The sequence below is a fragment of the Ascaphus truei genome, chromosome 2 (genome assembly GCF_040206685.1).
Source record: "Ascaphus truei isolate aAscTru1 chromosome 2, aAscTru1.hap1, whole genome shotgun sequence".
Lineage (NCBI taxonomy): Eukaryota > Metazoa > Chordata > Amphibia > Anura > Ascaphidae > Ascaphus > Ascaphus truei.
The window spans coordinates 187,934,907-188,006,995 of NC_134484.1; the positions used below are offsets into that span (position 1 = coordinate 187,934,907).

General features: G+C 42.1%; 1 protein-coding gene, 1 long non-coding RNA gene and 2 other non-coding genes across 6 annotated transcripts; 3 read left to right on the forward strand and 1 right to left on the reverse strand.

Annotated features, from left to right (window-relative positions):
* Positions 1 to 4,647: 4,647 nt before the first annotated feature.
* On the forward strand, positions 4,648 to 57,575 carry ADTRP (androgen dependent TFPI regulating protein). Of its 3 annotated transcripts, none has more exons than XM_075585702.1 (6): positions 4,648 to 4,945; positions 11,027 to 11,161; positions 11,812 to 11,913; positions 25,136 to 25,251; positions 43,486 to 43,637; positions 55,190 to 57,575. In XM_075585702.1, the coding sequence occupies exons 1-6, from the start codon at positions 4,793 to 4,795 to the stop codon at positions 55,222 to 55,224; spliced, it is 693 nt and encodes a 230-aa protein (XP_075441817.1). In that variant the 5' UTR covers positions 4,648 to 4,792; the 3' UTR covers positions 55,225 to 57,575. The 3 variants fall into 3 exon arrangements, with proteins under 3 accessions (XP_075441817.1, XP_075441819.1, XP_075441820.1); XM_075585704.1 differs by having other exon boundaries at positions 55,193 to 57,575; XM_075585705.1 differs by lacking the exon at positions 11,027 to 11,161.
* On the forward strand, positions 44,798 to 44,881 carry TRNAL-UAA (transfer RNA leucine (anticodon UAA)). Its single transcript has one exon. It is a non-coding gene; the product is annotated as a tRNA-Leu (tRNA).
* Positions 49,340 to 49,423, reverse strand: TRNAL-UAA (transfer RNA leucine (anticodon UAA)). The gene has a single exon. It is a non-coding gene; the product is annotated as a tRNA-Leu (tRNA).
* A 6,887-nt stretch (positions 57,576 to 64,462) lies between the features above and the next one.
* Positions 64,463 to 67,262, forward strand: LOC142488621 (uncharacterized). The gene is made up of 3 exons (XR_012799538.1): positions 64,463 to 64,612; positions 65,624 to 65,646; positions 66,893 to 67,262. It is a non-coding gene; the product is annotated as an uncharacterized LOC142488621 (long non-coding RNA).
* Positions 67,263 to 72,089: the final 4,827 nt, after the last annotated feature.

Consider the following 72,089-nt stretch of genomic DNA (forward strand, 5'->3'; position numbering starts at 1 on the left):
TGGAGGAGTCCTACGGCAGCCCTGAAGCGGTCGAGGATTCGCTCTTCAAAAGAATCGACAGCTTCCCCAGGATCACAACTAGAGACTACTCGAAGTTACAAGAGCTCGGGGACCTGCTGCAAGAAATGGAGTCCATGAGGAAAGACCATTCCTTAATAGGTCTCAACGCCCTAGACTCAGCTCGTGGAGTGAGACCCATCCTGGAGAAGCTACCCTAATACCTCCAAGAAAAATGGATCTCACAAGGCTCCAAACATAAAAGGGAGAAGCAAGTCGCCTTCCCCCCATTCTCGTTCTTTGTGAGCTTCATCCGCGAAGTGGCAAGGACAAGGAACGATCCCAGCTTCTTCTTAGGTGCGCAAACCACACACAGTGCAAGCAGCCTAAGGAGTGAGAGACCAGTGGCGAGATACGGTACCACTTAAACACCCATCTCGGTCCACAGGACAGACGTGCCTCCCGGTCAGTCGGTCGCCGAAGACAAGGGACCAAGAGACCCAAACATGGAATGTCCCATACACAAGAAGCCACACCCACTTAACGAGTGCTTTGGGTTCAGGATGAAGTCCCTTGAGGAACGCAAGAGGCTACTTGGAGAATTCAGAGTCTGCTTCAGGTGCTGCGGTTCCACGACTCACCTAGCCAGGGACTGTAAAGAAGAGATCAAATGCACAGTGTGTGAAAGCGACAAGCATGTGACATCGTTACACCCAGAGGCGCTGACACTCCACCAACTCCACAACCCATCCTCCGTAGCGGAGCATGGCGGGGAGAAAGAAGAAGGAGAGCCAACATCCGTCACATCTCAGCGCACTGAAATTTGCGGAAAGGAAGGCAACAAATTGTCCTGCGCAAAAATATGCCTTGTCGCGGTGCACCCCCAGGGACAACCTGAGAAGGCTATTCGGATGTACGCAATCCTCGACGACCAAAGCAACAGATCATTGGCGAAGACGGAGTTCTTCAACCTACTCAACTTACAGGACAATGCCTCACCCTACACCCTCAGGACCTGTGCAGGGTCAACTGAGTCAACAGTGAGAAGAGCGAGCGGTTACGTCATACGTTCGGTAGATAGCAGAGTGAAGATAGCTTTCCCCACACTCATCGAGTGCAGCCACATGGCCACAAACAGGGATGAGATTCCCACACCGGACATGGCACGCCATTACCCTCACCTCAAAGGAATAGCCAACCACATCCGGCCGGTAGAACAAGGCACCAAGATCTTGCTGCTGCTCGGCAGGGACATCATGAGAGTACATAAAGTCCGTAAACAGCTTAACGGACCCCACAACGCGCCATACGCCCAAAGACTTGACCTAGGATGGGTGATAGTAGGCAACGCGTGCACTAGCAAAGAGCACGGGCAAGACTATGTCGACGCCCGCAGAACGGAGGTGACAGAATGTGGACACACATCTCTCTCCAAACCATGTCTTGGCCATCTCCAAGTGACCGAAGGGACAAATGAAGAGAAAAGACAAGGTCATGCCCCTGAGATCAACAAAAACATCCTCACATCGGGGGGATGTGACAATGGCCTGGGATGCTCTGCAGTCCAGACAGCTAAGGACGATGAGTCGATACCCCCGAAAGAAGAAGGTAACCTCCCAAAGGTGACCGACCAAGGGATCGTCCAAAAGACAATAAACGATCAAGCAGTCCTCTCTCGAGCCATGGCGCGACTAAGATGTACAGTTGTCCTTCTCCATAGAGTACCAAGCAACAAAGCAACCAGCTGCCACGGCTGGCATAGCCGCAAAGGATTGCGCTCCACAGGCGAAGCCACAGTGTCAAAAAGACTGTCCTCTCACACGTCTAAAAAGAGACACTCCACGAAGGGATTTACTAGGACAAAAGAGACTGTTCTTCGTTACGTCCAGGGAGACAATAACCTCCCGATGGCAGTCAACAGAGAGACGCAGAAGTGTTCCACCAAACGACGTGGAGATGTTCTCGTGCAAGAAAAATGCGCCGATGACCTACGTGCACAGCGTTCCAAACAACAAGGGACGGCAAACGAACACCATCAGGGGAAGATAGAGGATTCCTGAGGTTAACTGTCAAGGAGCTCTCTAAAGACGGACTAAGCAGTTGGGTGGCTCCGCTACCATCCCATCCACCAAAAGGACGCTTCCCAAATAATGGAGAACATGCCATCTCTAGGTTCACTTCGCGCCCCCGCGATCTAAAATGGGAACCAGAGACCAAAAACAACCTCGTGGCCTTCATCCAGAAGATAGTCTTTACCGGCCACGCAAAGCCAGCACCTCTAATGGAGAAAGGTGAAGAATGCCGGTACCTCCAATCATCTGGGGCCTACCACCCCCAGGAACCCGATCAAATCCGGGTAATGTTCAACCCCAGCACTCAGCTTCAGCGAATCTGTCTGAAAGACGCCCTCGTTACTGGACTAGATTCGACAACCAGTCGTCCAGAAGTGTTGTTCCGCTTCCGCAAGGAGCCAAAAGCCATCTCCCTATGCCGAACGCCAGGCGATAGAGCGACAAGCTACCACGACTGGCACACCTACAAGGGGATGTACTCTGTGGGTAAAATTACAGAGATAAAAGGACTGTTTTCTCACAAGGCTAAATGGAAGCAGTGCCAGAGACTCTTACAAAATACATTGTGGTGCGCCAAGCTAACCAAGAGCTGCGCACCCCCCTGGTTTCCCTTACTGGAAGGCCTGGCCAAAGGACTTTGATGCCAGTGGTACCGGCCGGTATCACATTGCTATGGAAATATGGACTTTTGCAGTATATCGTTATGTTGTATGTATTGCACATATGTTCCACATAGCCTGCCATATAGTGGTATCTACAGATACCAGACGGGGAGTGTCATGGAACAGGAATACCTCTGTCTCCACTTTTGTTTTAACCCCTCTTTCATTGCAGCCCTGCTTGTCAGCTTATTAGAGCCAGCTGCATGTGTTAGGTTCTGCTCACAAACACAGTGCCAGTTCCCCTCTTCCAGCAGTATGCTGCATTAAGATGCAACATTTCTGTTACATGTTGCAGCTTCCCCAGACACTCCTGTGAGTTGTCATGGCAGCCCCAGCTTTCCTCTCAAATGGGCTGGTCTGCTTCTCCCCCTCTGTTCTGCCCACAGATGGTTTGCCCCCAGACCATTTTATCACCCAGTATGCATCACCACCTTCTTTCCACCATTTTCCCTGGACTTGTGAGTACCCTACTGTAATCCCTGTAATGGTGATGAAGAAGTACCTTTTCACCTCCCTTGAATACTGAGCGCACACAGAGACAGCCACACCTCTACACAAGAGACTGTACCTTATCCTGTTTTCCCTCAATAAAACTAAGAAAAGAAACAGATCTTGTCGTGCTTAGGAAAGAGGGCGAGTTGGCACTATCTGAGCTAAATCATAACCACGTGATCCTCTGGCTTCCAGAATAAAAAGCAATATTTTTTTTTTTATGCTGCATTTCCATTGAGTGCATCTAGTACAACATTGTAATATTTGCCTTTTGTTATTAAGAAATCACATCTCTGGGAGCTAGTCAAACATTGTGTCCTCTGTAAATAACTTTAAATATTGTTCTTAAAAAAGTGCAAGTGTAAGGAATTAATATATTTGCTATCTACTGTATACTCTGTGCTTTTTTTTATTGAAAAAAAGGTGAGTGAAATCTAACGTGATGGGACCGGGAGGGAAAATTATTCTTGGACATGCGCAATAATATACACATCTATTCACATTTCAAAAATTGTTTCACATCTACGTTATTATTTTTTGTAAATAATTATTATTACATTCTAATTGTTTTATAAAACATATATATATATATATATATATATATATATATATATATATATATATATATATATATGATAAAAAATCACTGTCACTCCAATAGAAATTCAATAATGAATAGGTGCATGTCCCATATAAATAATAAGAAGTATACATTACCGCATAGCAGCAAAAAGGGAGACAGCACTCAGGTGAATGAAAATAAATGTATTAAATACAGCACATAACTCCAACGTTTCGATCCCACAGGGGGATCTTCCTCAGGGTGGTGCATTAGCCTGAGGAAGATCCCCCTGTGGGATCGAAACGTTGGAGTTATGTGCTGTATTTAATACATTTATTTTCATTCACCTGAGTGCTGTCTCCCTTTTTGCTGCTATGCGGTAATGTATACTTTTATATATATATATATATATATATATATATATATATATATATATATATATATATATATATACTGTATATATATTTTAGATTATCACAATAATGCTATCAAATTTCTGAAAAAAGGTACAGGAACTGCGTTCCCCCCCTCCCCCCGTTTCCCCTGGGGATAAAAAAGCCCGGTATATACTACATTGTCAGTCAAATAACATGTAATATTTATTGAAAACATTCATTATTGTTCACGTAATACACATTAAACATAGTAGTAAAAGTAAAAGAGTCAGAAAGTGGAGAAAGGCCAACATCTCAAAAGCACAAAAATGATCTTTGTTCTTCTCCACATAGGAGACTGCAACAAACAAAGATACCCTTGTGCAAAACTACATTGCATAACTATAATCTTCTATGATCTTGGTTGATGCTTTTAAATCCTGCATATGACCTAGAGTTTCATGAATAATGCTAACTAACACTGATGAACCAGTTTGTTCCAAAGCTTTTTCTTCAACAGCCAGCTGCCCCTCAATCTTTTCAAGAAGCCAAATACCGACAGAGCAGCTGAGGGGTTTGCTAGAGACGGCAGGAAAGTGATAATTAGGGCATATTGTATCGAATCGCTGGATCATGGCAACCGCTTTTCTGATCATGTATCACAGCTCTATTTTTATCTGGTATTTTTTTCTTACCTACTCACTTTTTACAGTGAGTGCAAAGGATCAGCCAGTTGGAGTGTTCTTGTATGGTGGGCAGTGCAAATACTTGACTGTGCTCAATGTGGTAAGAATCAAATTACATTCTATACTATATGTTACATATATGTGTGTATCTATATATACAGCCATTACAGTATTTTTGTATCTAGAGAATAATTTCTTAAAGTGCAAAACTGGGTGTGTTAGTAGATATATACACGTATGCCAAAAGTATTTTGGATTGTATGTAAGGTTATATATGCAAATGTATATTTCTATGTTTATATCTTCACATGTTGAAAAATCCTTTAATATACTGTACTGTATATTATAAATATGTATATAAATACAACACATCAACTTTTTTATTTCTCCGTATATTTATTGTGATACTTTTTCCAGTATTTCTTTTTAGATGTATGTATATCTTTATTTATATAGTACTAACAATGTACTTAGCACTTTACAAAAGAGACAGTATAGTATAGGAAATGATACAATAAGTACAACAAACACAATCAGACAATAGGAAAGGAAATGAAGATATTTGCAAACTTAATGAAACTGCTTAAAGGTGCAAGCATAGGTAAAAACATTTTTAATATATAATACAGTAAGTTCATCTTTGTGTTTCTTACTTTAATTGTTTCCACTGTAAATATAAATAGCTTTCTGATTTGATTCTAAAACTGTAATTTTTGCGGGCAGTTTATTATGTCAATGCAACAAGGTATTTGGATTTCCTCCATAGGGCCGGATACACCAAGCTCCGTTAAATCAGGGAAAATAATGTTAAATTACTACATTAATAACGGATGTTATTTCCCCCGAGACTGAAGTCTCAACCTGCACCAGGGATGAGATTGTTGAGAGGGAGAAGGGCGCACAGAGCTGCCACAGGTGCAATGTGGGTCCATTCAGGATGAGGGAGGAGGCCCGGCCTGGCAATAGGAGTCTGACTTCTATCAGGACCCGGGACCGATGTCCCACCTCTCCCTCGCCCCCCACCCCGCCCATTTATATTTTGAGGATGTTAGATCCATGTCTGCAATTGCATCAAACCATTCACCAGTAAAAATAGAAATAAAAACATCTTGGTTCAGCTGAACTACTGTATTGTCGAAGGATATATTTTGATTAGTGTCTTATTAAAGATATACTGGACAGCAGGAGGAGCAAGCTGTAAATGTCATATTAGAGAATCCCTGCAATTTACCCATATATCCAAATACCATGGCCAGCATATTATAAATGGTTGAGCTATGGAAGAAGCTCTTCATACAGTCATGTGAAAAAGAAAGTACACGCTCTTTGAATTCTATGGTTTTACATATCAGGACATAACAATCATCTGTTCCTCAACAGGTCTAAAAAGTAGGTAAATACAACCTCAGATAAACAACAACACATGACATATTACACCGTGTCATGATTTATTTATCAAAAATAAAGCAAATGGAGAAGCTATGTTTGAAAAACTAAGTTCACCCTTACTGCTTCCATAGGAATTCAGGTACTAAGTAGCAGACAGGTGCTGCTAATCAAATGCCCTTGATTAATTGATCATCAGCAAGTGTAACCACCTCTATAAAAGCCTACGTTTTAGCAGTTTGCTGGTCTAGAGCATTCAGGTTTGTCTTAATACAATGCCAAGGAGGAAAGACATCAGCAATGATCTTAGAGAAGCAATTGTTGCTGCTCATCAATCTGGGAAGGGTTATAAGGCCATTTCCAAACAATTTAAAGTCCATCATTCTACAGTGAGAAAGATTATTCAAAAGTGGAAAACATTCAAGACAGTTGCCAATCTTCCCAGGAGTGGACATCCCAGGAAATTCATCCCAAGGTCAGACCGTGCAATGCTCAGAGACACTGCAAAATAACCAAGAGTTACATCTCAGACTCTACAGGTCTCAGTTAGCATGTTAAATGTTAAAGTTCATGACAGTACAATTAGAAAAAGACTGAACATGTATGGTTTGTTTGGAAGGGTTGCCAGGATAAAGCCTCTTCTCTCTAAAAAGAACATGGCAGCACGGCTTAGGTTTGCAAAGTTGCATCTGAACAAACCACAAGACTTCTGGAACAATGTCCTTTGGACAGATGAGACCAAAGTGGAGATGTTTGGCCATAATGCACAGCGCCACGTTTGGCAAAAACCAAACACAGCATATCAGCACAAACACCTCATACCAACTGTCAAGCACGATGGTGGAGGGGTGATGATTGGGGCTTGTTTTTGCAGCAAGAGGACCTGGGAACCTTGCAGTCATTGAGTCGACCATGAAGTCCTCTGTATACCAAAGTATTCTAGAGTCAAATGTGAGGCCATCTGCCAACAGCTAAAGCTTGGCCGAAATTGGGTCATGCAACAGGACAATGATCCCAAGCACACCAGCAAATCTACAACAGAATGGCTGAAAAAGAAAAGAATCAAGGTGTTGCAATGGCCCAGTCAAAGTCCAGACCTCAACCCGATCGAAATGCTGTGGCTGGATCTTAAGAGAGCTGTGCATAAACAAATGCCCACAAACCTCAATGAACTGAAGCAACGTTGTAAAGAAGAGTCGGCCAAAATTCCTCCACAACGATGTGAGAGACTGATAAAGTCATACAGAAAACGATTACTTCAAGTTATTGCTGCTAAAGGTGGTTCTACAAGCTATTGAATCATAAGGTATAATTAGTTTTTCACGCATGGCTTCTCCATTTTGGCTTTACTTTATTTTTGTTAAATAAATCATGATACAGTGTAATATGTCATGTGTTGTTCATCTGAGGTTGTATTTACCTAATCTTAAGACCTGCTAAGGAACAGATGATTGTTATTATGTCCTGATATGTATAACCATGCAATTCAAAGAGGGTGTACTTTCTTTTTCACATGACTGTATATTGACAAACCAAAACGTATGCATCTTCCTATAGCCCCTGAAACAGAGAAGTAAGGTCAGATTGCATTATATACATTTTTGTAACTATAGAATAAGAAAATGTGCAAAGAGTTCAGGGAATAAAGTAAGGTCGAGGCAACATTTTTAACTGGGTCTTTTTTTTTTAGTTCAGCCGATAAAATACGGTTCCCTACTGAGTTCAATTCTAAAATCAGTTATTCATTATCATTCTAGACTGGAAGATGTTTCAGCCGTCTGAAAAACTTGAAACAGTTGGTATGTAAGCTTGCAAAGGGAGTAAATATAGTGTCTCAACTGTAAAATTGCAACAAATTTGCATTTGAACCCCCAAATTTATTCCCTATTGAGGAGAATTGCATTTCTAATGATATCTGATTAGTGTCATCCTCCTTACCTAACTCCAAAGGAAGCCACATTAGTTCTACTATATACTATACTACTATATACTTTACTACTATATATACTATATACAGTAGTACAGTGGCAGTGGTCAGTCTCATACCTTTTCAGGGTGCTGGGTAAGTGCGGGCTGGGCATGAATAAGCAGATAGAAAAAGGATGGGCCCAAAAAAGTTTTAGGGTGGTGCCCCCACAAAATATAAACCTGCAAAGTTGGAGAACAAAACCCAAGTGATATAAATAAACAATAACCTTGATATTCATGAATGTGTTCACCACATGCCACAGAGATTATTTAAATTTAATAACTGAACTTAATAAGTGAATACAATGCTTACCCACAGTGAGTGATCAAGTAAGAGTGTTAACAATTCACATAGGCCAATTTAGGCTAAAATATGGTGCTCCACTCAACCCTTAGGTAAGAAACAGTTTCAAATGTTTCTTCAAAAATACAATGTCTCCAAGAAAAAGGGAGCGGGGGACGGCACTGAGGGCAAGAAGAAACACAAGAAGCGCTAAAATGTAGGGTAATAGGGTAATATTGCAGTGTCTAAATTTGTGGTAATCCTCCAAAGGATGTACTCACATTCAGTGAATTAAATCCAGCATATCACAATCTGTGGCAAATGATGTGTGGATGATCAGATGGGTGCAGATAATCTCGGAAGAGAGAAGATATAAAGCACAATAGCGCAGACGGATGGGCACCAGGAACTTTTGTAAAACATACAAGGTGCTTTATTTGACATCTGTCTAAAAGGCTCCACAGGTATTGACATACATCTCACTTGACAGAAACTCATGGCAAAACATAATACTCTGAACTTTATCCCTTGGTAGCTCAAACTCTTATGGTGGGGAGGTACTTACACTTGTTACCCGTCGTAAAGGCTGAATTGTCAGTCTCTTACATAGTTAGTAATGCCCCATATCGGAAGGGCCTCATTAGGAATACACTTTAGGCTGCTGAATTAGAACTCCTATCACGAGCATGCTTCCTCCTTTACAATAGAGAGAACAATCTTGGATCCTTATTCCTTACCACTGGCACTTACTTAAAAGGAACGTTTCCTAACTGAAAACAACAAACGGTGACAGAACACTTCACTATACACAAGGAGTGGCTCAGTGAGTAAATACACTGACTGGCACTGAGTTTGAAGCAGGGGAACTTGGTTTAATTCCCGGTGTCGGCTCCTTGTGACCTTGGGCAAGTCACTTTATCTCCCTGTACCTCAGGCACCAAAAAATCCCCATAGATTGTAAGATCCACAGGGCAGGGACTGTGTCTGCAAAATGTCTCTGTAAAGCGCTACGTAAAACTAGGAGCGCTATACAAGAACAAACAAACCTATTTGCAGGACTCACAGTGAGGACCCCAGTCAGAACTCTGAAGAACTTGTTTCAAGAACATTTGGTGGAGCTATATATACCCTTCTATCTCCCTATAGTGACATCAACGGTCACAAGACATACCAGGTAGTATTTATTCCCCTGGCACTATCATCCTACATCACATGATGGAAAGGGAAGAAACCTGAATAAGCCCACACATATTACCAATTTAGCGAAATAGTAGTTCCAAAGGAGGGCTACAGACGCAGTAACATTAGTGGACGGCATAAACATTTGGAAAAACGAATCAGAGTATACTCAAATCTTGCTGTGTTAGCACTGCGACTTCATCAGGGATGAAGGTAAATGGAGCTTGTGCTCACAGTTTCAATACATCTATTTCTATTTTTGGGATTTTTTTTATTAGTTTTAGCATTTTTAGCTCTATTCTTGGCATTTTTGTTCCCATTTTTGTTCCCATTTTGTTTTCCTCTTTATTTTCCCTCATCCCTTCTCTTCCACTGCCTGTTTTTTCCCTTTGTGGCTATCCTTGTTTGTCACCCTTACCTTATGCACAGCTCCGTTTTTGCTCTTACATCATCAGTGGTTAATTTTCGGTTATTTAATTTTTTTTATAGTTTTTCCACTGTTGTGGCTATCTGTGGTTCAATTCATCATCTGCCTATAGACGCTTTAAATATTATTTTTCTGATAAATATTTCTGTATAAGGAATACTAAAATACCAACGATGTATCAAATAGTCAGATGTGATTGAGTAACCTCCTCCAGTAACATGAAGATTAAACCATGCAGAGACTGCTTTTCTTGAACTTGGATTCAGCTTATCTGATCACAGCAAGTGTTAGCTGTGCCTGGTCTCACTTCTCTTCAAAGCAGCATATCTCAGAGATAGGCATTTAAAGCAGATATTTGTGCTGCTTTATGTCCCGCCCCCACACCCCCACCCACTAGTATTGAACTTCACTTGATATGAATACTGAACCGCAGGACTCCCAGCTTCGGGATACGGTTGCAGAGAAATACAACTATTTAATATTGCCTGTAAATTAATGAAGAAACAAGATTAATTATCCAACATTTATGTATTTATTTATAAAATGTTTTACCAGGAAGTATTACATTGAGAGTTACTTCCCTGACGTTCTCTCCGTTTAATATTTTGGGTTTCTTATTGGTTACTGTATTTAGTTTGATCCAGGGAGTCATGTTGGACTCTCGACAAGTATTCTTCTACAAGTTCAATTTCTCTTTCCGGGTTGGATAAAGCTCACAAAAATGCTGAGGAGTGGGACGGATGCTTCAAGTTGTCACTGTCATTAATTCAATACAGTATATATTAAATATAGTTCAGTGTGTAGCTGCACCTTTGACATTGAAAGCTATAAGCAAGTTTTTATGCATCTGTAAATAATTGTGCAATTCCAATAACATTGTCCTTAATCATAATGATTCTCTTCTTCACACTAAATTCTAATCAATAAAATGTGCTTAGGTTTTACAGACTCTTTTCTATGGTGTTTCTTTTCTGACGGATCTTCTGATACCAATTAGAGGCAGTAGACTTGTGAGGCGCATTGTCTCCTGCAGAGACCTTCTCTTTTCTGTTTTGGCTTTTCCAGCGGCTACAGTAAGTTTACGTTTTGTAGAATGTAACATATTTCTCTCTAAGAAAAAGACTCGGCGTCTAGCTAAATATAGACAACAGTATTATTTGTACTTATATCCTGACTTGTGAATGAGAACCACTTCTTCAAAACCTTGTATATTTAATACTGAGAATTAGTGCTTAAGCATGTTCAACAATGCCAATAAATTAGAAAAAGATCTTTAGTATCTAAGACTAGGAATTAATTTATTACCTTTCAATATTGCCACGTACACATATAACCCTTCAAGTGAGCACAATAGATTGGTCGAGAAAGCTCCTTGTTATCTCAGATAGAAGTCAAGGATTATAGACTGTGATTTATAGAAAGGGGGAATGACTGTCAAACAAATAAATCTACAGTATGTGGATAACAAATAGCATATCAGTTATATTATTACATTGTTAATGTTCAATATCCCTGACGATAATTATGTTTTAATGTTATTGGGTGTTTCCTTAAAAGCCAGTCGTATTGCAGAGATATTGAGCAAGCTCTCAGTCCATTGTCCATGCATTAAGCAAGGAGTTGAAATAATATGTTGTCTAGCATTGGATGTTAGACATGTCATTGTCGAACATTCATATAAGTGAGATGTTTTTGCTGAAGAGCGTATTTTCTTTTATTGCAGTTTGTATTTTTATCCTTTTGGGCATTGTATTCATACGACAGAGAGCTGGTTTACCCTGAGGGTCTTGATGAGGTTATCCCAACATGGCTTAATCATGCTGTGGTAAGTAAAATACAAACTAAATTACACAGTAAGGATTTGATCTCTTTTGCTTTTGAAAATAGTTGCAGGCTCATTGGCAAGAAAATAAATAATGGTTGTTATTTCTGGAATAATTATCTGTGATAGTTAAGTTTAGTGGTTGCAATAAAAATGGTGGGGAATATTAAGTATTTTAATCAATCTGGTGCTTCAGGGGTTAAGGTAGCTACAGTTTGATTTAAAAAATAAAATACAATATATTAGGTTTATGATAGGTCAAGACTCTTCCTGTGTCTGTGCAGAGCTTCTAAAGAGTGCTTAATTAGGGGACTATAATAAAAGTGAAATATATGTAGTTTAGAGGACCATAAAGGATAACCAGATACTGTTTGTCAGCCGCGAAGAAAACTAAACACTCTTGAATGATCACTTGTACATCCCAGAGAGAGGTGACACACAGATCACTGCTTAGTTGGAGGACTTTATTCAAAATTAAAATATCATGTGATGTCATCTGTGCTGAATACTAAGAGGTACATAATGGGAATCATTGCAAGGAGACGCGTGCAATAAGACCACACACTACATGGGTAAGAGGTGCCAAGCACAGATATCCATTTGTCACTCAAATTTAGGAACAAGACGGTCAAATTAATCTTGTTACATCGTCATAATCGCCTGCATCTATTGATATGACTCACGTGTGTTTAAGTGTTAGAGAAAGGAAGTTATAAGTGCGTTTATATATTGAGGCATAAACTTAAACGGCTTTTAAGGAGTTTTTTTTCTCTGTCGTAAAATCGTCGACCTACTAGCTGGTTTACAACAGGGGTGGGCATATGTGGTTTTCAATGGGAGAAGAAAGGTGTATAGTGCATTCCCTAGAGTGATGAAATCAGGATTTAACAGAGATGGGTTTGGGATCAGATACGTGAATATTTCTACACCAGTGACCTTTCTGGGGGATAACCTATGACGTACTGTATATGGATTTCTGTTTTATCCTTTTATTTTAAGACACTGTCCAGCATTTACTGTAATTGTATGTTCTTGTAATCCCTTGTCTGTAATCTAAGCACTATTTTTTATATATACTGTATATATTTTTAAATATTTGCATATTTATAAAATAAATATTCAAACATTATAATAATCAAGATTTTGTGTATATTTGTGAAAACTCAAAAAAACCCCAGCAAATCGAATTTCGTTACATTAACCCTTCTCTAAAGCCTCGGCCATGGTCAGCGCGTATGTGCTGACCCATGCTGACCCGTGCTGACCCGTGCAGCTGCTCGGCACAGCCCCTGCAACTGCAATGAGAGCGGCTTTAGCAGGGGCTCGCGCACGCTTCCGCACGCTTGCGGAAGCGTGTGTCTCACCGAGTCTTCAGATTTTCCTGCTTGCCGGAACGCAGGGCCGGTCACGTGAGCGGTTCGCCCAGCTCCGTGACGTCACTGGCCCGCCCCCAGACCCGCCCCTGACACGCCCATGGATGGCGCGCTGTGTAAGGCCAGGGAAAGCACCGCTTTCCCTGAGCCTCAGCGCGCCTCCGCACTCGGCAAACAACTATGTCCCAGGCCTAACCTTGAGTCTGGAGTGTATTATGATTCCTGCTGCTTTCATACCTGTCTGAAACCTGTGAGAAACAGTATCTACTGTTCTGACCTTTCTTCTATCATGCTAAATGTAGGTAATGGTAAAATTAAATTAAAGCTACAGTACATACTTAATGGCTTGAACATAATTGCATAACATTTTTATCAGATGAGGACCTCTTGTGGTTGTCACACTTGTTATGTCTACTGTGAAACGTTACTGTGCAACGTCCGACAAGATTTGATCACTGAATTCTTTTCATCATCAGGATAATACTGTATAGATTTAAAATGTTTAAGTCTGGCTATAAGCTACTTTTTAAATCATTTGCTATATTAGCCTCTATTTCTTCTGCTGAGAGGCTGTTCCATTAGATTTTGAATAGTTGAAGTTCCACACATTTCTACTTTGCACTTCTTTCCATCAATGCATCCAATATCAGTTTCGCCCCGAGTGCTGCAATTTTGGGAATGTCAATAGGAGTTACCACTTATTATTGTTTATTTGTAAAGTGCCAACATATACCGCCGCGCAGTACAGTGGGGGTACAGAGTGACATCAATTACATAAACAGAATGCCATACAAATAAGGACAGACGTGCGCAAACAGATACAGAAGGAAATGAAGGCCCTGCTCATGTGAGCTTACACTCTAGGTGTACAGTATCAAGCTTTGCGCCAATCTTGCACCTGAACAAAAATGTGCCAGTTCGCATTAACCTCCCTGCACAACAATCAGCACCAGATATACTAAGCTTCAATAACAAGCTTTTTACATATGGTGCAAGAGAGATCAAAAAATGGAGCAGCTGATCCAAAACATTTTTCTTTGCGTTGATAAATTCCTCCTTAGTATATTAGTATATATATATATATATATATATATATATATATATATATATATATATATATATATATATATATATAATTTTTTGTATTTCGGTTGGTTTCAGTGCATCAAAAAAAGAATTGTTTATGGTGAATGTTGTCCTCCATATTTGTTCAATTGTGTGTTTTTGATCGAGCATTTTTTGATATGCTGTTAAATGGTGTTTTAGTTCTGTGCAGTATTATTTAATTATCTAAACATTAAGCATGTACTACTAACAAAGGCAAAGTATTTGTGAACTGTGACAAAAATTAATGATGTTGCAGCAGAGCTTGTAATTCCTATTTCTATATGTGGTGTAATAATCATAATTTAGGCTACCTGATGCAGTTTTCAGTCCTGTGTCATTGGGCTCATTGGCCATTCCTGATTTCTCATTAAGCACTGTTTTGCAAGCTATAATCAGAGTTATGCTTCTTGAACAGTGAGATCAATAAGAGTGAGGGTTGGAATATATAATGCACAATTCACATTTTTTGTTAATTTAACAAAAAAGTAAATATTCTTGGACGTTATAAGTATTAGATGTTAGTCTTAGAAACGTATTTCACAGTTTTATTTATTAAGCCCCAGACAATTGTATGGCCTCCGGCGTACTGTATACTCGTCAGCTGATACAAAGAGCATGTGTGAAACAAAGTGATTTGCAAATATATGTAACGGGTGTTCCCTCTGGTCTGACCCACCCAATCTCTCATTGGCCCCTGTGGTCTATCCAGCCCTCATTACATGTTAGTGTCTGGTGGTGCACCTGTAGGTAACAGGACTCCTGAGTCTCCCGCATGATGGTATTAGGGGATGTCACGCCAGACAGGCAGCTGAGGTAGTGGTGCAAGTCCTACCTATATCATGTGCAGCGCCTCCACCTCATCAGGATCTATGCGTCCGCAGGTAGATGGTCCTGATGAGGAACTCCTTCTTGGTGGTGATGGCCCCTGGAGAGTAATTTCAGACTCACACCATGGGGTTCTCGTTGAACAAGTCATCTTTATTGTGCGTGGTGATATGGGCCAGCTGCCCCTCACAGTCAGTGCTTCAGCCGCACATTGCTCAGTGCTCCCTTTAAAAGGTACGCCCTCCCAATGGAGTGGGATCCCCTCTCCCCATAGGGAGATCACCCCTGTGCCAGGTCCCTGGACACAGTTGGCCTTCTCTGGCTGGATTTGAAACGTGCCACTAGTTACTGGACTAGTGGGCACATAAGAACTTGCTGCTTCGCCTTCACCTTGCAGCATCAACCTGCAGCAACCAACTAACTTTAGGCAGTGCAGTGCCTTATATACCTCAGGAAGCCGGCACATCTCTGATGTCACTAACTGTGGACTCAGAACATGTAGCCACTCCCATCCATACCTAGGGCACCTCACCAGGGTGTGAGGGCAAACCTCCATGATTACTGCTGGCATTCCTGTAACTTACCAGGTTTTGCTGCCAGCAGGAGAGATGACTGTAGACATTGTTAGGCATGGCTACATATATGTACAGTATTATACATAAATGTAGATGTAGCTTACACCTCTATCTATATAACACAGTGCAGCACAGGCTAAGGTACTGTATATATCTCTTAAGAAAACGACAAGATGTTGATAGAGAAGCTTATACTTGCCTATATATAAAATCAAATATATTACCAAGGCATACAAGGCCCATACATACGAAGCGGTGCTGTGCAGTAAGACTCCTTCCTACACGAGGAAACAATCTAAGACACAGTCAAATTAATATGAGCCACAGTGCATTTCATTTGCTATGGCACATTCAACAGGAAGAATTTATGTTTACCTGCCAGCATTACAACATTCAATACACAGACTTCTCATGAGACTAATTATTGGAAATGATAAACCAAATTAATTTATTGACAAAATATTAAGTATTTATGTTTTAATTTGCAAGCAACCAATTCAATTTTTTTTGTTTCCAACCTATTTAAGCAACCAAGAAAAAACTAAATTGCATTCAGTCAGTACTCATCCTGTAAATCAGGTATATATTAAAAAAACAATGTCATACGTAGCAGGGTACCCCCTGGCTACTAAATCTACCCAATGGGCTGGCAGTAAACCCTGGTGTTCACAGGTTTGACAGTAGTTATCATGGGGCTTTCCCCTTCATCCTTTGGTGCTGCGCTTGAGTGACAGCAGGGGGTGGCATATCCTGTTGTGGCTGGGCCAACGGGATGCCCGCCCTCTGGCTGTACTTAAGGGCAGGACCGCCTAAAGTTAGTTGGTTGTCCTTTCCCATGAGGAAGGCAGGTCACGACTGGGAGCCTGAGATTGGGGCCTTCCCATGTGCTCTTCCCTCCGGGGAGGAGTAGAGTGACAATATACTTCTGGAGGTGGGGAAGAGATAGGACGGCTGCGGGTGCCCTAGGCCCGTAGTGACTGTCCAGGGACTATCTCCGGTGATACCTGAGAGAAGAGACTGTGATCCAGCAGGTGACTGCAGAGTACCTGTATTTCTGCAATAAGAGTAGTAATAAACCCGTTCCTGTTTTGCAATATACCTCCTGCCTGGTGTGTGATCTAATTGGGGGGGAGAGTTACAGTTCTACCGTGGGAGATCGCCTCCATATCCCTGGAGCCTACGGCAGATGGAGGCGCTGCACTGCTAAGTATTACGTGGGGTATGGACACCAGAAGCCTGTTTCTGTGTCCCAAAGTTACCGGCGGATGACTCAGCCCTCTTGTAACTAGCAGGTATGCACCACAAACACCCAGTAATGGGCCCGATATGTGATGGGGGGGGAGGGGGGTTAAACACAGTTACACATACAAGAAGGCTGGCACAGAAAGCAAGGCCCAGAGTCCCTGGGCAAAAGAAAACATGGCTGCTTGACGAGTGGGGTGGGGGGAGCCTATTGTTGCAAGTTGGAGTTTAGGGTGGAAGAGGAAGGAAGGGCTAAGTTATATCAGTGCTGGAAGGAGAATTTGCATACCTCTTTGTATCCAGACCTGGGAGAAGTAGCAGCAGCAACTCCAGAGCAGCACGGATAAAGCAGCATGGCTCAGCGGAAGGACAGCAGAAGGAGATCGGGGGCTCCAGCAGTGGAGGTAGTCATGAAGGAGTCCTGGCTCCTGGACTTTAAGGCAGAAGAGGAGAGAAGAGGTGCAGCCTGACTGATGGAGAGCACCCTGTGACAAGGAGCAGCGATTGCAGAGGCAGGCCTGGTGGGAAGAGCTTTGGCGGGAGGAGCGGCGGAGGCAAGCTTGGTGAGGAGCAGGCCGGAGGTCCTCTCAAGATTCCTGCTTGCTAGCATGTTGTAGCAGATCCAATAAAGCAAAGTTTTTTTAGCGAGCCAGCCTCCATTTACCGTTTTTTTGAACGCAGTGCACCGCCTTCACTCTCTATACATTATCAGTAAACTAGGATCTGATCTTCCCACCGGTGGGTTTTTCAGACATCCATAGTATTTCAACTTTATACCCTGTACATGAGAACATTTGTGACCTGTTAATACTTTAACTCACTGCAGTGAATCCGGTGGATAACCTTATTCTTGATGTTTGGTTATGATTACTAATAATGAATATACAGGGTTCTTGTTATTAATGCTTTGAGTTCTCACTTTACTTGTGGTTGAATCCGTATTTTCACAATCGTTCACAATGATCACTTGCATCTGAAGCATTATCACATTCATCACCTCCCACCACAACCAGTACAACTGCTACCACCACCAGTCTTTCACAACTTTAGAAACATCCTCATCATAATCCTCCTCATTCACAACAAGTGTTATTTAAATGGATGAATCAACATCAAATCCACCCCACTGCTCCTTATAGACATCAAGTCCATGTGACTCTCCCTGTCCTTCATCTGACTGTTTTAACAGCTCTTTGGAGTCTTGTGCTATAATGCCAGATCTTGTTTGGCAATTCATGAATGTTTTTGAATGTGAAAATAAGGATGTGCCTTTTGCAGATTACTTAATACTGTACTGGGCTTTGCAGCAAAAAAAACAAACAAATAACAGGTATTTTTTTGTGTTGGAGATGGGGCTCAATAATCACATGTGAATATCAATAAAGTATTTGAATATAAATGTAATGATACTGTAATAATTGTCCAACGTGACAAATACCATGTATAATGTGACTAGGGAGAGATGTGTCTAGTGGTTTCCACCTGACAACCTGTATTTATCTATTTTTGACTGTGGTCTGCATTTACCTACAGTACTACTGTACCTCTGGAGTTGCAGCAATAACAGTCAGAGCAGCAGCTGGCACTAGTGGCAGCGGTGGGGGGTGGGCCTGGTTTTTCCCTAGAACTGATAGTTTCATTAACATTCTCAATAATATATACACACACACACACGGTTTTCACACTGAGTGCCCTGGACTTTCTTTTGTTTGTGTGTGTGTGTGTATATATTGTGATACCATCACTGTTCTCTAGGTGCTGGAACAGTGCAGTAAGGGACCTTTTCAGCTCTCTGAGAGTTAATCCTCCTTAGAAGTAGCTAGTTCAGCTGATGCCTAATTAGGAAGGCTGAACTCCTGATCGCTCATGGAGTTTTTAATATTCAGGAAGTGACTACAAATAGCTGCCATGTGTGAGAGAGACATGCTGAGAGATACAGAGTGAGAGATTGTTGTCCCAGAGAGGGGGGCAGAGACGTGCTCTCCAGGTAAAGAAGTAAGGCTGGTGCAGCCCTTGACAGTGGACCTACAGAGGAGAGTTTCTCCGAGCTCACGTGGGGCTGAGTTCCACTAGGAAGGAAAGGAGGAGAGACCGTGCTGAAGCGGCGACATCTGCTCCAATGGACTAAAAGATAAGCAAAATGTTTTATTATTGTGTGCAGACTGTATACATTGTTGCCTATGCCAGGGCATGTTTTGGTGGTGGGAACCAGCTTAGCTGGCCATCCAACTAGTGAGGGTGAAAGCTACAGTGTAGTTAGCGTTCCCAAAAGGGAATAGGTGTTCTTTTTATGTTTTGTTTGGACTTAAAGGGATGGGAGGCCTGTTGATGTATGATTCCATCCCTGTAAATAAACTTCATAGAGAAAAATACAGTGTTTCCGGCCTTAAATTTGGATAAAAGTGACTGCAACGTAGTGTGGGCATATATATATATATATATATATATATGTAGCGCACGTTCCCCCACCCCTTGGGAGATAAGGCGACTAATGTGCGTGTGGTGCAATACCTGTGGCTCACAGGAGTGTGAGCTTCCGCTGCTGGGAGCCTGGGGTGTGTGTGTGTAATAAATATACTAACAGTGCCTCCACCTGGGAAGGATCCTCACGCAGTGGGATAGCCCCTCCCAAGACAATACAGTCAGTAATTGCACACAAGGTATATGTAACAGTATCTACTGGGCAGTAAAGTATAATTATAAATATGCAACATAACACACATAAAGTATAAAGAGCACCTAACCCAAACCCCCAGTGAATGTCCCAACATTAATTTGGGTGCTAGGCACCAATACCTTGATGTCCCTTTCCCGAGTGTCTAGCCCACCCAAAGTGTAAGGAGTAGCACTCTCCAGTTAAATGTTGGTGCACTTGTTGTGATTGGTACCTGCCGGGTGCATTCGCACCCGGGCGCGCTGGTACTGTACTTGTGATCCCTGTATGCCGAAGGGTGGTCCACGATGTCTCCGCCTCTCCGCTGGGTGGGTCCAGCGTGGATGGTACCACCGTTAGGAATGTCCAGGTAATAGGTGTCTGGTCTCAGAACACCTTTGAACAGGAGACTGCCTTACTTAATACTCACTTACTCACTAACTTCTAAATTACTAACTTACTAACTTATAAATTACTAACTTACTCCTAAATTACTAACTTATTTCTAACTCACTAACGTCTATATTAATAACTCATAAGTTACTAACTTACTCTTAAGTCACTAAATTACTCGTAACTCACTCCTATCTCCTTAATGTCTCTCCCTCAACTGACTAAACTGTTCTCCCAACTGTCCTAACTGTCCCTCCTCAACTGCCTAAACTGTCCCTTTTTAAATGTCAGCGCGAGCTCCCCCGCGCTACAAACTGCCTATCCCCTATCTAAATAATTGCAGTCGTCCTATTGGCTAAGCCACACCACATCACTTATGGCCTAGAGGCTCATGGAACTTGCAGTCCCTGCGCAGACCCTTCCCTTTAATGGCCGCCGCACCTGCACTTCTCTGCGCATGCGCGGCCAATCACAACATGAACCTCGTTGGAGTGGGAGTTTCTGCAGGGGGGACCCCTCTCTCCTCACCACATTTCAGGGACTGTGCATTAGCACTCATTGATGATTTTTCTGGTAATGTATTGAGAATAGGATTTTATCCTGGACTTTGCTCTCTATTTGGACTGACCTTTTCCATTTAATTGTGATTTCAACACTACCACAGGATTTATTTGGCTGCCTAGCTAGTTCTTTACTAGCTTCTAATATCTGTGCATTACCTTCAGTACATTGTTACTGCTTTTTCTGTGTGTGTGTGTGTGTGTGTGTGTTTGTACATTTGTTGCAACTTTTCCCAGTTTCATTGCCTTTGCCCTATTTAGGTCCAGAGATATTATATCAATTGCACTAGGAAAGTTACTGTATATCATGTCTTGATATTGATTGTCACTCTATTTGTTTGAACTAGGTCATACTAACCTTTGATGTAAGGTCCCAGATTCACCTTTTTCACCCAGATTCACCTTTGTGGTAATTAGAGGAGTTTGTTTGAGTCCCCCTTCATTTTAGATTTTCTCCCCTGTTTTTAAGTTCATTAATAAAGTGTTATTTTCATTCTTTGGTATACCTGTGTGTTCCATTTTGGTACTCTTTTTTTGTCATTTTCATATTATTATTGTTCCAGGAGCACAGCTGTCTATAGTCACAGTTACATATATTTGACAGCTTTTTTTGTAACCTTTTTTATATTAGGCGTGCATGCGGTATACTGTGAGTCTGTGATATATATATGATATATATATAATATATATATATATATATATATATATATATATATATATATATACACACACACACACTGCATATATCGAGTGTGAGATATGATGAGAGATGGAATAAAGAAAATACTATCATTGATAGTGAGTGATTTTCATTTACTCTTGGTGCTGCTTGTGCACTTTGCAAAGTGTTCTTGATTTGCCTGGCTGGGTGTTACTGCTGCTGCTGCTGCTGTAGCTGTGGAACTGGCAGTGGTACCATTGTGGCAAATCTAGTAATGTAATGGCAGTGGCTGCTGGCCTCAGTGGCCTGGGCTGCACATTGGCAGTACCTGGCACGCTAGGGGCAGAGAATGAGAGAAACTCAATGTGTATATTTCCGAATACGTTGTGAGGATTTTGAACGATAGGGGAAAAAAAAACTGAATCTGCCTTTTTGAGCCTGATCCGCGGAATTCTGCAGTACTACCTGTAGGTGGAAAGGAGAGTGAAGCTCTGGTGGTTCCTGGTTGCAGACGCTGGTAACTGCCACTCTGTGGCTCTATGCTTGATTAATCTACCTTGATGTACGCATAACCTTGAAACACCTTATATATAAACATTGTTTATTACATTTTTCACGATGAGTGTTGTGCGCTTTGTTTGTTTTTTGTTACTAGATTCTAGGGTCTTGGGCTACCCTTTACACAGCAGCAGATGCTCATCTACATTGGTATATATTTATTTACCTTTTCCACATGGTGGGGTGTGTTTTTTTGATTTAAATTGACATCACAATTAACACTTTGTATTAAGTATATATTTTAGTGCGCACTTATTTATTTTTTCTATTTATCCCTGCAGGTGTCTGTGGGCCCTCGGGTGGTCTCCTGGGGGTATGGGGTCCTCTGGTGGTCCCCATGAGTCTGTGGGCCCTCGTGTGGTCCCAGTGAGTGTCTGTGGGCCTCCAGGTGGTCACCGTGGGTGTCCGGGGGCCCCACAAGGGGTTCCCGGGTGGTCCCTGCGAGTGTCTGGGGGTGCTCAGGGTGTCCCCGTGAGTATCTGGGGGCCCTCGGGTGGTTCAAATAGGTGTCGGGGGGCTTTTGGGTGGTTCCCACGGTTGTCTGGGGCCCTTGGGTGGTTCCTATGGGTGTCCGGGGGTCCTCGGGTGGTCCTCGTGGGCTTCCGGAGGTCCTCGGGAGGTCCCCACGGGTCCCCGCTGGCCTGCAGTACCAATCCTGTTGTAAAAAAATAAATATGGAATACATGTCAATAAATACAGTTCCCACCCTCCCCCCCACCAAACATATACAGTACAATAATGGGCAAAATAACTTTTATCCAGATATGGATAATAGCTCATTTGCCCATTATAAAATCAAACATTAGCCAAACAGCATAAATAAAGTAAATAAAACCATTCTAATTACCCCTGCCTTTATGAGGGCATCCTTGTCAGCATACTGCAGGGCCATGTCCTTCGATGCCAGCAAAAATACATACAAAAATACAATCTGTTGGCCCCTAACCCCTTAATCACCACAGCGGTTAATAACCACTATAGCAATTAAGGGGTTAACCCCCATCCTCGGCAACCCATCCTGGAAGCCTAACTACCCACCCCGGACCCACTATACCCACCCTGTACCCTTTGATTGGCATAGTGGTACATCATACCCATATAATATGGGCATGATAAGCCACTATTGCACTCAATTGTAACCCTAATCCAAAAGCATGCAGGCCAAAATGTATCAATAATCAAACACAAGCACCTAAACATCACGATTCTATAAATAAAAACACTAGCCAACCAATTACATAAATACAAACAGTAACCAACTAAACAATTAATTATTTTCAACCAACAAATCAATTAATTAGTAAAACCGCTATCAAACACATCACTTAATAGCAGGAGCCAACACAAGAAATCATTAATTAAAAACGCTAATCAATCTTAAAAAAAAAAAATGACAAACAATGACATCCACAGAATAAACTTAAATAGAAAAAATATTACTCAATACAAATCAAACATTAGGCTGAGTCCATGGTGACTCCAGCCGTGTGGAGGCGTGCTGAGGCTGAGGGAAAGCGGGTGCTTTCCTTGGCCATAGTTTACGCGCCATCCGGGGGCATGTCGAGGGCGGGCCAGTGACGTCACGGAGCTGGTTCGTCGCTCAAACTAGAAATTTGGTAAGACCTACGCCTCCGCAGGCCTGCGGATGTGTGCGCGAGCCCCTGCTAAAGCCACTCTTATTGCGGCTGCAGGGGCTCACTGACAAGCATCAGCGTGCCTCAGCACGGGTCAGCGCCTAAGCGCTGACCCTGGACTCAGCCTTAGCCAAAAAATGCATTGGCTAATACTATATTTATCTGTACCCTAAAGGGTTACAGATTAATACATTATCAGTCGATGGGCAACGAAAAACATAAAATAAAAAAAATACAATCCAAAAACCTGAAAAAAAAATACATTTAAATACATTCAATAATTTTCTTACCTTTAGAAGCGTTGGCCCTCCGAATCCCGGTAAATCTGGAACCTCTCGTACTGCGACATCATCATACTCAATCCAACGCCATTCACCTTGAAGATTCTGGCCAGGTAACAAAAATCTTCTTTCTTTGATCTTTTATCAGCTTCTTCTTTCTTCAGCTGTGATTATTTCTTTCTTTTATTTATCTTCTTTCTTCATTTGTTAATCTAAAAAAACACGTTAGATCCACAACACGATGTTGACTCGTCAGCTTCTTGGGCTCAAATGAGGCGTCAAGGTCTTAAATATGGCCTATGACATCACATTTTTAGGTCAGATGGTACAGCTCCAATCTGATTGGATGCTGTATCCCCAAACACTCGTGGGAACTACCCGAGGGTCCCCAGACACTCACGAGGACCACCCATGACCACTTGTGGGCCCGCGGGGACCTGCGGGAACCACCTGGAGGCCCATGGATACTCGCGGAGACCACAGAAATGTCCAGCGTGCCGCGTCACGTGGCCATGGGAATCAAAATGCATAGGAGATACCGGCACCCCATAACTGGGCCTGTATCTTCTGAATCAGGGGGTCCCCGAACCTCAAATCAACGCGGTTCTGCTCCGGAGACCCCTGCTCATCTACACTAGTAAAAATTTTTTAAAAACAATAATTTCTGCTGAGATTTGCGCATGGAGAGGCTTCTCTCTCTCTATGCCGCAGATAGAACTCGCCATGTGAGCCCTTTTTAGAGGGCGATTATCTCGTCGTCGGCTACTCGCCATTTTTGCAAATGTTGCTATCACTGGTATTTGGGGCTTTCTTCATACCATGATAGCAACGCTGTCAATAATGGAGATTTAATAACAATGGCGATTTTTTTCTATCGGACTTTAGTTCATAGGCCCCTAAGTCGCTATTGTTTTTGCATATAATTAATTTTAAGGATATGAATTAACCTCAGAGAACATAACGACTATTCTAGTTTTAAGTAATGTCATTTATGTGCCCTGATATATCAGAACTTTGTGGATCTAGCCCTAAATGTGATTTCTCTACACGGAAAAAAAAAGAGAAATTAATTTTATTGATGCAAAAACAGATAATTTATAGAAATATCAGAATCATTGATCTTGTGTTTTAGATGTACTTGTATCATTAACTAATATTGTTACTTCATGTCTTCTGCATTACTATTGTAGACAGCTGTTTTAAAATATGGTAAGAACCTTTCATAATATATCCACTTTCATTATAATGTCATTTGAAGATATTTTTAGACCAGGAAATTGTTAAGTAATCTTTTACAGTGAAATGAAGAACAAAATCATGGGCAACTCCAGTGTTTACTTTGTTTTTTTTTGTTTTTGTCCAGCACACAGCTGTGTTCCCACTCGCTGTTTTAGAGATGATAACCTCTCCTCATCGTTACCCACCACGGAAAAATGGACTAATTCTCTTGGAATTATGTTCGTTATCTTATCTAAGCTGGTAAGTTAAAACAAAATGCAATAATATCTCTAATAATAGCATACAGTATCCTAATATACAACAGTTGCCTACAAAAAGCATTCATTCTTTTTTGGCAAACTTTTATTTTTCAATATTTACCAAATGAATATGGAATAAGGGAAATCTGAGATTATCTTGACCTGGTCGTGTCTACATCTTTGATATTTTCAGTTAGATTTTTTACAGTTCTCTGCTGGATGAGGCTGCAGCACAAGAAAGGAAAACAAAGAAAAGCAGAAGTTGTATTATCTGTAATAATAACTTTATTTCATTAAGTGCTTTTCTTCCAATGCTGAGATTATAAATAGGACACACACACACAATATTTTTCACAATATTTCGCTGAAAGCTTACTAATTGTGCAATATCTTTAGCCCTTTGAGGCTTGGCGAATTTTGGAGAAAAAAAAAGCTTAACATGTAGCGTATGCCTTTTCTACAGTTTCTGTGTGACCCCCAGGTAAGCAATATGAGCAATAAAGGCACAACCCCAATGTAGATGAAAAGAAAAATATATGTAACAGTGTTTCCCCCACACGGTGAGAGATTTGGCCATTACTACGTAAGTGGTGCATGATACCTGCTGGTAAACAGGAGGGCTGAGTCGTCCGCCAATGGTAGCGGGGATACAGGATCAGGTTTCTGGGGTACATTACCCTCATATCTTTAGCAGTGCAGCGCCTCCATCTGCTGTAGGCTCCAAGGAACTGAAGAGGATCTCCCACGGTAGAACCTATTACCTCTCCCTCCAGTAAGGTCACACAGCAGGCCGGAGGTATATAACAACAGGAACGGTTTGTTGTCTCTCTCTGTGCAGCACAGTAACACGGCAGGTTCTGCCCAATACAGCAACTGTCAACTACTCACTGAAGGATGGTCACTGGACCTTCACTACAGGATAATGGCACCCGCAGCAGTCCCAGCTCTTCCCTGCCCCTCTATCAGGGGCAGAGGTATGGTACACACTCACTCTCCCCTGAGGGGAAGAGGATCAGAGAAGGCCCAAAAATCAGGCTCTTGGCTGTGTGACCAGCCCCTCTCAAGTAGGTAGAGGCACTCCCGAATTTGGGGCAGAACTACCCTTAAGTACAGACAGGAGGAGGGCACCAGGTCTGTCTCATGATTGGTCATACCCAGGCCGTATGTCAACGCTTCCTGCTGTCACTCAAGTGCAGGTCCTCGGAGGGGGAAAACCCCATATCAACTACTGGCAACCTGATTGTACCAGGACTTACTGCCATTGCAGGGGCAGAATAGTAGCCATCAGGTGACCTGGCTACATATACTTATGTTTATTTCTAGGCCTTCAAATAAAGATGTTCTGTACCTATATACTGTATTTGTTTCCAGCTATATTGGGGTCGTGCCTTTATTGCTCATCTTGCTTTAAAGACACTTAACAAGACACAAAATCATATATGGAAAGGAAAACAGGATTACATTTTATTATAAAGGAAAACAAATTCAGGATTGGTGACCAAGGGAAATGTCCCTTCCCTATCCTCTCTGCTCCTACCTATATCTCCTTTTAACACTCTTCACTTCTTTTCTCCTGTTACAGAATTGGAAGTTTCTGCTGATGTTATCTTCTCCCTCTACCACATGCCTTCTCGACCCTTTCCCCACACCTTATCAGAACACTTACTCCTGTCTTAGTCCCCACTCTCACCCACATCTTCAATTTATCCCTGTCTTCTAGAACTCTCCCCTCACCCTTTAAGAATGCAGTGGTCACACCTATTCTCAAAAACAACCTAGAACCATCGCCTTAGTAACTTCCGACCTGTTTCCCTCCTGCCTTTTGTCTCCAAACTACTAGACTGTCTTGTGTTCTCCTGTATGATCACCTTTCTTAATTCCCATGCCCTCCTAGACCCTTAACAATCTGGCTTTTGTACAGTTCAATCAAGGGAGACTGTGCTCACTAAAGCAGCCAATGGTCTCCATGAAGCAAAATGCTAAGGTAATTTATCCATACTTATTCTACTTTTCTCTGCTACCTTCCATACTGTTTTCTCCTTCATATTCTACACTCTTGGTATCTGTAGCCATATCTATCCTGGTGATCAGTATCATACCTCCCATTGCACATTTTCTGTCTTTGTTGCTAATGTCTACAATAGTAAACGGTACTGCCATCTATCCTGTTGTCAAAGCATGTTACCTAAGTGTGACATTTGACTCCCACCTTTCTTTCTCCAATCACAATCATACCTTGCCTACATTTCTCGCTTCCTCCTCCTTAATATTGCCATGATCTGCCCTTTCCTTTCCCCAATCTACTTCTAAAACTGTAATGCCATGCTCTTATCCTCTCTCATCTGGATTATTGTAATATTTTGCGCGCCCACAGTGGGGGCGGGAGATTTGTCTGGGGGGGGGGGGCATGGGCAGTTGCAGAGACCCTGCGCTCTTCCCCAAGGCATTTAAATTAAATGCCGGGAGATCGCGTGAGACCCCTGCAATACTCCACTTACCGGGATTCAGCCAGCTGTGATGCATCACTATGGCAACGCAGTGTCATTTGATGCCTCGGTGCCATGTGACGTGACATCACACGCATCAAATGACGCCGCGGGTCACCTGACACCCCCCAACGTCATTTGACGTGGATGTAAGGTAGGCAGGGGGGGAGTGGCACGAGAGCCGGGGCAAGAAAGACAGGGGGGCGCAGCAGTAAAAGTTTGCGCTCCCCTGTCCTATGCAATCTGTTCAAAATTCTGCTGTTAGAATAATTTCCCTTTCTCCAAGAAGAGTCCCTGCTCATCTCCGATTTAAATCCGTCTCCTGACTTCCCAACAAGTTTCAGATCAGTTACAAAGTTCTCCTCCTTACCTTCAATGCTCTCCACTCATCTGCCCTTCCCTGCATATCAGGTTTGATCTCTTGTTATGTCCCTGCTCATTACCTGTGCTCTTCCAATAACTCTCCTTTTCCCCCGTTCACCTCGACTGCTGTTTTTCGACGTAAACCTTTTCCCCTCACTGCCTCTTACCTGTAGTACTCCCTCACACTCGTATATGCCAAGAACCTTCTCTTCCCACCTTTGTCAAACCTTAAAGCTCACTTTTTAAATTAAGAATTTCAATAGCCTAGACTCATGGCTACTGTTCCACACTCACAGTCACTACTACCAACCATTGTGGCCGAACACTGCCGTCAAATGCACTTATTCCCTCACCTGCTGTCTCTAAGTCTCCCAACATACCACTTAGGGGCTTATTCTAGTAGCTTCGATGTTGTCACTGCCAAATCGAACAGTTTGGCATGACTCTACCTCATGGTCTGACATTGGTAGTATCACGGTATTCAGAAAGAGTTATCGCAAGTAAGAAACCGAGAGCTAGGAAAATGCCAATAACCGCTCAGGATAGCAGTGTCCTTATCTCAGCCTTTCGTGTGGTCTGCCAGCAGTTTTTAAGAGCTGCTCAGAGAGAGCTGCATCTCCTGCACAGCTCTTACAGGTGATCACTCTCTTTTTATTTGATTTTAATAACACAGTATTGAAACAGGGGCTCTCCGGAGCTGAACCGCATTCATTTCAGCCTCGGAGATCCCCTGCTTCCTGAGTTACAGGACCCGGTATGGGGTGCCGGTATCTCTCTGCAGTGTTTAAATCTCCCGCGTCATGTGACCGGGACATTTAAACTTTGTGGGGATACCGGCATCCCATACTGGGGAATGTAACTCGTGAAGTGTGGGGTCCCCGGGGCTAAAATTAATGTGGTTCAGCTCCGGAGACCCCATTCTTCAATACTGGGTAATTAAAATCAAATAAAACCAGCTTCATCACCTTAGTGGCTAGCCGCTAAGGTAATGAAGGGTTTAAGCCAGAGTACCTGTTTTCTTGGGGGTTGAGGGGGTGGATGGGGGCAGTTGCCCAAGGGTTTGTGGTTAGGTCTACTGGGAAGGTTGCGGGAGGAGTTAACCCCTCCATTACCATAGCGGTGGATGGTGTGTGTGTGTGTGTGTATATATAGGATGGATGGTGTGTGTCTGTGTATGTAGGATGGATGGTGTATGTGTATATATAGGATGGATGGTGAGTGTATATATATATATAGGATAGATCAGGGGTGCGCAAACTGGGGGGGGCACGGCAGTTACAGAGGTCCTGCGCTCTCCCCCCGGCCATTTAAATTAAATGCAGAGGGATCGAGCGAGGCATCTATAAACACACTTACCTTCCTTTCCAGACGCGTCATCATGGTAACCTGGCATCAAAGGACGTCGAAGGCTCACGTACCATGGCAACGCGACATATCACATGACCCTGTGTGTCATTTGACGCTGGGGCCGAGAAGGTGGGGTGGGGGGGGCAAGGCAGCGAGGAGAGCAGGCAGGGGTGCGCATGGGAAAAAGTTTGCGCACCCATGAGATAGATGGATGGTGTATGTGTGTACTGTATATAGGATGGATGGATGGTGTGTGTGTCTGTGTATATAGGTTGTTGTGTGTGTCTGTGTATATAGGATGTGTGTGTGTGTTTGTATGTATATATATATATATATTTAGATATTAGTGTGTGTGCATCTGTGTATGGTGTACGTCTGTGTAAGACACATATATCTGGTGTGCGTCTGTGTACGGCACATGAATCTAGTTTGCGTCTGTGTACGGCTCATGTATCTTGTGTATGTCTGTGTACGGCGCATGTATCTTGTGTATGTCTGTGTACGGCGCATGTATCTTGTGTATGTCTGTGTATGGCGCATGTATCTTGTGTATGTTTCTGTACGGCACATGTATCTTATGTATGTTTCTGTACGGCTCATGTATCTTGTGTACATCTCCGTACGGAGCATATATCTTGTGTACATCTCTGTATGGTGCATGTTTCTTGTGTATGTCTGTGTACGACACATGTATCTTGTGTATGTCTCTGTATGGCGCATGTATCTTGTGTACGTCTCTGTACGGCGCATGTATCTTGTGTATGTCTCTGTACGGAGCATATATCTTGTGTACATCTCTGTACGGTGCATGTTTCTTGTGTATGTCTGTGTACGACACATGTATCTTGTGTATGTTTCTGTACGGCACATGTATCTTGTGTATGTTTCTGTACGGCTCATGTATCTTGTGTACGTCTCTGTACGGCTCATGTATCTTGTGTACGTCTGTGTACGGCGCATGTATCTTGTGTACGTCTCTGTATGGCGCATGTATCTTGTGTACGTCTCTGTACGGCGCATGTATCTTGTGTATGTCTCTGTACGGAGCATATATCTTGTGTACATCTCTGTACGGTGCATGTTTCTTGTGTATGTCTGTGTACGACGCATGTATCTTGTGTATGTTTCTGTACGGCGAATATATCTTGTGTACGTCTCCGTACGGCTCATGTATCTTGTGTATGTCTGTGAATGGCGCATGTATCTTGTTTGTGTATGTTTCTGTACGGCGCATGTATCTTGTGTATGTCTGTGTACGGCGCATGTATCTTGTGTATGTCTGTGAATGGCGCATGTATCGTGTTTGTGTATGTTTCTGTACGGCGCATGTATCTTGTGTATGTTTCTGTACGGCGCATGTATCTGGTATGTGTGCATCTGTGTATGGTAGGTGTTGGGCATGTGTAGAGTGCATCTGTGTATGGGGTGTGGGCCGCCAGATTCTTGGGCCGGTTGGTTTGGATTGCCCCCCCGAGCTAAAACTTGCCAGCCCCTGAAGGGCAGGAGGATTCTCACCATATCTTTTTTTTTTTTTAACTAACTTCATATATATAATTTCCTAATAGTTTTTATGATCTTAAACGTTTTCATACACATTTTCATGCCCTCTTTAGTTTAGGTTCCAAATGTATATTATATACTGTAACTAAGCTTGTTGATTTGCAGACCTAGAAAATATACAATTCAGAACATTGATTTAATCTCATGTTGAGCAAAACATAAAAATACAGGATAAAGATATTCTAATTTGAAAATGTTTTCAAACAATATTGGTCATAACCCTGGTATGCCTCATTCAAGTCATATATAATGGTTCTGATTTCTAATGGTGTTTTGGTATAATCTTTTCTAAAATCAAAAATAGAAAGCAGCATTTACTGAGGAAGGAAAGCAAATGGGACATTCTCAGCAGGTTTCCTTTGAATAATGGATGACTAAGAGAAGTCAATAAACCAGAAAGTAGAGACAAGTCAATCTATTTACTTGTTTCCCTTATGATCACAGATGTAAATTAAATGTATTGGAAAAATGGGCAGCATTGAACTTGCACTTCTAAAAGACTGGGTGTCTTTTTAAAAGGTAAATAATTAGGAGTGACAATGTGACAGAATCACATAAATCCTTTCAACCAGAGCAATGCTGCCAGCAGCACCAAGACCATGTTCTTTTCATGTCCCAGAAAAGATAAGCAATGCATTAAAGACGTGTTAGAGATATAAATAATATGGGATTAACATTGGGTCACTAATTCCATTGTGCTAAGCAATTACATTTATTGAAATACAGTATGTATATGTTATTGAATTGTACAAAAAAATGTGTACAAGTATTTAACTTTGCTGCTGGACTGACCATAGATACAGTGCAACAAAATGTGACATTTGAATCAAGCAGAGCGCAATCTCCTTACAGACAAGCCAATGAATAACGGTTACCCCATTTAGATGCATCAGTGTTCCAAGACTACTTGGTCAATGAGTCTCCTTCAAAGTGCAGAGTCCTAACAAAAAATGCCCCAGTGCTAAAATAGAAGAAAGTAGCCCATTATAGCCCATTTTGATTGCTGATTTGTGTATTCGTTACATAGAAGATTGCAGTGCTCCTACAGTGAAATGTACATAAAAATATCAACATAAAATGAAAAAGTAAATAAAAGCAAATACAGATCTAGAAGACATTAGTGCCCTTGTTAATGTGTCAAAATTGCATAAATGACACATGCGTTAAGGAAACATCACTCTTGTCATTATCTGTTTCAATGGAGCAGCGTCAAATGTTGCGTTAAATATTGCGCCAGAATTTATGTAATACATTGCGTCACTGAAGTAATAGCACATGCTACATCTGTACTTTTTTTGGTCAAACAAGATACAAAACTCAGAATATGATTAGGTCAATTTTAAATGATATACTGTACATAAATGTTCATGGGTGTAACTGCAATCTTATACATCTTCCTTATTCAACGTGCCTTATTCAGTATGCTATGAAACCACTTCTCCATGTCACGGATGTCCCTGGGCTCCATTCATTTAGCAGCTTCTCTATGCAAGGGAATCATCTAAACTTCCATAATATGGAGAAGATGTTTCACAGCATATTGAATAGGTGCTTACGTGCGTTCCTCTACACCGACTGTATTCTCATGCATCCCGTTTCATCTAGTCAGTATGCCTTCACCCCTGTAACAGAGGAAGAAGTATCTGAGTTACTCTTCTCCTCTCCCTCTACTACCTGTCATCTTGATCCCATTCCTTCCCATGTCCTCTGACCTCTTGCCCCCAGTCTGGTCTCTCCATTTACTTACATTTTCAACTCTTATGGTGTTTTTCCTTTCCCATTTAAACATGCTGTTGTGAGATAAATCCTCAAAAACCAAAACCCTGGACCCCACTAACCTATCTAAATATTTCACTGTCCCTCTCTTATCTTTTACCCCTAAACTTCTTGTATCTTCCGGCATGCTTTCTGTCCTCAGCGCCTATGCTCTCTTACTGAAACACTTACCAAAGTAGTAAACTACCTCAACATTGCTCAATCCCAAGGACATTACTCCCTTCTCATTCTACGTGACCTGTCTGCAGCCTTTGATGCTGTTGACCACCCTCCTTCACACTCTCCACTCTCCTGGTGTTTGGGACAAAGCCCTCTTCTGGCTTTCTTCTTACCTTTCTCATCGTTGTTTGTACTGTATATTTTTATTTATAAAGCGCCATCCAGGTACATTGCGCTTTACAGCAGTAAAACACGTGACATAATATTATAACACATAATGGGAAAAGGTGCATAAACCAATAGGAAAAGGAGTCCCTTCCCGGAAGAGCTTTCAATGTAAGTGGCAAGTGGGGAGAATGTACAGAGACAGTAGAAGGGTGTTCTGGTAAGTGCGTCTGCAGGGGGGGAAGGTTAGTGCATATGAGATGTATAATATCAGCCAGCGGAGCTACTCATATGGGATATCAAGGGGAAGGAGGTTTTAGCAAGAGGTGTGAGGCAGTGAGTGAGACAGGTTTTAGGCAGGAGAGGGCTTTAGATACAAAAGGGGTTGTAAGAGATGTGTGCAGAGGTATGCAAATGGCGACCGTTTAGGGTGAAATGAACATATGGCCTGTCCCTTTAAACAGCACAGCAAACAAAAATATACAAAAACAACAAACACCTATCCCTTTGTAAGGGCTAACTTACTTCCACCAGTCCCTCTCTTAGACGACTGGGAGGATAAGCCCCTTTCCAGCCTACCACCCCAAAGTTTCAGTGGTACCTTAAAGCAGGTGGCCCTTCAGGTCAGTGGTGTCCAGGTGTCTTGGTGTGCTTGAGGGTCCAGCCTCTGGCAGGTTCCTGGGTTCTCTGTGTCCAGAAAAGAGGTCTGGTCCCCTTGTGTCTTGCTGTTAATACACAGTCCTCCTGTATATTCAAGACCCTCTCCTCATGTCAGCACCGTTGGGGGCTCAGGAAATCTCTGTCCTGTGTCTCACATGAGGCTTTTTATAGAGCTCTCATTAGTCCAGGTAGAGACTGGCTAATTGAGTGGCTGCAATTAACCAGCTTCATGCTGGATTCAGAGCACTGAGGCAGCTTGTTTCAAACAGGGATAAGTCCCTGTTACAGGGGTAGACAGAACGCAAGAGTCGGGCAGGTGCATAGCGAGAAATTAGGGCTGAGATGTAAGGAGGGCTAGAAGAGTGTATAGTCTTAAAAGTGAGGAGGAGAATTTTGTAAATGATAGAGGATTTAATAGGAAGCCAGGAGAGAGATTTCAGCAGGAGAGACGCTGAGACCATTTAGGAGAGAATAAAGTGATTCTACAGTAGCAACAGCGTTTAGGATACATTGCATGGTAGAAAGGGTCGAGGTGGGCGAGAAGGATGGCCTGCGCTAGAGTTTTTGCAGTAGAGCAACAGAAAAGAGCATATCTTTGCATTTTTACAGAGGAACAAACAACAGGTTTTAGCTACATTGTGAATGTGAGAGGAGAATGTGAGGGAAGAGTCAAATGTGACACCTATGCAGCGTGCTTGTGACACTGAGGGTATGATAGTACTGCCAACAATAATGTAGAAGGGGCCATAGGACCAGGCTTTGGAGGACGTATGAGGATCTCCATCTTTGACATGTTAAGTTTGAGACGGCAGAGGGCCATCCAGGATGATATTGCGGATTGACATTCAGAGATTTTGGTCTGTACAGCAAGTGTAAGGTCAGGGGACGAAAGGTAAATATCAGCATATAGGTGATATTTGAACCAAAGAAATGTGATAAGGTCACCTTGAGAGAGTTTGTAAAGAGAAAAGAGAAGAGGTCCCAGGACAGACCCCTGGGGTATGCTCACAGAGAGATCAACAGAGCTCAAAGAGGTGTTAGCAAGCGACACACTGGAAATACGATGGGAAAGGTAAGGCAAAATCCAGGATAGAGGTCTGTTACGGATACCAAAAGTATGGAGAATGTGAAGGAGAAAAGGGGGTACACAGTATCAAGGCTGCAGAGAGGTCGAGCAATATGAGCAGAGTGTAATGACGTTTGTCTTTGGCAGTATAGAGGCCATTAGTTATTTTAGTGAGGTGCTTGTGATGGGAGCTTTGTGACAGGCTATAATAATACACCAAATAACTGGGTTGAACTGAACGAGGCTTAGATATAATAAAGTATATTTATTCCTTAAATAGGTGAACACAGCAAAATAGTACAGTAACAGGCAAGAAGTAGCACTTACTTGGGGGTGGGGAATGAGAAGTATCAAATAGCAATTCTCCAGCAATCAGGTAACAATTCAGATGGTATAGTAGACAAAGGATATAGGGTTGACCACAGTTTATATGTCTTTTGTGATCCTCTCCTTAACATTAAGTACAGGTGATTGGACAACAATTACCTGTATCCAATCTTTAACGTGGGAACACATTTTAATCCATGCCCCCCTACTAGTTAGCTCATGCGCACTAGGACCCTGGGGTCTCATTTCTGTAGCCCCACATTTACATCAGGAATGCCAGCCAGTCTACCAAATAGAGTTTCTGGCAGGATACTCTTTGTTGGAAGGTGTAAAATGTGACACTCATGGACTGCTCTGGTTTGAGTCGTCTCCGCCCTCAGGTAAACAGTGAGGGTGACAAAATTCTTTGAACAACACTTAAGTCCTAGACATTGGGTCGCCTCTCTGACCTTATGCTGCCTTGTATGCGAAGGAATTTCCTCTGGGTTTTATCCCTGCCTTGGGATACAGTGTTATAGGTAAAATACACACATATTAAAATATCCAGTTCCGTTGGGTCTAGCGGGTCCAAACTACCCAGATCTTAATGCCGGAACTGGGATACCATATGGTCCAAGTTTCAGCCCACTACGATCTTCGGAACCGGAGTTACACAAATACAACTTAAACCGTTTCCTATTTTAATACAAAAAACTCCGCTGTAAATGAAATCACGGTTTTTCACTAAATCCCCATTGAAAACCACGGGCTCCGCCGCCATAGACTTTCAATGGCAAACCGCCGCCGTTGGCGGCTATGGGAATCCACCGCCATAGACTTTCAATGGCGCATCGCCGCCGTTGAAGTCTATGGGGTTTCTCCGCCATAGACGGTCAATGGAAATTGGCCGCCATTGGAGTCTATGGGAAAACTCCCGAACTTTCAAGGGGGTCCATACTCCGTCGGGTTGGTCCAAGAAGGTCAAGGATGGTTCTGCAGCCATGCCGGAGCAGTGCCTATAGAAACCCCAAACCCTGGCCCTCAGGACCCTCCGGAACCGGAGGTAGGGATTCATGGTTTTTAGCTTTTCACACTTAGTCGAATTCCTGAGTTGTTTCTGCCGCCGCCATTGGAACCTATGGCGCGACCCGCTCTCTCGGCACGACCCTTCTCGGGGGTCCAGGATACGGGGACCCGGTGGTGGTCGAGTGGAGGGAGGTCTAGGGACTAGGGCCAAAAATAATTTTATTTCTGGGTGCCCTAGAATTGTAGATTCCCACGCCACTTAACGTTGAACTTGACTAACAGTGATCAAAGCTCTTTTTCAGAAAAAGTACCCGCTTTGCGTTTTTTGCGTTTTGGACGGCAGCCAACTCGTTCCTGGAAAGCGCCGTCGAGGAATCTCCATTGAAGTCAATGAGCCCATTGACTTACAATGGGAAACCGCCGCTCCTCCTCTCGGACGCCATCTGCTGGTCTTCGAGGGAAACAGGTCCAAAACAGCAAGATCCACCATTGAAATGCATTGAGCTTTAATGGCGGCCTAAGGGACCCTGCAAAATGGTGCCTGAAAAGGCGGGAAAATTACACAAAGTGCTATAATCACTAAAGAACTATTAACCCTTGCACTCCCGGATGGATCCCAGTGTATGTGTGATGCAGACACCGATATAACCAGATATCACAATAAAGCATGGGAACAGGGGAATATACATTTTCATGTTATAACAAGGGTTAAATCACATTTTTGGACCGCAGCCCAGTTAACCCCTTGTCTCCCTGGTGAGGTCAGGAGATGGCAAAATGGGATGCAACCCTTTTAATACCGGGCCACCCCCTTTCTCCCTCTACAGTGCTGTTTCAGTGGAATGAGCCGTGCGGAAGCCAGCTTGTTGAGGATCTAGGAGAGAATAGGTGGTGATAAAATGGAGCAAGCAAGAGAATACAAGGCGTTCAAGGAGTTTAGTGGCAAAAGGCAGGAGCGAGACAGGGTGGTAATTAGAGAGACAGGTAGTTTCAAGCTTCCTGTTTTGAGTAATGGTATAACTATTGCATGCTTGAAGGAGGAGCGAAATGTAGCAGAGTAGAGGGAGGAGTTGCAAATATGTGTGAGGGTAAGGATTAGAGTATTTATTTATTTTATTTATAACATGTTTTACCAGGAAGTAATACATTGAGAGTTACCTCTCGTTTTCAAGTATGTCCTGGGCATAGAGTTAAGATGACAAATAATACATGGTTACAAATACAGTTACAAAAGTGAACAGGGTATACATTATACACTACACATTGCATGCACAGTTAGAGATAATATATTATAGGCGTATGTAACAGTTACAGACCAGATTAAAATGTGAGACCGCTTTAGTTTTTAAAGTTCTCTCAAAGTTCTGTAAGATTCTAAGCAAGTTTTGTTTGAGCAAGTTACTCCAGACCTCTGGAGAGAGGGGAGGGGTGGCTTCTAGAACTGCAGGCTGATTTCATTTCTAAGACATGGCGGGCTAAATCTCAGTCAGAGAAAAATACTTAGGTAGGTTTCCCTGCACATAGGAGAGTTTAGTTGTGTTACCTCAGCCCCAAGTAAGTGTGTCTTTTTGCCTGTATTTTGTGTACCATTGTGTGTCTGCCTTTTCCTGTGAATAAATGTACAATTTATTTTATTATCTTGTTTTGCTAATTGCATTAAAAAATGTGTAAATGGTCTGGTCTACTGTGACAGGCTTATATTTACGAAGCAAGTGATAGAGATGGAAGAGGAGATCAGCAGCAACCTGTCCTCCTCTGTGACAGATAAAAAATAGTCAAGAAGGCCGGAGGATATTTAGGAAGAGGAGGTGTAAATTATGAAGAGGATACAGAGGGGATGCCTTGCTGAATGGAATCCACCTTTGTCTTGAAATAGTCAGAAACGTCCTGATGTGAAGTAGAGAAATAAAAACAGGTAATAGATGGTGGTGTAGCCTAGTCCCCTGGCTATCATATTTTCTGTGGCCCTAACAGTATGTCCTTTTAGACACAGGCACTGTGGGGGATAAGCTATCTCATGGAGGCCTAGTTTGTTGTTGAAGCCTGTATACACTATTGCTGTATCCAGGGGCTGACCTAACAACAAACAGAGAGTTTAATCCCCGAGGAGGATACTGGCTGGGTCACATGCCTATGATGTGATGCCTGTCAGTATAGGACCTGCCCTGTTTTGGGGCAGGGTTACAAGCTCCTCCCATGGGGTACATAAGCTGACACTCTCCCAGAAGTCAGGAGGTTCCTTCCCTCCCCCAGTGGAGTGGATACATTTACCCCTTATTCCATCAGGGGGTAAGGGAGTTAAGGAGGAGCCTGGCGGGCCTCAAGCCCTGAGGGTCTGCTCCAGGGAACATCTATGCTGTAACCAGAATGATGCCAATGAAGATCCTGTTGTATACATCTGTTGTGGCCTGTATTAATGGAACACTATACGAGTTGCCTGTAAGGACCATCCTGGCTGCACCATGATCCTCACCGGCTGGAGGCGCTGCGCTATAAGGATCATAACTGAAAGCCTGTCCTGATGTCTCCCCCTGATGTCTCCCCATACCATCACAGAGTTCTCAAGGCCTCACAGGTATGTATCAGCACCAGGGTGGGGGAAAAGGTGCTACATTTGGAGGTGCTGCTGAGATAACATCAGGACAGGTTTTTTGCAGCAGAACCAAGGAGGTATTCTCCTAGTAGGTTACATCAGAAGGCCCATGGGTGTGGTGTCCATAGGGGACCCTATGGGATCTGAAGGCCCGGGCTCCCTGCCAAAATGGAGCTACAGCATGGACCCCTCCTCTCCAAGCCACATGTAGTGTTAGAAACTTTATTACCAAGAAGAGGTGCAGGGACAGTTGCCCAGAGGCGAAGCGAGCGTTGGCCTGCGCCATGCAGTTTGATTCTCTGATCTATGTTCTGTATATGCGGGCAGGCATCCGAGGAGGGGCGCTTGACCTTCAGGCAGCCGACCATCTCCGAGGTACCGGTCGGGGCCTCCCACACTCCCGAGTTGGAGGTTGTTCTGCCTGTTCCATAGTCTGATGCCTGGACTGGGATGGTGATCCAGGATACCGATCCTCGCCGGGCCTAAGCCCAAGATGCTGCCAGCCAATATCTGCGGAGAAGACAGGAGATGTACGAGGCCCGCGCTGCAGCATATGTGGCTGCATCTGAGCAGCGTTTCACGGCACGGGGTCTTCCGGAGGTATTCACCAAGGTAGCACCTGCCGGTGGTACTCCCTCTACTACCATCCTCTTCCTATCCCCACGGTCGGAGGGAGCCGAGCGGGTGGAACTGTCTGGATGGATGGGCCCTATAGAAGCTGCTCCTTCCTTGGTGAGTAATCGGGCACCAGGCCCATTTCTTTTGCAGTTTCAGGGGAAGGGAGAGATCACCGGGAGGCTGAAGTCATGGCTGCGACCAAGTATACCACTGCCCGGGTGGTAGACTGAGCTCTGCCGGGACTATGGACACTGCTATTGCTCCGCCTGGGGAGGTACCTGTAGTTCCAGAGAAAAAGGACTCTAAAATACCTGGCCACCCTACGCTGCCAGCGTACCCTATGCTGACCCTATCCCTAGCTATAAACCCCTATCACCTCGGCTCTTGTCACCTGTAATGTCCGTGGCTCCCAGGGGCGATCCTATTCCAATGTTTGATATTTATGCTATATTTGCGGAGGGGGGGGGGCATGTTACCATGGTGGGACTCAGTGTATAGAGGATATGTGTCACACCTGAACAGGACTCGCTTTGTGCTGCAGAAAGATATGGTGGAGTGCTGGTGGAAGGAGGGTCAGTTTACTCCGGAGGAAGAAGCAGAGATAATGCGTGAGCGTGCTAAAAAGTCTCAAGAGGATAAGTTCATATCTCCCGGCTATGAGGAGGGCCCTATGAAACCATCATGGGAGGGGTCACTGTATTGGATTTTGCCCTGTAAGGCCTGTGGGCACAACCTGATGAAGTGTGGTTGCACAGAAAGGGTGCTTGTACAGCGCTTTAGGAAAATGGGATATGATTATCCATACCTCCCTGAACCATTAATCACATAGGGATGAGTGGGTAAAGTCTGCCATTCTGGATTATATTTCTAGTAGTACTAAGGGTTCAATGCTTTGTGGGGAAGACAGAGCTAAGTACTTGGTGAAGGTATGGATAGTGGGTCGCAATATCCACTTCGACCAGGTGGAGTATATATCTGAGTCAGGTTGGAGGCGCTGTCATTTCATCACAGTGGCAGTTTGTGAAGGCAGGTTAGTAAAGAAGCCTGACCTTGAGCATTATTATTAATCTGGCTCAGTAGGTTAGCTGTGTAGGGCCAAGGGTTGTCCAGAGAAGGAGGTACCAGTTATGTTATAATGCTAAGTAGTGTGTTACACATATGTATACTGTATGTAGTTATGTAACATTTTGTGGTTGTTGGCACAGTATATCGATGGTACATATATTGTGTTCCTCAGCAAGGGCGTGAGAGGTTTTTCACCACAGGGAGGGTGTAGCCTAGTCCCCTGGCAATCATCTTTTCTGTGGCCCTAACAGTATACAGATGCAGCCACCAGTATCCGAACACTTGCCTGAGAAAATCTGGGGCAATCTCCCAGTAATGCCGCCACATTTCTGAGAGATTTCTGCAGACAGACTAATGGCCCATTGGATTAACACAGCGGAGGTCCATGGCAGTCCCATTCAAACTGAACGGGACTGCAAGAACCCCCGCTGTGTTAATCCGATGGGCCATTAGTCTGGCTGCAGAAATGTCACTGAAATGTTGCAGCATTACTGGGAGATTGCCCCAGATTTTCCAAGGCAAGTGTTCGGATACTCGTGGCTGCATCTGTAAATCCTGTTAGACACAGGCACTGTGGGGAATAAGCTCTCTCATGGGGGCCTAGTTTGTTGTTGCAGCCTGGATACACTATTGCTATATCCAGGGGCTGACCTAACAACAACCAGAGTTTCATCCCTGGGGAGGATACTGGCTGGGTCACATGCCCATGATGTGATGATGCCTGTCAGTATCGGACTTGCCCTGTTATGGGCAGGGTTACAAGCCCCATACCCTGGGGTACATAAGCTGACACTCACCCAGAAGTCAGGAGGTTCCTTCCCTCCCCCAGTGGAGTGGATGCGTTTACCCCTTATTCCATCAGGGGGTAAGGGAGCTGAGGAGGTTCCTGCAGGGCCTCAAGCCCAGTGAGTCTGCTCCAGGGACCATCTATGCTGTAACCAGAATGATGCCAATAAAGATCCTGTTGTATACATCTGTTGTGGCCTGTATCAATTGAACACTATATGAGTTGCCAGTAAGGACCATCCTGGCTGCACCAGGATCCTCACCAGCTGGAGACGCTGCGCTATAAGGATCATCACTGAGAGCATGTCCTGATGTCTCCCCATACCATCGCGGAGTTCTCAGGGCCTTCTGTTCAACCTCATAGGTATGCACCGCACCAGAATACACCTGTAGCTATATGATCTCACTTAGAGTGAGGGAAAAGGTGCTACAGTGGTCTGAGTAGAGAGTCAAAGACAGAGAAGAGGCAGCGTGGGTTTGACTTGTGAGTGTTGATTAGTGAAGAGAAGTAGGTTTATTTAGCCTGGTTGTTGAAACAGGATAGGATACATTTGTATTGAAGAAAGTCTGTGAGAGTATGAGATTTCCTCCAGAGGCATTCAGAGGAGCGAGTGCGGGAACGCAGCATGCGTGTGTGACAGCTTACCCAGGGTCTGGGGTTAGAAGGGCAAGAGCGAGAGAAAGCCGAGAGAAAGATGGGCATGTAGATCAAGAGGGGATGATAATGCAGAGTTGTAGTTCATGACGAGGTCGTCAGAGTCTGTAGTGGAGCAGAGAGAAGAGAGTGAAGAATGCAAATTGGAGTGAAGAGCCGGTAGATTAATAGAGCGCAGGTCTCTGTAGAAATGAGGGGTAGATGGAGGTTGAGAAAGGGAGAACTGAGAGAGAAAATGAGATGAGATGAGTCAGGGAGAGGAAAGGGGTAAATGGAGAAATGAGAAAGCGAAACGTTTTTGGGAACACGATGTCCAGGTAGTAGCTGTCCTTGTGAGTGCTGGCTGCAGTCTTTGGGTTAAGGCCAAAAGACGCGGGTAGAGAGACAAAGTCCTATTAGTGTATCTATTTCTAACTCCTTTTCATCTATTGATTTATCTTTTGATGTACTGTACCTCAAGGCACAGTTCTGAGACCCCTCCTCTTTTCTCTTTATGCACTCTCCCTTGGTGACCATATTTATTAATTTGGCTTTAAGTATCACCTTTATGCTGATGACACACTGTATTTATTCTCACTGAAACTCACATCTGCAGTACAGTACTAGAGAACTCCCCTGTTCAATGAAGTGTTAACTCACTAAATTACTCAAAGTTCCTCCTACTGTTCCTTTAGATTATAAACTCTTTGGGGCAGGCACACATTTCTCCCAATTAATGGCATATATTGTACAAATATAGCAGACTTTATTACCTCTGTAAACACAAAATAACGCACAAAATGACGTGCAAAATAATGCATGCATATCACCTTATTGTTTTCAATAGTAACACTGTTAAAATGAAGTGCTAGCATTAGCAACGTATGGCCTTATTGTACATCTGCCAAAATGTCTAGTTGAGCTGTTTTTGGTCAAAGTTCCACAAAATAATCCACATTTGTATATTTTTGCTTGAGGTGTCTTTCGTAGGAAAAGAAAATACAATTTTAGGGGCTTATTCAATAAGGTGTGACGTGGACGATCGAAGTGCATTGACTCAAATAGCAGTTTTCAGACAATCGTAGTGTGATCCGCCACATTGAACCTTATTGAATAATTCCGTTAGAGCGAGAGTCAGAGAGGGGCGCCATATACAATTATTATTCTTTTCACCATACATACTGTACCACTAACTTTAGTTGACCTATTCAACACACTGAAAAAATGCAACACAAGCATGTATGCAAAGACCGTATACACTAATATTCGCATAAATAAATACAGTACATCTCACCATGAATTTAGTACAGTAGATTAACCGAACTTGGAGACATTTGCACATATCTACTATTAGGATGTCTTCATAATTACTATACAAACAATGGCCAAAAGAGAACAAGCAACTCCCCTTTAGGTATTACAAAAAAACATTAGATTAACTTTTTAAGCAGAAAAGAAGCTTTTGTTTACCATAGAAAAGTAAAAAAAAAAAAAAAAAAAGATTTCAAAATATATGTTAGATGTTTATTTTTTTAAAAGGTTTTTTTGTCACACTATTTATTGGCAAGTAAAATATTGTCTTTGCTCTTTTTTAAATGATTTACCTCTTTCCTTTTCTTGTCCAGGGTAGTATGGATTTATTTCGCTGATGGCAATTGGGTCTATCCTTTTCTCGGACTCCTTAGTCCGTTGGGATTTATAATGTTTCTATTTACCAGTCAAATTCTTGCTGCATCTGTCTATATTGTTGGAGAGACTCTCAACCGTCTTATCTGGGGTAAGTTAATTGACAGAGGTTCTGAATAGAATTATTATTATACGATCAATATCACACTTTGCTGAAGACTCGGATGCATCCATACTTTTTTTTTTATAGTTTTTATCATAATATAAAACAAAAAAAACGCTTAATATCAGTGCCAAATCAGAATGTAAATAAAACCAGTATGACCGCCACCAGGATTGCAGTTTTTTTAAACTAAATATATGTATCAGTATACGGATACGGGCCTTGAACTGCGATTTCCATTTCTCATTATGTTGTAGTAACTAACATAACATTTCACCTTCCTCGTTGCTTGGAAGCGAAGTCTTTTTATACCGTACTGTTTGAAACGTAGTCTTGGATAGCTGGTTAGCACGCAGGATGTGTCACCAATATTTGCTAAATGTTTTGAAAGTGTAAACTGACATCGTTTCTGAAGGCAAAAAAAATAGTGAATTGAACAAATGTATGTACAGTATCTCTTTATTTATATAGCACCATCCAGGTACATATGGTAGCGCTTCACAGCAGTAATACATGTGACATAAGAATATAACACATAATGGGAATAAGCACTTGAGATATATAAATAACATTTAGGAAAAGGAGTCCCTGAGTAGTAGGGAGGCATACATTATGTCAAACTTTTTTTGACAGGTACCACGCCCCCTTTCCCCTAAGCCCTGCCCCTTTTTGGCCTTAAACCCGCCCTAGGTCCCGCCCCTTCCGTATCCGGTCCCCCCTTCCGTATCCGGCCCCGCCCCCTGCGCCATTTTTTGAGGTTGACGCCCCCTGCGCCAAAAAAACGCGGTTGACGCCCCATGCGCCAAAAACCGCGGTTGACGCCACATGCGCCAAAAAAAGTGGTTGACACCACCAGACTCCATTTTTTATTATGAGGTGTATTTTTTATTCTTTTTTGTGATTGGTGCGTACTGTTGACGTAGATTGGAGGGGACGTATACATACGCGGGGCATGTCCGGGCATGTTTATAGGCGTTTGGGGCATGCCCGAACATGTTTTTTTTCATACGGGGCATGTCTGGACATGTTTATTCTGAAATAACGCAGTGCGCATGTCAGAAAAGTTCAAAAGACGTTGAAAAGATTGCATAGCATTTTTTTTTTTAATTCAGACAGAATACCGCTTTAAGAGTTTAAACCCCTCAAGGGTCTCGGTGGCCGAGTGGTTTAAGGCGTTGGACTTAAGATCCAATGGACGTATGTCCGTGTGGGTTCGAATCCCTCCCCAAACATAATCTTTTTATATATTTTTTATTTGTATAGAGTCGGTACAGGGATTAGCCGCAACAGGGGCTACATAAAAATAAAAAGTACAAGTGTATAAGAGTTAAAAATATTTTTTATTTTTAAAAGCTACAACAGTTTCAAGCAGGAAATAATTACAAGACGTATTTACAAGTAAAATGGTAAATAAGGTATTAAACGACATTTAAGATCTTAATAGACTAAATACATCTAGAGTCGTTAAGCTAGTACGATACATAGTATAGAGGGACAGCAATACAATGTCTTATTTTACAGAGGAAAAAAATTAAACAGCTTATATGTCTTATTTTACAGAGGGAAAAAAATTAAACAGCTTATTTACAGTTTCAACCAGTCAGCCGACGGCATTAATAGACTACCCCTCCTCTTGTTTAGTAAATACCCCGGCGGTGATGTTAAGCCAGGGGCACTTAAAGAACTGTAACGCAAATCAGAGGTTCTTTTCTGAGGGGGTAAAAGGGTTGATGAAGGAGGGGGCGTTGTATCGGGGGCCCGTATTTTTAAGCGATCCAGGCTTTCTCTATTTGTCGCATTACCCACAACCGATGAGGGTATATTCAGTTCAGCCATCGCAGACAGAAAAGGGCTCCAGCCCTGTGGTATTTTACGCTTTGTAACAGTGTGACTTTGTGTAACACCGCGTACCAAATCCAGTAAATTAGAGCCCGGTATAACCTGTTTTTTATAAATAAACTTCCCTTTGTCATTCCAGCTTGTAATATGTTTAGCCTGAAACATTTTACTGAGCAATAACTCTGCATTTTTCTTGAAGCGGACATTCACATTAGTAACAACCTCACGAATCAAATTGTCAGTCGTATCTGATGAGGCAATATCCTGGAAGTGTAAAGGGTGAGAGGCTGTTTCATCAGTAGGCATTAAAAGGGTTATGCGGTTCTTCTCCCCTTCGCTCTGTTTAGCATGCACCAAGTATTTCTGCAGGACAGTAGTGTAGCATTTTAACCTTTTCATACTCTGATAAATTATTGCTGTTTAAGATAGCATTAATGTCTGTATCTATGCGATGCATGGCAACTTCACGTATGTCACCCTCTCGCTGTGGGGGGCGCTGTAAACGGTCCATATCTTGTTTGGGGACCAGGTACATTTTCTCAGCATATTCCATTAGCGGTTAGTAAGAAGGCCAGTCAGCAACGGTATAGCAAAACCCAAAAGAGAGCCAATAAAGCCACCGGACTGCTTCACCAGGCGTTTCTTTTTTACAATTGTAAATTTTTTATCGCTCAGCTTTTTTATAATTTTACGCCACTTTTTAAGTATGCCAATTTGCCGCTTTGATAAAGGTATTTTACCTTTTAGAGCATTGAGGGCTATCTCGCATATGGCAGTGACTAAATCATTAGACGCTGAACACAAAATAACTTTTCTTTGCTTTGGTGAAGCCCTTATTAATGCTTTTAAAGTATGCCAATTGCGGCGTAGTCGGTTAGACATGTTTACAACAGCGTTGCGGCTAAAAGTAATGACAATTTACAGATAATTATCTCTTTTTAGAACCGTTTTTTTTAAAAACATAAACTGTGGGGTTGTCAGGCGGAAAGATACCGGTTCTTAAGCGGTACTCATCAGGGGTCGTGGCTCTTAAATCTACTAACAAAAAACCATAGGGGGACCGTGTGGCATCTTCAAATGCCTCTAAAAAGAAGTGTGATTTACCAGGATACATTTGACGAGCTAAGGTGTTAATTTGTAATTTATCCCTAGGATTTTTAAAAAGAACCATATATTTAGTGTTTAAATTTATGGTTCTGCTTTTTTTACCCTGGCAAAAAACATTTTGTACGAGGTACATGATACTGAGGTTTCTGTGATGCACATACTTGGTGAATGCTTTTTCAATTTCAGAGCTCTCACTGGCTGCTTCCATCAAGTCATCAACGATTGTCAAATTCACTTTACCAGGGGGAAAAAGATCATCGTCATTAAATGTAGCGGGTATACCCTCGATAAATCTAATGTGGGGCACAGTGCTTAACAGTTCATCATAAACATTTTGCCAGCAAGCATAAAACCATACGATATTATCAAGCCGGTGCGACAAGTGAGTGCTAGAATGTTGCAAAATCTGTTTAACAAAATAGCTTTTCCCTGAATTTGACGGCCCGGCTAAAATACACGAGAAAGGATGTTGAAGCCTGATATCCATTACAGATTTATAATTAGTAACCAAAGGGTAGGGTTGTGAAGTCGTTGGTCAGCTGTCGTTTCGTATACACACACTTTTGTGTTTTCTGTAGAGGACGAGTCACAATCTGCCAGTAACGTTTATTTCGGACAATCCCCGCCTGTTGTACCACAATCTTTTTCTTTTTCCAGGACAATATCTTTTAAAGTGTCAAAGTTAATCAATTCAGCCATTGCAGCGTTCAGTGTTATACCTTTAACTTTTAGACACGTTTTACCAGTGGAGAGCTTGTAACCGTAAGTCTTGGGGCCGGCGGAAACAAATTCTGTAATGTATGTACCTGTCGGTAGTTCACTAGTCAGCTCCCCTAAGTAGTCACCCAGAGGCGGATTCCAGTCACCTGTTTTGCTAACAAAAATGACAGAGTCAGTGTCATGGTAGAGACACCGCTCTTGTAGCTTGTTCAAAACATTGTACAGTTCAAGACGGGCATAGGCCGTCGTAAAACAGGCAATAAAAATATTGACATTACGACCTACAGTGTATCCCTCCTTTGTATACTTCCAGCTAACCATGGCCGTGTCATCATCTAGGAAGTCTAAAGATGACACATCGTATTGCGTTGAAAAGGCGTAACCAAAAAGTTCATCAGGGCTTGTTACAATGCTTGTATTTTGTAAATTAGTCTTTTGACCGAATGCATAGAGAAAGAAGCCTGTATCTGCTTTAGAAACAGTGTCATAGAAATGACAGAGCATACGGTAATGAGCGACCGTGAGTCTCAGATTGGTGAGGACGATGTCTATAATGTGGACCCCTTTCAGCTGACAACCCTCGCCTCTGTGTGCATGGCTATGTTTCGGCTCAAATTTTTACTACTTGCGATTTAAATTCTTTGGTATTTTTTGTATCTCTTCAGCATAGAATGAGCCTTCTATGGCCTCACCAGCGCTATCTGTAAGCTTATACAGAGGTTTTACGCCTTTCGTGCGTACATCAGCAATAATAAATATTTCATCTGTAAAGCACTGTTCATAACCCTTTGTAAAAACTCCTTTATATTTTGATATCCGAACGTGGGCTCCAATTTTTAAAGGTGGCTTAAGTTTCTTAGAACACACATGTGACCTATAAATAGTATTCCAAACGGTGAGAGAATTTGCTTGTGTTACATCCTTTGGCGCACACTTAATGGTGCGATGTGGCGTGTGGTTATAGCTGTATATTAAGTCTGATAACACATCGCTGTACCTGTACGTATTATGAGCTGTGAAAAAACGCCACATTTTCGTTTTTAATGTCCTATTAAAGCGCTCAACAAAGGCTGCCTTAACGGCGTTGCCGGAGATGAAGCTTATAACGCCATATTTTTTGAGCAGTAAATTAACATTCTTATTCAAGAATTCTTTACCCCCATCCGTTTGTAACTTTTGAGGCACCCGTCCCTCTAAAAAAATTTCCTGTAAAGCAGACGCGACGCTTAACCCTGTGTTATTGCTCAGTAAAATGTTTCAGGCTAAACATATTACAAGCTGGAATGACAAAGGGGAGTTTATTTATAAAAAACAGGTTATACCGGGCTCTAATTTACTGGATTTGGTACGCGGTGTTACACAAAGTCACACTGTTACAAAGCGTAAAATACCACAGGGCTGGAGCCCTTTTCTGTCTGCGATGGCTGAACTGAATATACCCTCATCGGTTGTGGGTAATGCGACAAATAGAGAAAGCCTGGATCGCTTAAAAATACGGGCCCCCGATACAACACCCCCTCCTTCATCAACCCTTTTACCCCCTCAGAAAAGAACCTCTGATTTGCGTTACAGTTCTTTAAGTGCCCCTGGCTTAACATCACCGCCGGGGTATTTACTAAACAAGCGGAGGGGTAGTCTATTAATGCCGTCGGCTGACTGGTTGAAACTGTAAATAAGCTGTTTAATTTTTTTCCCTCTGTAAAATAAGACATATAAGCTGTTTAATTTTTTCCCTCTGTAAAATAAGACATTGTATTGCTGTCCCTCTATACTATGTATCGTACTAGCTTAACGACTCTAGATGTATTTAGTCTATTAAGACCTTAAATGTCGTTTAATACATTATTTACCATTTTACTTGTAAATACGTCTTGTAATTATTTCCTGCTTGAAACTGTTGTAGCTTTTAAAAATAAAAAATATTTTTGACTCTTATACACTTGTACTTTTTATTTTTATGTAGCCCCTGTTGCGGCTAATCCCTGTACCGACTCTATACAAATAAAAAATATATAAAAAGATTATGTTTGGGGAGGGATTCGAACCCACGCGGACATACGTCCATTGGATCTTAAGTCCAACGCCTTAAACCACTCGGCCACCTAGACCCTTGAGGGGTTTATACTCTTAAAGCGGTATTCTGTCTGAATTTAAAAAAAAAAAATGCTATGCCCTCTTTTCAACGTCTTTTGAACTTTTCTGACATGCGCACTGCGTTATTTCAGAATAAACATGTCCAGACATGCCCCGTATGAAAAAAAACATGTTCGGGCATGCCCCAAACGCCTATAAACATGCCCAGACATGCCCCACGTATGTATACGTCCCCTCCAATCTACGTCAACAGTACGCACCAATCACAAAAAAGAATAAAAAATACACCTCATAATAAAAAATGGAGTCTGGTGGTGTCAACCGCGTTTTTTTGGCGCATGTGGCGTCAACCGCGTTTTTTGGCGCATGGGGCGTCAACCGCGTTTTTTTGGCGCAGGGGGCGTCAACCTCAAAAAATTGGCGCAGGGGGCGGGGCCGGATACGGAAGGGGCGGGACCTAGGGCGGGTTTAAGGTCAAAAAAGGGGCGGGCTTAGGGGAAAAGGGGGCGTGGTACCTGTCAAAAAAAGTTTGACATAATGTATGCCTCCCTACTACTTCCCTGCCCCGAAGAGCTTACAATCTAAATGGTGCGTAGGAAGAACTCTACAGAGGCAGTAGGAGGGTGTTCTGGTAAGTGCGTCTGCAAGGGGCCAAGGTTAATGTATGAGGTGTATAGTATCAGCCTTGGAGCTACCCATATGCTTTGTTAAAGAGGTGTGTATTAAGATGGGTCTTAAAGGTGGAGAGAGAGGGTGCTAGTCAGATATTGAGTGGAAGGGCATTCCAGAGGCAGTGAGAAAGAAAGGTTGTAGAGATGTGGGGCAGTGAGTTATCCAAATACTCAAAATCAATAGTTATATTTGTCATCTGATGACTTCCCATAATGGTTGTGTATTACAGGGATTTAATCTGGAAATAATATGCAGTGTATTTAAAATGAGAGATTCCAGTAAGAATTGCATAAAATAATAGAATTACATGAGAATTAAACTGTGGTTTAAACTATTCTTTAATTTGATGTAATGGTTCATGTTTTTCACCCAATATATACAAAGTGTATATTTTAGATATAATCTTTGTATACTGTAGTTATTTCTTCCCTCTCACATACGTGATTGCAATACCCACGGATACATGTAATGACAATTCTGCTAATTATAAAATTATTACAAGTACATCAGATAGATTTCTACTTTAAATGTGATTATCAGGAGAGCTCAAATGAAAGCTGCTCTACAAAAGTGAGGTTATAGCCTTGATCCACTTTAATAAAATGCCTTATGGGGCCTATTCTAGTAGCTTCGATAACTTTGCTGCCATCTTGAACGGTTGTCATGTGCCCACTGCATGGTTTGTCATTTGTGTTATCACGGTATTCAGAATCTGAAACCATTTCCACAAGTTACAATCCGTGAGGAAGGAAAATGCCAATACCGGTCCGGGCAGCAGCGATGTTATCTCAGCCTCTCTCAAAGTTCTCCCCCGTGCGATCTGACCGCAGTCTGTAAGAGCTGCATAGAGGGCTGCACAGAGAGCTACATCTCCTTTTACAGCTCTTAGAGTCGATCGCCATGTTTTTATTTACATTGTAATAACAGTGTACTGTAGCTGAGGGTCTCCGGAGCAGAACCGCATTCATTTCAGGTCCGGAGACCCCCTTCTCGAGTTACAGGCCCTCAGTATTGGGTGCCGGTATCTCCTGTGCATTTAAATGTCCCGGTCACGTAACGCTGGAGATTTAAACATGGCTGCTGGGATACCGGCACCCCATACCAGGGCCTGCAACTCGGGAAGCAGGGGGTCTCTGGACCTGAAATGAATGTGGTTCTGCTCCGGAGACCCCCTGCTACAGTACACTTATTAAAATGTCAATAAAATCAGCTTAATTACCTTAGATGCAGCTACTAAGGCAATGAACGGGTTAAACCTGAGTACGTGGTTTCTTGGGGGGACAGGAGGTGGGTGAATGGATAGTTGCCCCAAGGTGGGTGGTTAGGGCTGCCAGGAAGGTTGGGGAGGAGTTAACACCTTCCCTACCATAGTGGTTGTAACCGCTATGTAATCAAGGGGTTAACCACTTCTGCTACCCACCTGAGAGGCCTAACCACCCATTCTGGGGCAACTACCCCCTTCACGCAATCCCTCTACCCCCAGGAAAAATTAAAATACAACAACCCTACTACCCAACTCCTCTACCCTCCAGCAGCCCCCCTGTCCCCCCCCCAACACATGCAGTATAGTAATGGGCAAATTGCTATAATCCAGATCTGGATAATAGCTAATTTTCCCATAAAAAATAAAACATTATCCAGCCTGCATAAAGTAAATTAAAGTTGCACTTACCCTCGCCAGGTTGAAGGCCGTCCTCGTCTTCCTCCTCGTCTTCCTCCCCGTCTGCCGTGGCAGCAATATAACAATTAAAAACAAATTAATGCCCACTAACCCCTTAATCACCTTAGTGGTTAGTAACCACTAGAGTAATTAAGGGGTTATCCCCCCTCCCCCGCTACCCACCCGGATGCCTAACCACCCTCCCTGGGACAAATATTCCCACCCTCTACCTATTGATTGGCACAGTGGTACACCATACCACTATAATATGGGCATGGTTTACCACTATGACAGTCAATGGGTAACCTAAAAAAAAACAAGCTCCAGAAAATCACAACAATGAAATTAAACAAAACTCCAAAAATACATAACAATTAAATAAAACCAAGCATCAAAAATACATAACAATTAAATAAAAACAAGCATTTGCCAAAAAATGCACTGCATGTCACTGTGTTTATCTATAGCCCAAAAAAGGCATAGATAAACACATTGGCAGTCAATGGGCAATAAAAAAAAAAAAAACGCAATAAAAAAAAAACAATCAATGTTTTTCTTATTTTTTACGTCTTCACCCTCCTACAGTATTCCGAGACCAGCAGCAACCTCTTCATCCTCGGTGCAATGCTTCTCAACATCTGGTAAACTTTTTAGCCAGTGTCTATGTATGCCCCTTGTGGGCTATAGATAAACACAGTGACAAGCAATGCATTTTTTTGGGCAAATCATTGTTTTTATTTAATTGTTTTGTATTTTTGGTGCTTGTGTTTTTTTTAGGTTGCCCATTGACTGCCATAGTGGCAATCCATGCCCATATTATATGGGCATGGTGTACCACTGTGCCAGTCAATGGGTATAGGGTGGGGGTAGTTGCCCTGGGGAGCGTGGTTAGGCAACCCGAGTGGGTAGCGGGGGAGGGGTTAACCCCTTAATTACTATCAGTTACTAACCGCTAAATTGATTAAAGGGTTAGAGGCCATTAGTATGTTTTTTTAATTGTTATGCTGCGGCCGCAGAGGACGGGGAGGAAGATGAGGAGGAGAACGAGGATGACCTTTCCCATTACTGTACCGTATGTGTTGGGGGGTGGAGGGGTTGTTGGGGTAGAGGGGGTGCCCATTCATTGCCATTTGGGTTATCTTTGCTCCCATTGATGGCATAGGTAACCACACTGGCAATCAATAGGTGTATGGGCTAGTATTGTGTTTGCATGTTTATTGTGGGTAGCTGGGGTGGGTTAAGGTGGTATTTGGCCCATGTTGGGGGTTTATGCCTACCGGGTTGGTAGCGGGAGAGGTTAACCCCTTCATTACCATGGCAGTAGTAACCGCTAAGGTAATGAAGGGTTAACTCCTCCCGCAACCCTCCCACAAGGCCTAAACACCCATCATGGGCCAAATACCACCTTCAGCCACTGGTTAGCTGCTAAGGTAATGAAGCTGCCTGTAAATGTATTTTTATTGCATTGGATTGAAGCCGGGGGTCTCTGGAGCTGGTATTAAAGCATATCAGCTCTGGAGTCTCCCAGCTTCAATCCGATGCAATAAAAATAAATGCTAAGTCCTACTCGCAAATCCCATCTCGTCACCTTGGGGTGGTGGGATGAAATGTGCAAGGAGATCGCTAGTTCAGAGCTGCGATTATCTCATCGGAGCTACTAGAATAGCGTTATTTTCTCAAAAATGCGAGTTGGAGCTGTTTTTCAGCTCCCGCTGGGTGTATTTGAGCAGGAGCGCTTCGGCTCGGGGAGATGCACTTCCCGAATGCATTGGGCAGATCATTGGAGCTTTCTGTGTAGCAACCTTGCCAAATCATCCAGGAACTGCTCAAACTGCTCGATGAGTTAGTTATCGAAGTTTATAGAATAGGCCCCATAGTCTTTCCCACCAGCAGAAATGATCATAGATGAAGGTAGCTGAATAATATATACTGTCTTCTTCCTTTGACAAATATACATCCCTTTAGATTAGTATTTTGTAGCACTTCCAACCCTGTTTTACAAATTAAATTGATAACAAATGACATTTATAACCTAATCTTCAAAATGATGTGCACGATAGAAAGGAAATCTGGGAAAGTAAATAGTAAAAGGTTAATTAAACCCATTGATCTGTAATATGGTGCTTTTTATTGAACTTGTTGCGTTCAGTTATCTCATCTTTACATTTCTGATTTTGCTACTGAAAAGACGAATCAGACTGTCCATTTCAGAAGCAAAACAGTTCTTTACATGAATAATTTGGCGATGAAGACTGAAATTTATCAGTTTGTTTTATCCCTTTGCAGATAAGTGTGATCTGTCCAATGTTCTAATGTCTCCAAATCAGAGATGTGTAGAATTGTTGAAGGTAGATACAAGCAAGACCATTTTTAATACATACTTCATACACATGAAAAAGAAACCGGAGATAAAAAAAAATCTCGATGCTATAATTTTTATTTCATGTATGTATAAGGGTGGCCTTATTAGTATCATAAACAACAACAAATCTGACCATTGTTAAATGTTTTAGAAATCAATGTGCAATCCTCCCAGTCATTTGTCAGAATGGTTCTGTACAGTATGCTTTATCATCCATGTATCCATGTCATTGGGAAGTGCACATTACAAATTAATTTATAACACACTTTGAAGATATTCACCGAACAAACACTGCAAAAAAAAGAAAAGAAAAGTTGGATCACAGAAAAGAAACATTGAACAATTGTAATTAAGTGAACATTAGAGGGGGTACATTTGGTGAGTAATCGGTGTCTAAAAGTGACATGGCGCTAAGGTGGAGATTGTCGAGAGTGTGATCACTGCATTGTATCACAGCTACTGTGCTTTTGTGAGTCTCCACCGAAGGGGAGTCTTGAAGTAAAACTTGAAGCAGCTAACCATTTTTCAAGTCCTATTCTTGTCTCCTGAAAAGAGTCAGATAACCGGGCTGTTCTCATTTTGTATGTGACTCAGGGTTAGATATCAGTGTTCCTGCTCTATAGATTACAACATATTTCACCATAAAAAATAAATAAACAAAGAATGCAATGCTTTTTTTCTGTATTTACTGAGATACTATTTTTTCCTCCAATTTTACTCCAGTATTGTGGTCAAGTGGGTTAAACAACTTTGCTGCCAGAAGGGATGGCAACATATTTTACAGCCATACTGTACATTGTGGTTCCAAACTGTCAGCAAAGGGGCATTTATATGCAGCCATCAATGATGATTTATAATGCTGTCAAACATTCTACAAAATAGCATAATGGGAACAACATCACTGCTTTTTTAACCTCTGCAGCATTTTCTTCATCAAATCCATTGTAGAATGTGGAGATTACCATGTAGCTATTCCCAAACAATATAACAATTAAATTGATGATAAACAAACATAATACATTTCCTAGAAGTTTACTTTTCTTATTTTTGTTATTAACAATCTCTATTTTTCCCTTTGCCTTTAAGCAGGGGAAGCAGATTGCAAGAAAAGGAGAACATAAGATGTCCTTCTAATGCAAGCCCTCCAGGAGGAGTGAAAAACATACAAGTTAAAATATCCTATAATGTACAGTTCCCTAGCAATCATTCATACAGTACCTGACAGCATGATGAATGAAGAAACATTCATAATACGAAAACCTATACTGTACATCTGTGTTTTACTGTATGCTTCATAAGCTTAACGTTCGGATTTCTGAATGTACTTAGCAGAGGATAAGTTCAAGTCGCACCTCATATGTCTGCACAAGTATTCATACTATTAGAATTAGCACCAGGATCCCAAGTAGATTGTTGAAAATAGTGGTGAGTCAAATAGTGACCAGGAGAAGATCAAACTTTATGTAAGAGGAAGGTTTAGCAAGCAGCCCACTACTGTTTGCCTTTTTCATGTGTAACAGTTTTTCTGGGCTAGCATGACCCACCCAATCTCACATTGGCCCCTGTGGTCTAACCAGTCCCGATTACAGTGTAGTGTCTGGTGGTGCACCTGTTGGCAACAGGACTCCTGACTCTCCCGCATGATGTTGTGTGGGGATTGCCAACCCAGACAGGCAGCTGAGGTAGTGTGCATGAGTCCTACCTATATCCAGTGCAGCGCCTCCACCTCATCAGGATCCCAGCGTCCTGGATGGTCCTGTTGAGGAACTCCTCTGTGGTGCACTCCTCTGTGTAATCACTCCACACTTACACACAAGGGTATGATTGAACAAGATCATCTTTATTGAGGTGAGGTGTGCCAGCTGCCCCTCACAGCGGTTGTGCTCAGCCGCTCATGCTCACCGCACTTCCCTTTGAAAGGTATCTCTTCCCAATCTGGTGGATTCCCTATCTCCCCTTAGAGAGATATTCCCTGTGTCAGGTCCCTGGTCACAGTCTAGTGAGCCGCCTCCTCTCAAGTCTGTACTCAGACTTGCTCCTTGCTTCAACATCTACAACCAACTCTAACTTTTGAGCAGTGCTGTGCCTTATGTATCCTCTGGGGGCAGGCACAACTCTGGCATCACTAATTATGGATTCAGAGTATGTGGCCACTCCCATCCATACATAGGGCACCTCACCAGGGTATGAGGACAAACCTCCATAATTACTGCTGGCATTCCCATAACTTACCAGGCTTTACTGCCAGCAGGAGAGATGACTGTAGTCCATTTTACAGCATGGCTACACATGTAAATAATGTTAATGTAAAAGGTAACACTGTGTGCTCATTTGTATATCATTTCCCAGAATCCCTGGCTGTGGTGGAAGCACTGTATGCTGAGAGACAATGATGAAAAGCAGGGTTGCAGACCTGTCGGAGACGTGATTGTGCTCACATGGGATTTTTTTATTTGCTGTACACTGCAGTGTAGGGTATCTGTCACTTTTTTCCCCACCACAACGTTTATAATGTGTTGAATTATGGGAACTTTGAAACACAAAGGGCCATATGTAGTTAGCGTTGCTAATCATAAGACAACTTACGGTATTGTAAAACATGATTTCAGCCCATTCACTTGGTGCCTTGTGGCTAAGCAATTCATAAATGTGGCCTAAGGTCAGTATTGTTAACCTACATAAGCATTTGGCACAGTCCCCTGTTTTCTAATTGTAATACCAATTGTAATAGTCATGGATCGCTAAGGAAAATTGAGATTTGGTAAACACACATGAAAAAGGCAAACTCTGAGATTGCAAAATAGCTTATACTGGGGCTAGACTTAGTGCTGGTGCTAGTGGTGAGTGAAAGATTGAAATGTCCTTCCAGTGAATATCATGCTATTGTATAAGCCACCCCCCACTTGTGGAGTTGGAGCATCTGTGTTGTGCAATGAAGGGCTTTATCTAATATTACCATTATGTAGTGCCTTCATCACAGAGGACGGGGTTACTGTACATTCACTAGTACACATATATTTGCACCTGCAAATTCCATTCTAGTGAGCAGTGTCTGAACAGGCAGGTATGCTTGCATCACTTATTGAATCTAGACAGTAGCTAGTTTATTTTTTCTAAGTTGCAAAAGGACAGAGAAATAGATTATTGGGTGTGCGGCCTTCTTTATGGCTTATTAATATGCAGTATGGCGTGCATAGTCACATGCAGTCTGTCAATGAAGCCACACATCATAATTCACTTTATTTAACAACATTTTTTATACCTTGTATGTGCACAGTATTCAGATGTATTGTTAGTTATATATGTTTCCATTCACCTAGGATGCAGTTTATAATTACTGTCACTGTACCATTTGGCCTGGATACAGATCAGTTTCATAGCTCTGTATGGTGTTCTCAATTTAATAACAATGTACAGTATCTAATGTCACGATCAATAAAGTGCTGAATGGCCACAATATGTATTTATTATTATTGAAATGATCTGGCTCCCATCACGTTGTTCCAAACATAGTTTAATAGATTAGATTGAACAGTAAGTTATAATATAATTGTAGACCTGTTTCCCCCCTTCTCTGGGAGATTCTACTGCTACGTGGGGTGTCAGGAGATCTTGAGCTGCCGCGTTGTTGTAGGGAGAACAGGACAGTCTTTGGGGTTCTTGTTATTGCAGTTCTTCTCGTGGTACTCAGTGCCTCCAGCTGTAGTGGGCTCCAGGGTATTCCGGAGATCAGTTCCCACCACTGCATAATAATTCCACTCTGCCCAGAAACTGACACTCAGGCAGGTGAAAAATGAACAATGATCTTTATTATGCATTCTGATAAACAGCCACCGCAATTCCTCCTACAGTGCTGTAGGGCCTTTGATGTCCCAGACTTCTGGAGGGTGCCTACCCAGATAGTAGGGATTATGAGTCTTGATATTCCCCAGGCCTGTGCCTGGGGTGGGCCAGCTTATCCTCGCAATGGGAGAGACTGACAGCCCATACTCTCTCCTTTCTCTCTATAGCAAGACTAACTAAATTTGGGATACTCCCCTGATCAGGGTTCAGAGGGGGCGGGCTCAGGGTCTAGACCTATACTGATAGGTTTACCCAGGCCATGAGTCACCACCTCACCTCTGTCAATCACAGAGGAGCCTGAGGGGGGGGGGGCGGGCAAATGCCCACTGATTAACCTGTTAATGCCCTGAACTTATTAAAGGCTTATATAATAGGGGGGAAGACAGGTAGAATGGACATAATCTTTGAACCCTTCTACAATAATTCCCTTCTCTCTTTTTGAAACATTTGCTACTACAAGTAAGTTTTTCTACATACTTTATCCATGCTCCATTAACAAGGATTTCTGTGTGTATTTTACCTTTTTCCTCTCTCATACGGTACCTCTGCTTTTTCCCATTCTTACATTCTCATTCCCCAGTAATATCCTCAGACTCTACATGAAGCATGAAACGGATTGTAACAGGGCGCTCTAAAATGGGATAGGAGTGAATAAATGTGATTATTGCATGCTTAATAAGTGGTAGTGAAAGTGAATTAAACAAATATTTACACAGTGATAATAGTGCAAAAAAAAAAAAAGCACAGTATAAATCACCAATTAAGCGAAAAAGGTGTAAATAATGTAAAGCAGCTCATAAATCCTTAGAGGTCTGTTCCTTGGTCCAAGTAGATGCAAATTTCTTCCGAAAAAAAAGGGGAGCGCAGATGTTTACATGGAAAGCATGTATAAAACAAGAAATAAAAAATGCACAATAGTGAAGCCAATATGGGTGAATTATAAAGTGTTACTGTATAAACAGGGTAAGTATTACGTTCACAAATTCCCTCTAAATTGATGTCAGAGACTCAGGGCCTCATGCAGTAAGCGTTGATAAGGGAATTATCACCATTTTATAGCCAAAATTGGGTTTGAGATTCAGTAAGCGCCGATAAGTGCTTGATTTCGCCAGGTTTCGGAGCCGATTATTTTGTTATGGCCAGTCGGCTGCCGATAAGCCTGTTTTCGCCACAGATCGCCACTTTTTTAAATCGGCTGGATTCAACAAAAAAAAACAGCTTATCGGGGCTGATCGGCACTACGAAATTGAGATGGTATGGCCGATTTCTCCCGCCAACTAAAGTTGGCAGTTTGGACGGGAGAACGATCGCTAAGGCTGCCGGAACGGCACTTAGAAAAAAAAAATCTTCTGTACATCAATGGAGTCAATGGAGCGGGGACGTATAACAGTATAGTACTGTTTACGTTTCATTGCTCACAATACAAACGTCATTTGCATTACAGTGTGGGGGGCATTCCCTGCATTGTGTCACGGCTGACGTGTATTATTTGCATAACATTATACTTTTACATGTTTGCAGCATTTGCGGGTCACATTACTCATCATGTGATGATGTGGCAAGGGAAAATACTATACTCAACTCTTAAAGGAGAACCTCACATCATAGCACACATTTTACTGCATTGATCGACAATTGTTTACATGATGTTACACATGTCACACATGTCACACATACACCGTATATTCATGTTCCTTTACATTACACAATGCTTGTAATGTGTCACGCATCTTTAAACGTTCATGTACATCTAAATTCTCATGTTTACATCTACGTTTGGTCCTCCCTATTTTCATGACGTCACTTATTGGACGCTCAATCACATTGCATGTTTACATTGTAACCGTAGCATTACAAGCACTTCAACCTAACTTATACACACATGTACAGTAATTCAGCATTGGGACACCTTGTAAACTCATTCTATAGCAACTATCCTCCTTACAGAAATGCATGCATATGCACACGACTATTCATTGTTGGCAACATGTCACAATAACATGGCTAATTACACATGTTACACAAAACTTTTCCCACATCAATCTCAGCCTTTTTGTCTCATTACATGACTGACTCTTGCGTTCACAAGTTTTACATGCATTGCACATGCAACTATTTATTTGCAAGCAATGTTTCTACAAAGCATCACGTCACATCATTGGCAAATATCATCATTCCCTGCAGAATACACACAACAACTGCACACAGCTTGCCACACAAGTACTTTATTATGTTCATGTAAAACCTTGCATTTTACTATGTCACCTGACATCATTATACCTATTTAAAGGACGCCCATTACCTGCTCATTCACAGCTACTCATTTCAAAATGTTGAGATTGTTTAGGAGACGGAGGAACATTCTTTTCTATGACATGCTTGATGATGAAGACAATCATATAGGGCAAGGGAGGGACACACCGAGGGACAGTGACAGGGACAGTGACGCGGATACGACAGGGACAGGGAGAGGGACAGGCCGAGGGACAGGGAGAGGGACAGGAGATCAGAGGAGAAGACAGAGGAGACAAGTTGTGCCTCGTCCGCGTCTGTACAGGGAGAGAACCCTGTTAGATGGGATGAGTGAGGAGGAGATTGTAAGTCGCTATCGTTTGAGTTCAGCAGCAATCTTAGCTCTTTATCAGGAGATAAGGGGAGATTTAGATTTTTTCACAGCCAGAGGTCGTGCAGTCCCTGGGCTTGTTAAAATGCTGTGCTCATTACATTATCTTGCTTCCGCGTCATACCAGACAACTGTGGGCATAGTGGGCGGGGTCTCGCAATCTACATTCTCGCGGGCCTTGACCCAGTTTCTCTATGCACTCAATAGACGCGCTAGGAATTATATTCATTTTCCTACAGAGGCGACAGAGTGGCTGGAAGTCAGGACTGGCTTTTATAATATAGCAGGGATACCATGTGTGCTGGGTGCAATCGATTGCACACATGTTGCTTTGATTGCACCTAGTCAGAGTGAGCATGTGTACCGCAATCGGAAGCACTACCATTCACTCAATGTACAGGTGGTATGTGATGCGACGATGAGGATAATGCATGTGGTACCCAAATTCCCTGGTTCCAGTCACGATTCCTCTATCCTGAGGAACTCTTCAGTCTTCCATGCGTTCGAAGAGGGACATTTTGAATATGGTTGGCTGCTGGGTGAGTACACATTTACATGTTATAACACAAAACACATTTTTATTTAGGAATGTTGGCATTGTACCATTTGATCACTAATGTCAGCTTATGTGTGCTCCATTCATTATAGGTGACTCAGGATACGGAATTAGGCCGTGGCTCTTGACTCCGGTGCTAAACCCTCAAACTGAAGCAGAGGAGAGGTACAATGCAGCCCATATATCTACAAGATCTGTTATAGAGAGGACATTTGGCCTACTCAAGACCAGATTTAGGTGTCTGGACAGAACTGGTGGGGCTCTTCTATACAAGCCTCAAAAAGTCTCTGATATTATCCTTGCCTGTTGCATTTTGCACAATGTTGCACTCAGGCACAATGTACAATCAGACCTAGCTGAGCCTTTGGTAGACGAGCATCCCACCCATGTAGCTGCTGAAAATGAACAAACAGCCAGTGGTGGCCAGACACGCCAGAATCTCATCAATTCATTTTTTTCTTGTAAGTAAAAACAGATATATTCCAAGTTCTACTTTTATACTTACATTATGTTATCTTAACAATAATTTTTTTTTATATAACCTTCTGTTAGGACACAGATGAATATGGGTTGCACACCTTTCTTTTCTCTGCTGTGTGCACAAAGGGATGTGGCACCGGTATGTTATTGTTGCACAGGTTATATAATCCCTCTTCAATTGTACTTTAGTTGTGTGTATGTGAATACAACTGGGGTAACAAAGCACTAATATTTTAGCATTGTGTTGTTCCTTATGCTAACACAATACACATATTATGCCCATACTCATTCATGCTTCTAGTATGCTTACATACAATGTTATTGGTGCAGTGTAACATGTACATCCATATGATGTGTACACCAGGCTCAATTACATTTTGAATGTCATTAAATATACATGGTGTTGCACATTTAACACCAAATACACACTTTGATGTGTTGTTTACGGTACTGAAGATGGCATGTCAATGTTTGCAATTTATGTATTGTTCCTTTGCATTATAGGTATATTTGCAGTATGACTGATCATGGTATGTATATTTGCTGACATCTCTCATAAGATGTGGCTACCTCAATCTTCCTATAATTATTTGAACTAAAAACCCAACATATTGGTTTAAACACAAATGTTACATATATGTACTTTCTGTATCATGTATATGCATTTAGCTACTCTTGAGGTTTCATGTGCATTGTATTGCAAAATGATTACTCACATTTCATCACATTTTATGTATGTTTCCTTATAATTTCCATTAATGTAATATAGAGGTGTTTGGAGAAAAGGGGATAACTGTACTTATTTGTTTACTTACGGGAGCACATTCATCACTAGCATAGACACACTTTTTAAGACAACTGTTTGTGTCTCTATCAATTGGTGTAGGATCCATGTATAACACCGACAAATGATAACACCAGCTTTATTATGGTAGCTTATATCATCATATTGACTATACTATGTATTTTTAAACGATTAATAAACACCGTAAATTATAGTTAGTTAGGTTAATGAAATATACACAGAAACGTACTTCATAACATGATGGTGATGTCATATTCAGAACATCATGCATTGGAGGGGACCATAACATCTGGCCAGTAACATTATTTGCTACAGTCCCAAACCATTTTATCTACATACCCATGTAACAAGAGATTTTAAATATAAATGGCTACTTGGTTGTAAGTGTCCTTTACATTGGGAGAAGGAGTGGCTCAGTGAGTAAAGACACACACTGGCACTGATAGGTTGAAGCAGGGGAGTCTGGTTCAATTCCCGGTGTGGGCTCCTTGTGACCTTGGCCAAGTCACTTTATCTCCCTGTGCCTCATGCGGCAAAAAAACATTTGTACGTTCCACGGGCCAGGGACCTCAGGCTGAAACATGTGTCTGTAAATCGCTGCGTACAACTAGCAGCCCTATACATGAACATGCTCATATTATTATTATTATTATTATGTTACATAGTTTCGACAGTCATACGTTCCATTACACAATAGAATACACAAATGTGTTAGCAGAGTGGGAATGGTTGTTATATAAAAAACACACCATGTCATAAAATGTTAGTAGTCATTAAAGAACACTCAAGAAAAATTCAAGAGGCACTATTTTGCAACATCATTATGTTAATTAAGTGCTTATGCAATATAGGCATAAGGGTATCACTTTTTTAATTGTTTGTTAATAAGCGCTGCAAGCAATATAAAATTAGTTCCATATGTAGTATAGTAGTCGGTGGCTCCTCCTCACAATCATCTCATATAAAGGTAGACTCTTCTGAAATCATACATTGATCCGATTGTATCTTCCCCGACATCTCTGAAATACAGCAAACACATGATGGTCAAAGATGGCACCTTACTATATATGTATCCGTGACAACGCGTTACACAGCTCTATATGATTGTGTACATACACACGTCACTCATTTATATGTTACAACTACAAGTGTACATCAGTATGTAATTTTTATTATCATTTGTAGCAGCCATAACTATGTATATGAAGTGAACGTTGCCTGTATACTGAAAAATGTGCGCGCACATCTTAGTGTGCGCACGCACTTCACGCTTGGCTCCACTAACTGTTAGCGCATGCGCAAAACAAAGCGAACGTTGTGCGTTCAATACATGTAGAAAATACCAGTAAACATCACATCTTTATTTCAAATACAATGAAGATGAAACTAAAATCATTCTAAACGAGTACATCTGTATTCTTTTAAACCAGACGTGTTTGGACAGAAAGGACGGCCGATAACACAATGCGCAAATGCAATACGTGTGACGTCATGTTAAGCCAGCGTGAAACGCACGCTAACACTCCTCCCACTCAATTAACATTCGGCTAACGCCCAGGGTACGCCTACAAACACTGAGCCGCACGCATCACACACTGCAGTTACCGTTACTATAACAAAACATGACAGCCAATAGGCTTTGAGGCGCGCACGTCGCTTGGGGGCGGGACTTACATCCGTAATCCTTTTTAAGGACGCCTTGGCCCATGACAAGGGTCCCACGTCATACGTGGTGGACCCGGTTTTCAATGTTGTAGATGTTGCATGATAACAAAACAGGTATGTGTTAGAGTTATGGAAAAATGTTGCTAATATGTTTAAAGGGATAGGAAAGTACGTATATGTATACCGTCAGCAATGTGTACTACTCTTTCAGGTTCTACTATATTGTATTAGGAAACAATTTGTTTGTGATCGCTACATGTTATGCAGTCTGCAATGTTACGCTGTATCCACACATTGAAAGGGAAAATGGTGGTTACAAAAAAAAAAAAAATTTAAACGCAGAGTCAACGCATAACGATTGTTATATTTACCATTCTTCTAGAATTAACTCTTCGCCTGGCTGCAACTGGTCGCTCCAGAAATGCAAGGCATTTTCATCCACGCTTGACCCAACCGCTGAATCCAGTATGACACATATCTCCTCCAGGATGCGCTCATAGGAATCGCCACTGCTTTCTTCAAATAATTGGTCGGGAGGTAGGTTCATTTCTTCGGGTTCCCATTCCAATGCATTTTCAGCTGAAAGGCTTGGTACATAATCATAGTACTTTTGTTCTTGTACAATGTGGGTTTCAGGAATGGAGGCTGCAGATATTGCAGCACGTATCGATTCAAACGGATCAGTAGTAGCGGATACATTGCTATTGCCATTAGGAATAAATATGCCTTTCACGACAATATAAGTGCCGTCTTTCAGGAGAAATTGTTTTTCCGGGGCAATCTTCCAGAAACCATAGGTGTGTTGTAGCTTATCCTGGTCACGTTCAAAAAAGTCATTACTTGATAAAGTGAATCTTATTGAGGAATTAAAATTCCGTGCATGCTTACGGTCTTGGTAATAAGGATATTTTGCTCGAATGAAATCATCGATTTGGCGTGTGCTTGCTTTCTGTCCGCGACTGTTCAAGATGGCTTCACAGATCATGTACTTATACCCTAAAAGGGGATTAATATTGTTAACGAATTCATCAGCCATGTCTGAGTAGCACAAAAGCTGTGTGCAGGTCTGTGTTATTTGCTCATCAAAATGAATGTGCTGAATGGCTAACAAACTCCTGTTTTTCCTTGTCAAGGTCAACAAAACTAACTACTTTGACTCCTTATTTCAAACGCCAATTGGATTTGTTTGTCTAATTGGGTTAACAGTTGTGGTTTGTGATATGGGACTGTGGGAGAAACATTTCTCCTTCTTTTATCTCGTTTGTGAAAAACATCCCTAGAATTTGAATGCGTTCACATAGTGTTTTTTTGAAAACTAACAAAGACCACTGTGTGAAAATATTTCTTAGCCAGGCATATCAGTACAAACACACACCTGCAAAAAGAAATGTTTTTTCCCCGCTTACATTTCTGTGTGTATGTGAAAGTCTGGTTAACTCCCTGTCTGCATGAGTTTAAATACGTGTGTATATATATATATCTAAATATATCTCTCTTATAAAAATATATATATTTATATATTATATTTTATTTATTTTAATATTGCAGGAGTACACACAACATTGATGGCAGTAAGTATACCTTGTATGAAACCTATTTAAATGGTGAGAAACATGATTGAATGAAGTAATAAACATTTGTTTAAGCACAATACTGTTAGAGTCTCATACTTAGGATATTTCTCAAACATTATGCCTGTATTATTAAAATAGTGTGCTTTCACAAGGAAGCATGAAGTGTATTAGTTTGTAAAATACATGTATACCAGTTTATATAGTACTATATATATATATATATATATATATATATATATACACACACACACCACACACACACACACACACACACACACACACACACACACACACACACACACACACACACACACACACACACACACACACACACTCAGTGTGTGTGTATATATATTTTTATACATTCTGAGATGTTATTGAAACAAGAACACACAAATGATTAAAGGACAAAATTAGAATGCCCAAGCAAGGCAAAGGTAAGTAATAATTTACACATAATCCTGCTGTACACGTACAAGAAAGATGTTTGCAGTTACTTAGGTGTTTTTATAAATGCATGTGACTAATATGCATATGCAATTCTTACATCAATTAACACACCCAAATGCAATGTTTTGCTGCAAAGTCAATGGCAGCTTCTCTAAACTTTGCAACTGGTTCCAGGTGGACCATTACTGAACAGACGATTAATACATAAATATTTATAACACTATTCATTAATTGAGTGTTAACATTTCCAAAACTTCACGTGTACAAGAACATACTTGAAAGTTTGGAAACAACACAGTCTTCAGCATACATACAATAGTAATTAGATAATGTGAAGTCAACAAAACAAGGCCAAAGACATATTTTCTGAATTATAACATTTATTTTTTTTGTTCCTTTTGCGAGCGAGTAACAGGCCTGCTTGTTGTCTCTTGAATTTTCCTTTTTCTTTTGCCACCAACTTTAGGCACAGCAGAGCCACTTTGAGTGGCCTCTGGCACTTCACGGGCAGGGCTTGTGGGCAGTGACTCACCTACAGGGCTTTTGGGCAGTGACTGTTCACCTACAGGGCTTGTGGCCAGTGATTCACCTACAGGGCTTTTGGGCAGTGATTCACCTACAGGGCTTTTGGGCAGTGATTCACCTACAGGGCTTTTGGGTAGTGACTGTGAGCAAGTTGGTAGACACTGCACAAGTGATGGTTGGTCTGTTTCATGTGTGTCTTTTGTTGTTTTTGACAAAAAACTGGTCAGTAGTAACTGCTTGTATTTTGTTTTTGTGGGCTCCTTTGTAGGTGTCAGCTGCTGATTTTGTACAGATGGCAGTGGTAGTATGTCGTCAGGAACCTGCACAGCAATCTCTGCTACTTGACCGGTAACATTTGGGCCTGGTGAATGAATATCAGATGAATGTGGTGAAAACTGACCTGCATGAACAGATCCTGGCTGGGAGGTGTTGAATTGTGGTACATTAGTCATTCTCCAGTAATTAGCTTGTGTTTGCTGAACAACTAATGCTTCGAATGAGGTGTTGATTTTTTGCAACTGTTTCGGCACTTCAATGAAGACTCTGTGGAGATGTGCCAATTGTGAAACTGTTTCTTCCTGCAGTGCAATCATCCTTTCCAGCACTGTCATGAAGTCAGAATGGCGACGATTTTCTGCTTCCACAATTTTTCCCTCAGAAGCTACAATTGCATCGTATGTCGTATTTGCTGGACGATTTGCCGGTAAAACAGTTTCAATTGGAACGTCTTCATGGTCACTTGCTTCTATTTGTGTGTGTATGGCGGTGGCGTCATCATCATCATCATCATAATCCTCTTCATCATGTTCTACAAATAAATGTACAAATTATTAAATGTCATGTTAATCTCTGCTGTGTTACTATGTAATTGTACTGTGTCATAAGTAACAACTAACATGTTTCCATACGTTTTATAACCTCACATTAAAAACTACCTTGACTTAAGAATAATGTTTGGACTCAGTATGAAATATGAGTGAATGAAAACTTGCTGTAAACTCAAAACTCCTACATGATAGTTAACATCACTAACACAATACAAGTTGCCTTACACTTCATTTTCACTGACACTAAGTAATCCTATTTAAAGAAGATGTGCAAAACAAATAATGAACATGACAACATAACATATAGAAGAGCACATATTATATGGCCACCAACTGATACACTCACCTTCTAGGTGTGTTGAGCTGGCTGACCCAGGTGAAGACACTTGTTCAGTCTCAGGTGACACATGTCCTTCAGGGGCAACTATATATAACAATAACATAAGTTTTACATTTACATGTGTAAATATTGAACAAACAGTTATTGTATGTTCTGTATTTATGAGTATCTAACAGCATCATTTCCTTAACCCAAAATGTGTGTGTGAAAGTGAACATAAATAGTTGTAATAACAATGTACATGCCTGTGTACTTGGAAGTTTTGAGTTCCCTAACATACAACATACTATGGTTCTGCAGTAATGCGTGAGGAAAAATACATTAAATTTGTACATAAAAATCATATGTTGTGTAGTGATATCAGTATCATAATGTACATAACTATCATGAGATGACCATTCACAATGGTTATCATGAAGGTGGTCATATTGCAAAAAGTGTTGTTTTTGGTAGAGGATATGTGTGGTACATTAATATAAGATGTGGCACACATGAATGTGGCTGTGACTAAACAAGACAAGACATGCAGTGTGTGATAATGTGTCGTTGATAGTAGTTCAACTATAGATATGAGTGAACTAATGTGTGACGTACGGTTTGATAAGTAATGAGTTGTTGGGGCATTTAGTAGCTAAAGTGAAGCTTTCAAATGAGTGTGATTAACTTCAGTTGTGCTAGTGAGGTTGTAAGAACGGTTTTCCCTTCCCCAAAAAGCCTAATGAGCCTCACCTTTCAATTACTTGAAACAGGTGAAAATGGTGTGAACTAAGTTGCCCCTAAAATGAGGCTGTAATTAGTGTGTGTGCTGAACCCCACCCCCTCTGTTGAAGTGTATGCTGTGATGAGATATTAATTGCAGCTGCTTTAACACAATGGTAGATGAGCTAAATAGTCGTGTGCAGTTTTGAAGTTATGAAAACAATGACATAAAATATGATACGTGTGCCTCATTATGCTGTCTGTATATGACTTAAAGCAAAAATGGACCTTTTCATAAACAACTATAGATGTGTTAGTGCAAGTGATGTTTGTAGGCCGTTGCATGCAATATATTTGATGCATGCTTAAAATAGGCAGTAATGTCATGTTTGTCGGAGTAAAATAAATAAATACACAATAATATTCTACATATTTCTGTTCTGTACCTGTAGCTAGTAATAATTTCTGATTAACATGTGTTACACATGTGTACTACCCTGTTGTTCCCCATCTTCGCCCACCATCAATTGCTTCCACTGCAGCAATGCATTTTGGGAATTCACATGTAAATGAGCACGCAATGGCACGTGCTATATTAGTTACTGCTTTTAGTAGGACTACAACATATATGTCTATTTAGATATATATATATATACAGAATCAGACATATACATATATAGATGCAGGTATGCTTATATTGTGAAAACAGTATAAAAAGCAGTGTAACTATGCAAAATAACTGTAAGCAACGACACGCCTAGTACAGTAATATTTCTCACCTGGTGGAAATTGTGAGGGGTAAATTCCTATATCACGGTCACCAGGTAAGCCTTCCACGACGACGGGAAGTAATTTTGCCCGAAGCAGCTCCTCCAATGGACTTAATATGAGACGTTGTGGTGTGGGCCCACCTCCAGTGCCAGTAGCATGCACGCGTTGGTGTTGTATTTTCTTTTTCAATTTGGACCTAATATCATCAAATCTCTTGTGACAATTCCGCTTGTCCCTCACATGATTCCCACACGCATTGACACCAATGACTATTGTGTCCCACATTTCTTTTCTGCTTGCTGAACTTGTCCGCCCTTGAAAAACATATCAAATATATGAGGTAAATGAATAATAATATAAGCACCAGTTTCCTACACTGCTAGCTGTTCCAAGAGATAGCAAACATGCTGTTTTATGTGTAATATGTGAAGCACATGAGCATTCACTACTAAACCTATACATGTAAGCAAGGTTGCATTCATATTGTATGCAGTTATGGCAAATTGACCGCCTGTGTTTAGTTGTCCTTGTAAGGCATGCTAAAAAGCTGTGTTTCCAGACTAATTAACATAGAAAGAAATTCTGAACCCATATTTGCATATGAACAAAACTCAGATGACCTAGGATCACATGTATTTGAATAATAAATGTAAATGTACACTTACCTAGTAAATGTCCATATATACTGTCATAGTGCTCCAGAATGCCAGTGACAAGAGCTGTATTTTCCTGGTCATTGAAGCGAGGATTACGTGGCTTCTCCACACGTTTCTTCCGAGCAGGTTTAGGGTCAGAGCTTGGCTGGTGCTGACTGGACTCTCCTTCTTCCAATGGAAGAGCCTCCAAAAGCTGCCCACCAGCAAGCACGCCACCACCATCCACCCCATCAGCAACTGCGCCACCAGCAGCACTCCCAGCACCAGCACTCCCACTCCTAGCACCAGCACTCACACTCCTAGCACCAGCACTCACACTCCTAGCACCAGCACTCACACTCCTAGCACCAGCACTCACACTCCTAGCACCAGCACTCCCAGCACCAGCACTCCCACTCCCAGCAACAGCACTCCCACTCCCAGCACCAGCACTCCCACTCCCAGCAACAGCACTCCCACTCCCAGCAACAGCACTCCCACTCCCAGCAACAGCACTCCCACTCCCAGCAACAGCACTCCCACTCTCAGCAACATCACTCCCACTCCCAGCAACAGCACTCCCACTCCCAGCAACAGCACTCCCACTCCCAGCAACAGCACTCCCACTCCCAGCACCAGCACTCCCACTCCCAGCAACAGCACTCCCACTCCCAGCAACAGCACTCCCACTCCCAGCACCAGCACTCCCACTCCCTGCAACACCACTCTCACTCTCAGCAACATCACTCCCCTGAACAGTACGTTCACTCCGACGTGTACTCCCACGAGTAGCACTCCCACTCCCACCAGCATCACTCTTCCCACGCTTTGCGGGCATACTTCCAGCACTCACAAAAAACAGACAAGAAATGTACAGCCAATCACACGAAACACTTCCACATATAAAACAAGACAAAGATGTAAACAAAACAACAATGGACAAAGCTCACCCAATACACAACAAGTCTCTCAGTCAATATGCAAATCTTCAAACAGCCAGCTCTGTGCGTCTCTCTCTCTCTCACTCCCAACAACACAGAGAATGATTAGCAGTACACGTTGCCTTTAAATATGGCGCGCAATCCAAAACATGCTTGTTTCGCCTGATTCAGCAAGATTTGTGATTGGGCAACCTAACAGCACCCCGCCACGCACGCCGATACACCTGTGTGTGATCGGCTAATCATCGTGAGAGTGGGCGGATTTGTTTTCGGGTTGATTTTGAATGTATTCGGCACTTACTGCATACGGAGAGGAAAAAACGCCAATAACATGACTAATCGGTAAGATTGCCGATTTCACATAATCGACGCTTACTGCATGAGGCCCTCAGTCTCTCCCTGAGCCTCTGACATGCCATACATTTAGGGGGAATTTGTGAGTGTAACACTTACCCTGTTTATAACACTTTATAATTCACCCATATTGGCTTTACTATTGTGCATTTTTTTATTTCTACATGAAGCAGCCCCAGCCAATATTCTCCAGTCACTGAATGCTCCTCCGTTACACGGAACTAGTACTCACTTTTACCAGAACTGTCTCTGTATTAAAGATTCCAACTGGAGGAAATTATGTACCAACACTCAAATTGATCTTCTCCTGTTATGGTGCAGCTCTCTACATGAATAATTGTATTAGTATCCAATTCATTGGGTTCGCAACTATTTTGCTTGTCGGTAATGCTACAATTGATCAATGTAAGTTTAGCCTGGGTTCCCCTTGGTCCCTCTTTTGTCCCCTTACCTCCTGGTGCGGCAGCGACGGTTGAAGCAGGGGTCAGTGTTGTGTGGGGGAGTCTGCTGAAGCGATGCGGGCAGGTAGCGTGATAAGCGGGTCGCCGGAGGTCCGCGGTGGCTCCCGTTGCAGGGTGTCGCCATATTGCTTATGCACGCGCATGCGCAGTGCGAGTTCCGCGTGCACAGACTGTTCCCAGAGTGCAGCGGCCATTAGCAGAGCCATGCGCATTAGACAGCGTGCACGGCGGCCATTACATGCGGAGCGGCGCAGGTAAACTACAAGCCCAATAATGCACATGGGCTGCAGATCAGATGCTGCAGACCAGCCAATAGGGCGCATGGGTTACAGTTAATATTATATGTTCTTATCTGATGTTCAGTAAATCTGTTTTATATATATATATATATATATATATATATATATATATATATATATATATATATATATATATAT

Coding starts and splice junctions, on each gene's coding strand:
- ADTRP (XM_075585702.1), top strand. CDS start 4,793: ATGGCAACCGCTTTTCTGATCATGTATCACAGCTCTATTTTTATCTGG. Junction 25,252..43,485: donor TCGTTATCTTATCTAAGCTG/GTAAGTTAAAAC, acceptor TTTCTTGTCCAG/GGTAGTATGGATTTATTTCG. Junction 43,638..55,189: donor TCTCAACCGTCTTATCTGGG/GTAAGTTAATTG, acceptor TTTGCCTTTAAG/CAGGGGAAGCAGATTGCAAG.